At 42.8% G+C, this 60948-nt stretch overlaps 3 protein-coding genes, 1 long non-coding RNA gene and 1 other non-coding gene across 5 annotated transcripts in view; 2 read left to right on the top strand and 3 right to left on the bottom strand.

Annotated features, from left to right (window-relative positions):
- Positions 1-375: 375 nt before the first annotated feature.
- Positions 376-5878, top strand: LOC119089110. Its single transcript, XR_005092940.1, has 3 exons — positions 376-639; positions 3794-3954; positions 5591-5878. It is a non-coding gene; the product is annotated as an uncharacterized LOC119089110 (long non-coding RNA).
- Positions 5879-5893: 15 nt separating this feature from the next.
- On the bottom strand, positions 5894-6009 carry LOC114685442. Its single transcript, XR_003733467.1, has one exon. It is a non-coding gene; the product is annotated as a U5 spliceosomal RNA (small nuclear RNA).
- Positions 6010-15164: 9155 nt separating this feature from the next.
- Positions 15165-16963, bottom strand: LOC114685423 (interferon-induced protein with tetratricopeptide repeats 1-like). Its single transcript, XM_037211059.1, is given in 1 exon segment — positions 15165-16963. A coding segment is annotated over 1 exon segment (1389 nt). The 5' UTR covers positions 16876-16963; the 3' UTR covers positions 15165-15486.
- Positions 16964-32762: 15799 nt separating this feature from the next.
- On the top strand, positions 32763-43499 carry LOC114685424 (intelectin-1a). The gene is made up of 8 exons (XM_028860088.2): positions 32763-33190; positions 33383-33446; positions 35288-35386; positions 36759-37006; positions 37334-37492; positions 37847-37967; positions 39396-39499; positions 43328-43499. The coding sequence occupies exons 2-8, from the start codon at positions 33389-33391 to the stop codon at positions 43478-43480; spliced, it is 942 nt and encodes a 313-aa protein (XP_028715921.1). The 5' UTR covers positions 32763-33190; positions 33383-33388; the 3' UTR covers positions 43481-43499.
- A 14706-nt stretch (positions 43500-58205) lies between these two features.
- Positions 58206-60948, bottom strand: part of LOC114685408 (intelectin-1a-like) — a 9801-nt gene continuing 7058 nt past the window's right edge. The window contains exon 7 of the mRNA XM_028860070.2: positions 58206-58453. Within this exon, the coding sequence (XP_028715903.1) occupies positions 58301-58453 (153 nt within the window). The 3' untranslated portion in view covers positions 58206-58300. The remainder of the gene's footprint in view (positions 58454-60948) is intronic.

Here is a 60948-nt window from a genome sequence, read left to right as displayed (position 1 = left end):
CCCCTCCCCTTCCTGGTGCAGAGCGGAGACACTTGTAAATGGAAATTTCCTTCTTGATGTGACTTCCTTTCCTAAGTGGGTAGCTTCTATCCTGTTTTCAGACCAATTTCCAAGGCTGGGTGTGTGGCTCAGTGGTGGAAACATGCACTTAGCAGGTGCACAGTTCTGGGCTATCCAGCGTTAATTGGATCTATAACTAAGTGTTTGCTCCTCTACTCATCCCGGGAGGGACAGAAAAGCTCTAATTGGTTTTTGTTAGGAACTCATGAATGGTGGCAGTCATCATTCTACAGGACAGAGCGACAGCTCCTGTTGGACGGGGAAAAACTGGGTTTTGTGAGAGAGGGACAAGGAAATAGAACACTATGGGCTTGGGGAGATTTGCTTGGTAACAGGAGGCTACAGTTTCCTGTAAGGATTAAAGCAGAAGGTACTTCCTCACTGTAGTGACTCAGGAGACCGGAATCTCTTGTTTGTAAGAAAAATGGCCGTGTTTGAGCTCCATCTGCTTCCTTAACTTTTCAGTCTGATGAAACAGATTTATCTTTTTGGTTTTGTCTGACCTCTTTTGGGCCCCACCAGGGACTCAACCCAAAGCAATGGCTTCTCATCATTTCAGTTTACTACATCTTTTAAAAGGTATTTATGCATTTATTTTATGTGTATATGTGTGTGTATACCTGGGTGTATGGATGTGCACCACATGTGTGGAGGAGCCCTTGGAGGTCAGACGAGGGCATTGGATCCCCCTGGAACTGGATTTACAGGTGGTTGTGAGCCACTCTGTGGGTACTGGGATTGGAACCTCAATTTTTCATTTGTTTTTGAGACAGGGCTCACTATGTAGCTTTGGTTGTCCTGGCTCACTATATAAACCAGGGTGGCCCTGAACTAGAGATCTGCCTGTCTGCCAGAGTGCTGGGACTGAGGTGAGGGGTAGCACACCCTGCTACACCTACTTCTTGATGAGAGGAGAGCTTGCATGCATAGAAGGAGGGGAGAGATTGTGGGTGACATCCTTGGATTCTACTCCCACATTAGGTGAAACCACTGCAAGAGGAGTGGGGTCACAGGTGAGGTGGCACTTGATATTGGACTAGTTTTGAATAATAGATTTCGAGCAAAATGGACGTATTTCGTTTCCAGACGGAAGCGATGAGAGGTCTGCACTATCTTGCGGATCTGTAAGGCCTGTGTGTAGGTCTATCTCTTTTGCAGTTCCGAAGACCTCAGAGTGAAATTACCAAGCTGCTCCTTGGGAGACGGTTGCCCTGCAGAATCCATCAGGCAGACCTGCAGTGGCTTTGCATTAGCAGGCATTAAGGCGCTGTTGTATTAAGTCATTGGGGTTTTGAGTTTGTCTGGGCAGCACTATTTAACGAGTCCATCCCTATTACAACAGGTGGCTTCCGTTCTTACCGCGCCCCAGCCCAGGCTCTGGCGGCACGCCCACCCCCAGCCCGGGCTCTGACGCTGCTCTGACTTCTGGCTTCCTCTTTTTTTGACTTTATCCACCTGTGCCCAGCTTCCGTCTTCTCTGGGCAAACTTTGCCTGATCTGGTGTCGATGTACAGTACAGCTTTCCCCTCAAAGGTTTTTCTTGAGCCAAACACAAAGCACCATGGTCTAGGAACATGGATTCAGGTTGCCCTGAATAACATGTTCTAACATGGAAGTAGTTTCATAAAGCTTTTATGGTTCATGAAATTTTTATAGTCGAGAAACAAAAGAAAGCCATGAATTAAGACACTTTTCAAACACGTTGGTGGGAAGCCCAGGCAGCAAGAGACTCAGTTACGGCTATTAGTTGATATCTGGTTCTTAGTTTTTAGGTTCGTGGAAGCTACTGGTTTGCTAAATTCATTTATTCTAAAGCTTCCTTCCTTCCTTCCTTCCTTCCTTCCTTCCTTCCTTCCTTCCTTCCTTCCTTCCTTCCTTTCTTTTTCTTTCTTTCTTTCTCTCTCTCTCTCTCTCTCTCTCTCTCTCTCTCTCTCTTTCTTTCTTTCTTTCTTTTTTCTGTCTCTGATAGCTGAAAGATGGTAGGTTACATTCAAATGTGGGCAATGAGGGTCTCTTAACAGCGCCAAAGATGGTTTGGCTCTGGATCTGCAACATTACAACTCCCCATAAACAGGAAGTTCTAGTAAGCCAATCAGCCTTGGAGAATCTTAACTTAGGTATGATTTCTTTGTGGAAATTTCAACTTATAACAGTCTTGCCCCAGAAACTTAGAGCCTGGTACACCTCCTGCGTTGATTTTGGATTCCACTAGGACCGGGCATAGAGAATACAGAAAAAAATTTAAGCTGGGCAGTGGTGGCGCACGCCTTTAATTCCAGCACTCTGGAGGCAGAGGAAGGTGGATCTCTGTGAGTTCAAGGCCAGCCTGGGTCTCAGAGTGAGTTCCAGGAAGAGGCACAAAACTACACAGAGAAACCCTGTCTTGAAAAACGGAAAAAAAAAAAAAAGTTTAAAACTGGGCAGTGGTGGCACACGCCTGTAATTCCAGCACTCGGGAGGCAGAGGCAGATGGATCTCTGTGAGCTCGAGGCCAGCCTGGTCTACAGAGCTAGTCCAGGACAGGCTCCAAATCTACAGAGAAACCCTGTCTCAAAACCCTCCCCCGCCAAAAAAAATTTTTTTAACCAGGTAATTTAGGGTTCTTGTGGCTAAGTAGGCAAAATGAAGCTGTCTCAAAGTTTTCATTTTATTATTATGTTATTTTTTTTTCAAGACAGAGTCTCACTATGTATGAGTTCAAGCTGGCCTTGAACTCACAAAGATCCATTTAGTGCTGAGATTAAAGGCGTGCGCCACTCACTATGTCTGACCCTGTCCTAGGGTTTTAATGTGAAGAGTGATTTGGAAAGAAATGAAAGGGGTATTTGAAAATTAACTTGCGGATGAGAGCAGGGTATATGGTAAATATATAACAAAGTGTGAATTTGAAGAGAGAGGGATCAGTCAGGGAGATAGATGATCACGTAACCCTTTATGCCAAAGATGGCAGTGATTCGATTTGTGTAATCTTAAACTAAACTTCCGCCGCGTCATCAATTATTAATCCACATAATCCGGTAAGACAAACATTGCTGTTTATCTTCACGGCTTGAAAATCAAGTCCTAGGCTGGCAATTGTGATTACTAAGAGGCAAAGCAGGCACGCTGATTGTGTTCTTCTGTGTGTTCTCACACTCTTATTTGTGTTCATTCATACTGCCTTTTCTTAAGTCCTGCTAGACGGGTGCTTTCAAACCTTTGCATCATGGAGCTCGCATAAAAGGCTCATCTTTTCCTGCTATTTCTGGGAGTGGCGCTCCTTGGTGCAGCCAATAAAATACCACCCTCTGGGGTGAGTGTGATGCCTGAAGGCTTTTGCCAAGAATGGACACAGAGGGTACATAAAAGGATCCTTTCACATCATACTCAAATATTGTTTTTTCCCCCTTCTGGTGTTGAATTGAGGGACTTGTGCATACTATGCTGGTATTCTATTACTGAGCTGGATCCTAGCCTCTCAAGTGAGATTTTACCTGCTGTAAACATTAAATGGTTCCGGGAACATTTTTGGGTTATGTATCATTATGAAAGCTTACAGCCATCAGCGTCCTCTGGTGTGAGCTGCCGGAGACAGAGCCTGGAACTCTTGCCGGCACCTGAGGGGTTTCTTGTTGTTTCAGGACCGCCACTCAGGAAATCAGAGAAGAATTTCAGGATGAGTCAATACGATGCTGAATTTAGTTTATTATTTATAAAATATTTGTTTTATTTTAATTTGTGCATGTCTGTTTAGGTGAACGTGTATGCGGATGCTCCTAGAGACCAGAGGCTCCCTTGGAGCTGGAGTAACAGGGAACTGTGAGGTGCCTGAAGCAGGCGTTGGGAGCTGAGCTCCAGGTCTCTGCGAGAGCAGCAAGTGCTCTTAACCTCGGAGCAACTTCAAAGAATTCGGCGGTAAGGATAGTTTGCACGATGTTTCAGAGTGTACAAAGTGTTACTCAAATTGTCCTGTTTGAACCTCGGCATAGGCCTGTGGGTCATGTTATCATCCCCACTTTACAATGCAGGATACAGAGCTTCCCCAAGGACAGGAAAAGGTTTGCTTTCCTAACCATGTCTCTATTACTGTTGGTTACTCAGTCGGTGTCTTGCTTCTTGGCCTTATTCTGAGTCCACGCTTGCATTCCTGCTCAGGCGTTCCTAATGGCTCTTCCTTTGCTTATTACCCTAGGGGTGAGTGCTTACCTTCAGCGCTTTAGTCCTTAATAAGGGCCAGGCACTAACCAGCTCCACTGAGCTCTCTGGACAGAACAGATTTTAAGGATCTTTGGCTAAGAAAACTCTCTTTCAACTTAGCGTAAAAATGGAAAACGAATCTATCTGATGCACTAAGATTTTCTTCAGGAAGACTGACAAGCATTCCTGGGATGACTAAGGACTCCTGCTGTCCAGTTCCTGGGTTCCCTGGTGTATCCTTGTAGGTGAGCCTGGCATTTTCCTTTGGTCCAATCACTCTTGTCTACTTGCCCTTAGAGAATAGTGATCCCTGGGAGGTAGAGTAACCATTCAGAGTTCATACCCTTAGCCAGAAGCAGAGGTGAATATTTGTCTTCCGAAGCCAACCGGGCAGCAAGGGAAATGTACAGAACTGGGAGGTGAATGGACTCTCATGGCAATTTTTGTTTTGGAGCAAAGAAATGGGCTTTGTTTCCTGAATTTTCAGGGCATATTTAATAATTTAGAACAATTAGGATTCCCCAGTTTTTGTCACAGATAACATAGCAACCAATCAAGGTGGCATTGATATTAATAATAAGCATAGTTAATAATAAATGTGCTTAATGGAGACATGCATGAAGTAACTTTTTTTTTGTTGCTTATCATGCAGTCCTTATTTCTTTAGGCTTTAGAAGCGTTTTATATGACAGAACAACCGCATAATTTTGACTCGCTAAAGTTTTTATTGCTGGAGAACAATCTAGAAACAGATGACAGTACTGTGGTAGTTTACAGTCACGAGAAGGCATTGATCATACAAATTCATCAGACCAGCTGGGGATCCCCCAAAATAAGGCACTGTGGTACATGTTGTCCTGTGATGTTCTTGTCAACTTGTCACACGCTGGAGTCAGCCTGGGAAGAGAAACGCCAATTGAGAAAATTCTACAAGGTTGGCTTTAGACAAGCCAGTTTCTTGATTACTGATCGACGTGGGAGGGCTCTGGTCCTACCCTCGTGCTGGTGGCCATGGGGAAGCAAGCAGACCATGAGCATTTCTGGCTTTTGGGGTCCCTGCCGTAGACCTTCTGGCCACTTAATATTATCGGTTCTTATTCCTGGGGTATTTTAGCTTCGAGGAAACTGAGGTATCTCAATGGGACAGTCTCCTTTCTGTAGGGAAACTTGAGTGGTCGGGTAGGTTCCAGTGGATGTCAACTTTTCTGGTGTGTGTGCGCTGGGGATTGTATCCTGGGTTCCTTATAGGAGTCCCTCCCACAGCTCGGAGGGAAAACTGTCCTTTCTGTTAAAGTGTGAGCGGCTCCTGCACTTCTTGTATTTATTTTTACTTATATGAATGTTTTGTCTGCAGGTCTGTGCTGCCGACGGGAGCCAGAAGGTGGCGCCAGATCCCCAGAACCGGAGTTAGAGTTCTGGGGTGGCCACTGAGATTGCCGGGAACAAGCGCTCCTTACCTGCTGGGGCGCTTGCATTTCAAACTTACCTTCACATTGAAGAACTGTATTTGGTAAAGCCCCAGTTCACAGCTTTTGAAGAAGCTAACATTTGATGAAGCTGAGACTAAAACGCCCCCAATGACAGTGACTTCATGATGGAGAAGACACAGTGCCCTTGTAAACCGCAAGAGGCTGTCTACTTTTTGAACAGTGTTATTAGCCTCGCCAGAGCAAGGCCTCAAAAAATTGGTTTAAGACTCAGAATTGTTCCTCTCCACGGAAATCTTTAGTAAAAGGCGAAAGATTTATACGATCTGAAGAGAAACCAGAGTATGCCTAGGTGTGCCAGGTGTACAGTTTTCGGCTAACTGTCCCTCCTAGTTCACAAATGGTAACTACTCTCCCTTAAAGACGGCGCCGGCTTCATTCGCCTAAAATAAATTCTTGAAATTTCTATCAATGGAGAAACTAGAATGAATAAAAAAAAAACAAAAAACAAAAAAGCAATTGCTCTTTTAAATGATGTAACCTACTCGTGTGCAGTGCATTGTGGGTATGCAAATGTCCCCGTGTGGCCGCGTGGCGGCCCTCGGTTTCCGGAAGTGCCTTGAGTTTGTCCCTGTTGCCGCTAGGTCCTGGGCCACCACCAGGGGTCAGAGCGAAAGCCAGATTTACAAGCGTCCAGACTGGTCCAGTTTCAAAGTGGGACTTGGGCTTCGTGTGTGCGCTTTTAATTCCAGCCCTGGTCGCGAGAGGCAGAGGCAGGGGGAATCATTGCATTTGAGGCCTATCTGGTCTGCATAGCGAGTGCCAGGCCAGCCAGGCTTACACAGGGAAAAAATAAAATAAAATAAAATCCAAGTGTGACGTTTATGGGCAGAGCCCACAGTAGAGGGAATGGGTTCCGTTCTCAACTCCATCACATAAATACAAAACAAAAAAGTTGAACACAGCACCTTGTCTTTAAAGCCTGGGGACACAGCTCAGTGGAAGAGGCCTGCCTGCCTGGCATGCAGCAAGGAGGGGGGTTTAAACAAAACGCCCAGTGAAAATCTGAGCCTGGCATGAGCAGCACATGACCGAACGCTCAGCATTGGGATGGCTTGAGACAGAAGGACTGTGAGTTTTAGGGGGGTAAGACTTATCTAAAATAAAACCAAGTATTGTTTTTAAGGGTTATTTAATAACACGGAAAAGTGTCCCACAGTTTTGTGAAGGTAAATAGGCAAACCAGGAACTCCGAGCTTATTTATTTCCAGTGCTTAGGGTTGAACGTTAGGCATGACACCCCATCACCAAGTGACGCCTCACCTCTCCTTGTTATGATCGGGGAATAGTAGGAGGTTGTTTGTTTATGAGACTAATCCGCAAATCACTAAGTCCAAGAGGGTATGGAACTCAGGGTGACCCTCCTGCCTTGGCCTCTTTTCAGTGCTGGGATTACAGGTGTGAGCCACTATTCTAGCTTTTTAGTCTTGTGACTGAGGATGGCCTTGAACTCCTGATAGTTTGCCTTCTCTTCTTCAGTGCGGGGCATAGAGTCATGTGCCGCTGTGCTCAGCATCACTGATTCTTAAAAACAAACAAACAAACAAACAAACTTTTTCTGCAGTAAATATTCAGGGAAGAAGAGGAAATAAACACCAAGAGATTTTTACATAATACAAATTAATATGCACATGTAAATGTGGTATCAATTATTGAATTGATCCTAGATAAGAATGCATTTACACTAACAATAATGGCATATACCTGTAATTGCAGCACTCTGGGATGCTGGGGCAGAAGGATTTCTGTGAGTTCACTGTTATTCTGAGTTACACAGTAAGGTTGAGGGCAGACTGAGCTAGATAGTGAAACCCTGTCTCAAAAAACAAAAGCAGAGCTCGAGAGGTGGTTCAGCAGCCAAGGGCACAGACTGCCCCTGCAGAGGACCACAGTTAGGTTCTCAGCACTGACGTCAGGTAGCTCACAGCTGCCTGGAACTCCTTTACCTGGGTTCACTGTTGTTGATTTTTTGCCGTATGTGTTTTAACCCCTTCTCCATTCACTGGCATGCACACTTTTAAAAATCACTTGAAGGGAAGTTAATCATGGCCCTTTCACCTTAAATAACTATGTGTCTTCTAATAATAGGATCATTCACACATACTACTGTAGAACAGCTTTGCATCATAAACTTGAACGTAAATGGTACTTTCCTAGGGTGTCTCACCAGCCTGGGGATCATGCAGGGTTGGCACTGATTGACATCCCTCTGGCTTTCATTCTCTCCCATTGTAAGGAGACTTCTGGTCCCCTTTGAAGTCCACGATCCCCAAGGGATACCTAGTGTTGCTAACAAACAGGGACTCTCGGTTCTTCTCATGTGCCATCTGGGATGATTAATCTTTATTGCCAGCTTGAGAGGATTTAAAGTCATCCAGGAGACACTGTTATCACTTGCCTCACAACATACATTTCAGCCACGGTGAATGACTGGCCCGTAGTTCTCAGCGGACTGGGTTATGCTCTTAGAATCTTTATGTCATTGTGGGTGTTTTCTTCCTTTTCTGGAGTGTTCTATCCCATTTTCTCCCTGACTCGTAGGCAGTTACTTATTGGCCAATCAGTGTCCACTTCGTCCAGCAGGTTGCCAGCCTCTGTACCTATGGTGGGCCTGTCCCCACGCATCCTCAGCTGGTTTCCTTTCTAGAATGTGTCACACACACTGTCTCTGTATGCCCAGGGTCTAGGTAGTTCACAGAGTAAGGATTTAAAGTTAGTTGACTTGTTGGATCAGATAGTCCTTCTTATAGTTGTTGACTTTTTTTTTTCAGTCAAGGTCGCACTCTGTAGTCCAAGCTGACCTTGGACTCAGCCATCCTCCTGCCTCAGCAAGTGCAGTGGTTACGGGCACGAGCCACCACATCCTGCTTTGTTCAGTTTCTCCGTATCTCAGACGAGCCTCCCATCTGCACCTCAGGGGTTGATGGAAAGGAGGGGTTCAAGCCAAGGAGCAGGACAGTCAGCCACCTCTTCAGCCCTAGGGTTAACTTCTTTTGTCCAGAGCATCCATTTTTCCCCTATCCAAATGTATACTTGTGAACAATATTGTGTTATCTGAGTATAATCTGTCTGGATTTTTATGGTGGGCTTCAAAGGAGCTACCTTTCTCTCTTTCTTTTTTTTCCCCTTTTATTTTATTTTACAATACCATTCAGTTCTACATATCAGCCACAGGTTCCCCTGTTCTCCCCCTCCCACCCCTCCCCTTACCCCCAGCCACCCCCCATTCCCACCTCCTCCAGGGCAAAGCCTCCCCGAGGACTGAGATCAACCTGGTAGACTCAGTCCAGGGAGGTCCAGTCCCCTCCTCCCAGACTGAGCCAAGTGTCCCTGCATAAGCTCCAGGTTTCAAACGGCTATCTCATGCAATGAACACAGGACTTGGTCCCATTGCCTAGTTGCCTCCCAAACAGATCAAGCCAATCAACTGTCTCACCTATTTAGAGGGCCTGATCCAGCTGGGGGCCCCTCAGCCTTTGGTTCATAGTTCATGTGTTTCCATTCGTTTGGCTATTTTTTTTTCAATAATTGAGTAAAACCGAAATTTATTATAAGCCACAGTCGTCCTAGGGACCTCCATGCTATATATATAGCCTCCATGGTTCTATGGGTTGTGGTCTGATTGTTCTTTATTTTATATCTAGAATCCACTTATGAGTGAGTACATACCATGACTGTCTTTCTGGGTTTGGGTTACCTCACTCAGGATGATTTTTTCTAGTTCCATCCATTTGCCTGCAAATTTCATGCTTTTATTGTTTTTCTCTGCTGAGTAGTACTCCATTGTGTATATGTACCACGTTTTTTTCATCTATTCTTCCGTTGACGGGCATCTAGGTCGTTTCCAGGTTCTGGCTATTACAAATAGTGCTGCTATGAACATAGCTGAGCATGTATCTTTATGGTATGAATCAGTATTCCTTGGGTATATGCCCAAGAGTGGGATGGCTGGGTCTTGAGGTAGTTCGATTCCTAATTTTCTGAGAAACCGCCATACTGATTTCCACAGTGGTTGAACAAGTTTACATTCCCACCAACAGTGGAGGAGTGTTCCCTTTGCTCCACATCCTCTCCAACATTGACTGTCACTGGTGTTTTTGATTGTAGCCATTCTGACAGGTGTAAGGTGGTATCTCAGAGTCGTTTTGATTTGCATTTCTCTGATGATTAAGGATGTTGAGCATTTCTTTAAATGTCTTTCAGCCATTTGTGATTTTTATTTTGTGAATTCTCTGTTTAGCTCTTTAGCCCATTTTTTAATTGGACTGTTCAGTATTTTGATGTCTAGTTTCCTGAGTTCTTTATATACTGTGGAGATCAATCCTCTGTTCTCTCTTTCTTTTTTAAGAAATTTATTTATTGTTTTATGTGCATTGATGGTTTGCTTGCATGTATGTCTGTGTGAGGATGTCAGGTCTCCTGAAACTGGAGTTACAGACAGTTGTGAGCCGCCATGTGAGTGCTGGGACTTGAACCCAGGTCTGCTGGAAGAACAGTCAGTACTCCTAACTTGTGGGAGCCCACAACTGACTCAGTTTTCCAGTTTGAATCTAAAGTCTATTCTGAGTCTATAGAGTTCAGGCTTGCTTGCTTCAAGGCCATGAGAAAGTCCTGTTTAGCCCGCAGAGCCTCCTTGAAGGGCTGTGAGAAAGTCCTGATTAGCCCATGGGAAGGAACACACTATCTAGCTAGATGCAGTCTGCTGATGCCAGCCAGAGGTACATCGAGATAGAAAATGAAACTGCCTGCTCCTTGACGCAAGGCAGGATAGATAGCGGTTGAATGCCTGTGCTGTGCATTGTTCTATCTCTGTCCTTCAAGACTGTGTATAAGCTGGCTGTGAAATAAACTCAGGGCTGTCTGGCATTGACCAGCAGACCTCTCGACTCTTTCCTGTCTTCTTCTTTGTCTCTTCAATCCGCACGCCTCTACCCAGCTACCCAGCTGACTGTCAGCAGGCTCCGACACTAACTGCTGAGCCATCTCTCCAATCCCCAGGTGCCTTTCTCTCTTAGCAGCTTTGTTTACATTGTAAATTTGGGAAATGAGTCATTATGGACTATTCTGGAAGATTTTTGTGTTTACTTCCATCATTTCCATATTCCTGTTGTTTCTGTGTTTTAATTACTCCTTATGTCACTGGAACAATATGAGGGAGAAGATCTTTTGGTACCACCAACAGGTGGCCTGGGACAAGCTACAGACTATGTGCATTGTGTATAAGATGAGGGCAATAGGTACCCTGTCCATCACCAGGACTCCTGAATAGATAGGGCTCAATGTAGAAAGGCTATGCCATGTTACAACACTACTAACTTTTGTTTTGCTTTGAAACAAAGTCTCATTATGTAGCCCTGGCTGGGCTCAAAGCCACAGAAATCCTCCGATCTCTGACTCCTGAGTGCTGGAATTAAAAGCCTGTGGCACTATTGCCCCCCCCCCATCTATTCTGAGACAGGGTATTGCTATGTGGTACCAGCTCGGTGGTCAAGACCACTGGCTGCTGTTCCAGAGGACTTGGATTCAACTCTCAGCACTCACATGATGGTTCACAACTATCTGTAACTCCTGTTCCAGGGGTTCTGGCTTCCTTGAGCATCAGGCACACAACACACACATAGTAGATATACATATGTAGGCTGAAGTTTCTGTCCCACAGCCACTCCCAAATAAACGCTTAGAAAGTTAATATTATTTATAAGTGATCAGCTGATAGCTCAGGCTTGTTACCAACTAGCTTTTACATGTATATTAACCCATATTTCTTTTTTTTTTAATACTTTTTTTTTTTTTTAAAGATTTATTTATTATGTATACAGTGTTCTGTCTGCAGGCCAGAAGAGGGCACCAGATCTCATTACAGATGGTTGTGAGCCACCATGTGGTTGCTGGGAATTGAACTCAGGAACTCAGGAAGAGTAGCCAGTGCTCTTAACCGCTGAGCCATCTCTCCAGCTCCTTAACCCATATGTCTAATCTCCCCTCTGCCATATGACTCATGGCGTATTACCTCATTTTCTACACATCCTGCTTCCTCTGCAACTGGCTGGCATCTCCTGACTCCACCTTTCTTCCAGCATTCTTTCTGCCCTGAAAATCCTGGCTATCAGCCAGTCAGCTTTTTATTAAACCAGTTCGAGTGACAAATCTTTACAGTGTACAAAAGGATTATTCCACAGCATATATACATATATGTAGGTAAAATATTTATATGTATAACAAAACAACAACATATCTCATGGTTAAGTCTGGTAACTTTCCCTTAAATTCTATCAGTTCTTTTAATGCTGTTTTACTTTACTTTTGTTGTGTGTGTATAGTGTGTGTGTATGCATGATTGTGTGTGCACAGGTGGTATGCACATTGTGTGTGTGTGTGTGTGTGTGTGTGTGTGTGTGTCTGGAGGTCCTTCTGCGTGTCTTCCTCTATTGTTCTCCATATTATGTTTTGAGATGGAGTCACTAACTGAACCTGGCCCTTACCGACTGTCCAGCATGCTTTGGGAATTCGCCTGTCTCCATCTCCTCCCTCCTCCACTGCTAGGGTTACAGATGCTCAACCGTGTTGGGCTGGAGATCTCAACTGAGGTCCTTAGGCTGTGTAGCAGACACTTTATCCACCAAGCCATCCTCCATTTGTGATTCTTTCAAAACACAAGGCATTTGTGTACTAAAAGCCCAAATCTAAAATTTCACTTTTTAAACATCAATTTTCAGTTATCTGAAACATAGTCCATTTTTCCTTTACTGCTTCTAGTACATCAAACATGAAATATGTGACTGAGAATGCTGTTGCCTTGATGCCCTATGGAGTTGTTACTGTGGCTTGTTATGTCTCTTATTTTTGTCACATTACTTTTTTTCTGCTAACACTCTAGAGCAAATAGTCCATTGAGGCTTTTTTTTCTTATTTATTTATTTATTTATTTATTTATTTATTTATTTATTTATTTATTATGTATGTAGTATTCTGCCTGCATGTGTCCCTGCAGGCCAGAAGAGGGCACCAGATTTTTTTTTTTTTCCCCGAGACAGGGTTTTTCTGTGTAGCTTTGTGCCTTCCCTGGAACTCGCTTTGTAGACCAGGCTGGCCTTGAACTCACAGAGATCTGCCTGCCTCTGCCTCCCGGGTGCTGGGATTAAAGGCATGCGCCACCATCGCCCGGCTGAGGGCACCAGATCTTATTACAGATGGTTGTGAGCCACCATGTGGTTGCTGGGAATTGAACTCAGGACCTCTGGAAGGGCAGTCGGTGCTCTTAACCACTGAGCCATCTCTCCAGCCCTTTTCCTTTATTCCTATAATTTCTTTAATTGATTATTTGGGAATCTCACGTTGTGCATGCCAGTCTGCTCCTCCTCTTCATGACGTTCCTCCCCCAAAAAGAAAGAATGGAAAAAGAAAAAAATAGAGAAAACAAAACAAACAAGTCCATTTTGTGCTGTTCATATATTCTTTGGAGCATGGTCAAAATCCTAGTGGCCAGCTCTCCAAGGAAAGATGTACTTTCTCCACCTGCACCTCACATCAGAAGCCGTCTACTGTGGAGAGCCATGTGGGGGCTCTTGAGGGGTGAGACCAGCTCTCCTGTACCCAGGCCCACACGGGTCCAGCTCTCCTGTGCCCAAACCACCACCTGGCAAGGAGACGGAATTATGTCTCACAGTTCTGGAGGCTGAGACGTCCAAGATAAAAACATGGGCAGATTTGGATTCTGGCGAGTCTTCCTTATCCACAGCTCTTGTCTCACTGTTGTCTCATCTGGTGGAGAGTGTGAGGTCTTTTAAAAGTGCAGGGGCTCCATTCAAGAGGGCCCTCCCGTTATGATCTCTCCTTAGAAAGTTACTACCTCAAGATACTCTCACATTGGTGTTAGGTTTCAGCATATGGGTTTTGAGTTGGACAGAAACAGTCAGAACATATCAGACTTGGACATTGGACATGAATGAGTGCCAGGGAAGATATGAGCAAATGCCTATTCATCCCAGGTAGGGCATTGATGACCGACCAAAGATGATTCCATCCAAGTCCAGTTCATCCAAATCAGTGAGTAAATGAGTTTATTGGCGTCTTTTTGCAGGATTATGGGTGAGGAATTACTTACAGAAGTAGAGATAACTCAAAAAGGTACCTGTACTTCACCAAAGCTGCCTCCCACCCATGACTGAGAACTCATAAACTGGCCTCCCAGGGGATTCCTGCATGACTAGGAAGCAATTTAGCTCACCAGAAAGTCTCTTTTCTCAGAAAAAAATTTTGTTTTGTTTTGTTTTTTTGAGACAGGGTCTCTCTGCATCACCCTGGCTATCCTGGAACTCACTATGGAGATCAGGCTGGCCTCAAACTCAGAAATTTGTCTCTGCCTCCTGAGTTCTGGAATTAAAGCCATGTGCCACCACTGCCCAGCTGCTAGAAATTCTTTACAACTTTTATAAGCTTGGAGAAAGACTTTTAGAATGTGTAATTTTCAGGACCTTTCTGAGCCTTGTAAATTGTGCTTACTTCCTTGGCCTTCTATGTTTCTTTTACTTCCAAAGTCTTAAGAGCTGCCCTCATCACTCTAGGAAGGAATGTTTCAGTTTAGAGGAAATAGCTCTGGCTTGTGAGTAGATAAATAAATATACATAAAGAAATATATAGATACAATTTAAGACACAGGGGCTACATAAATGGCTCAGTGGTTAAGAGTAGTACTGCTCTTGCAGAGGATCTAAGTTTGGTTCCCAGCACCCATGTTGGACAACTCACAACTGCTTGCTGCTCCAGATCAGGGGCTTCAATGTCCTCTTCTGGATTCTATGGACACTTGCACATACTTGTACACACTTCCATACCGACACACATGTGTCTACTTTAAAAAAAAATTGGAGGCTGGGCAGTGGTGGCACACACCTTTAATCCCAGCACTCGGGAGGCAGAGGCAGGCGGATCTCTGTGAGTTCGAGGCCAGCCTGGTCTACAGAGAGAGAGATCTAGGAAAGGTGCAAAGCTACACAGAGAAACCCTGTCTTGAAACAACAACAACAACAACAAAATAAAAACCAAAAACAAACAAACAAAAATTTGGAGAGACATAAGATGAATATTGTTATTGTGGGTTGAATTATGGTCTCTAAGAAGATATGCTGTAGTCCTTATCTCAAGTATGCAATGGGTTTAGAGGTGTAATTCTTTTTTTTTTTTTTTCTTTTTTTTTTAGGAAATTTTACTGAATATAATTTATTTGAGGGGAAAATATCACATATAACACACTATCAATAGCACAGAAATCCTGCACAAATCTCCTTGTATCATCTTCAGTCTGTAAGGTCCCAGCAAGTTTCCCCTGCTTGGCTTCCCCCAAACTTAAGACTCTTATTAGCCAAGAATGATTCTGCAGTATGGTGAGACTTCTCAGCTTTTAAACTCTCCCTTTTGATCGCTTGGTTTCCTCTGACACTGCACTGTACTAAGAGTATCTTCTGACTTAAAGTAAAAGCTTCCTTGGAGAATACCTCTTTGTCCAGGACACTGGCAGTCAGAAGATGGATGATTACATTCCCAAGACACAGACATAAAGAAAAGATGTCCTAGTATCCCACAGCTCAAGGGAGTGCAGATCAGCAGGAGTCAGTTCTGGTCAGTAAGTGAGCAGATATAGTGGGGTGGAAGTTCCTTAGAGTCACCACAATGAGGGGTGACAAAGAGGATGGAGAAAGAAATCAGGAAGGAAGGTGGGAACCCTCAGTTATGAGTACATTCACTTCCCAGATGTGAGCTGCATTCAGAACTCAGGATTCACTTCCTCAGTGAGCCTCAGAGCCCTCTCATAGAACTTCACGGCTTCCTTCATATTCCCTTTCAGTTTGTGAACTAACCCAAGCAAGCTGGTGCTCTCCACAAGGCGAACATTCTGGTTAACACGACTTTCGGCCAAATCCCCCAAAGCTATCAGTAGTCTCCTCCAGACAAAGTTTTTTTCTTTCAGTTTAAGACCTTTTAGGAACTGGGTGATCGCTTCTTTTTCAGAATGCCGATGGAAGTATTGGTAATGGCCATAGCGTAAATGAATATCCTGCTCTATGTGAGACTCAAGATTCCTATTCAGTTCCTTCATGTTCAGCACCTTCTGGAAATTTGCCTCTGCTTCTTGATGTTGGCCAATTTCTGCCTGTACTTCAGCCATGGATACATAAGCCATCTCAAATATGGGCCTGATTTTCACAGTCTCTTGAAATTCAAAAACGGCCTGTTGTGCCGCCTGCCATCTGGCCTGCTCATTCATGGATGTCCTCAGTTGCATCACTTGATGATGGTAGTAGAGCCCTAGTTGGTAATGCAGGTAGCCAGAGGCAGGTGACACCTGCAAGGCCCTGTGTAGCAGATTGAGAGCCTTGTCTAGGCAGCCTTTCCTTCCGTAATATTGGGCTACACACCAAAAGATATAGTGTTGGCAGGATGTGTTACTGAGGGCTTCTTCAATGTGTGTTTCTGCTTCAGCTGCTAATCCTACCTCCTGAAGTTTCAGGGCAAGATACACTTTAATATGTGGATCTTCTGGATTTAACCTGACAGCCTTCCTTAGGGGAATAAGAGAGATATTCTTGTAATCCAAGTCTAAGTGATAGGCTGCAACTGCGTAGCCAATGTTGTATTCAGGGTTTTCAGGATCCTCTCTCAGAGCCAATTGAAAGCAGGCCATGGCTCGTTTATAATTCTGTCCTCCACACTTCAGCAAGGTCCAGGCTTTTTCATATTCTATCTCGGTACACTCCGTACTATAGCGGTAGGGACTACCCAATTCCTTGCATGTGTTCTCCACCTTGTCCAGGTAGGTCTGAGTTTCTGCCAACATGCCCATGTGGTAATGCACCCAGGCACAGTTGCTCCAGGTCACCAGGTTTCTCTTGCCTAACTACTCTCCCTGGATCAAGGCTTCTGCTTCTTTCAAGCTGTGCAGGGCTTCCTCATACTGGCCTTTCAGGTGTTTCACATAGGCCCAGAGGTTGAGCATCCCCACTTGGTTTTTGATGTCTAGAAACCTAAGATCCTCAGTGATCCTCATTTCCAAATCAGGTATGTCAAGGTCTTTGAAAAGCAGCTCCCATGTGAAGTGACATCTCAGCTGATACAGATTCTTCTTGACCTGATCACTGCCAGCATTCTCTCCCATGGTTGCTGTGAAGGTGGCAGCAGTTCTCTGGGTTCTCACCAGGACAGGCTCCTCAGAATCCTATCTTCTAACTCTGCTGTCTTGTGGACTTGCACACCAACAGGACTCTCAGAGAAGGGCTAGGAGACAGCTCTGTGAGGTGTAATTCTTTAAGATAAGGTTATTCTAGATTAGGGTGGGCCAATATATTTTATATCATTTTAAGAAAAACAGAAGAGACACAGAGACCCACAGAGAGAAGGTGGTCACACGGCTGGCTGGTCCAGGGACTGAATCTCACCAGGTTGGCCATCAAACTCCTCAGAGACCCACAGAGAGAGGATGGCACATGGCTGGTCCAGGGACTGAATCTCACCAGGTTGGCCATCAGACTCCCCAGACTGCCGTTCTTCTTGCTGCTGCTGCTGTACCAGCTCTCCAACTTTGTAAGTTAGCTCTTTTAGTGTAACTGTGACACAAATGGTTGTGGACTGTCCCTTTACACTGTGTGAAGATATGTCACTGTGATTAGTTTAATAAAAAGCTGAACAGCCAATAGCGAGGCAGGATTTTGGGAGCAGAGAGAATGCTGGGAAGAAGGTGGTGGTGGTGGAGCTGCAGAGAGATGCCAGGAGATGCAGAGCAAATAGGATGGACAATATGGAGATGAGGTAAAAAAGCTACCAGGCAGAAAGTAAATTAATAGAAATGAGTTAATTTAAGTTATAAGAGCTAGTTAGAAACAAGCTTAAGCTATTGACTGAGCTTTCATTAATTAATAATGAGTCTCCATGTCATTATTGAGGAGCTGGAGTTCTCAAAGAAAAAGTCTGATTACACCAAACACTCCCAAGAACAATTAAGAGAGGAAGAATTGTTTGGCTCATGGTTCCAGAAGGTTTAGTCCACAGTTTCTTGGCTTTGCACGCGTGGGCAGAGCTTCATGTGCAGAATCACTCAGCTGAGTTTCCCACTCATGAGGTGTGGGGAGCAGAGAATGAGCCGACCTTGGGACGAAGTGTAACCTTCAATGGCATGCCTTCAGCACCTACTTTTTTAACTAGACCCCACTTCCCAAAATTTCCAGAACCACCCCAGATAATTTCACCATCTAGGGACCAAGCATTCAACACATGTAGCTGTATTGGACATTTCATATTCAAACTGCAACATTTGCCTCTCTATATCAGGGGTCAGGATTCTGGGCTACAACATCCAATTGGTAAACTTAGGCCATCTGCATATATTATGGGCTGGTGGAGGGGTATGAGGAAGAATCTGGCTTCTCCAGCTCCAGCGGACCTAATGCTCTCTTCTGGCCTCCCTGGGCATTTGAATGTTTGAGTTGCACATGCACACATACACAATAATAAAAGTAAGTCTTAAAAAAAGAGAATCTAAAATCTGCCAATCAACGATCAGAATGAACGTGGGAGGAATATTTTTTGATGGATGTAAAGTCAACATGGAAACCAGTTATATCTAGTACCAGACCCTGGATTTGAGCTCTAGTCTTCAGGCTTTCAGGAAGTTCTTTTTTTTTCCATTATAGCAACTCTCTGTTGATGTCAGAATTATCAGCCACTAAATCTAATGACTTAATCAGTGAACTGTACCATTGCTTTATGTACTACGCAGGATGAACTGCAAACTGTGATATGCTACTGAATGAACATAAATCATCATTAGAGACAGTAAAGTGATAACTCTAGTCTTACAGGAAGTATACATATTATTTGAACACTGGTCTTAGAACCAGATGTAGTTCAATTCTCTTGTGTAAGTCTATAAAGCTGTGGAACAAAGAAAATATTAGCTTAACAAGTACAGGTTAATAAACGTTTCCTAGGAACTGCTGAAGGAGCCATGTAAATAATGCAATGGCCTGGCTATTGCACTAAGATAACCCTGTGCACAAGGATTGAGTAACACCTGGAAGGAAGGGCGCCATTCCTCTGGGAGGAAGGGCGAGTCGCAGTGATATTCAGAGAATGGTGGAATGGTGGAAATGGAGTAGGTAGTAGAGCACCAGAGGATGTGTGTATTGGCCAGTGATTAGACATGCCATCTGGGGACCAGTGCCACTTGAGGATGAGTTAGTGAAACTGTTCAGCAATTGTATTCACTTCTGAGGTGATACTTCCCTTCCAAAGGTGCTGCCTCTCTGTCTTAGGGCTCCACTGAGCTCAGCGTCCTTCTCTGCTAGGAGAAACATGTTATTCTTAATCGCTTGTCTCCCCTGCAGTGGGGAAGAAGGTGAGGGGCAGGCATTGTCCACCAGCACTCAGAACTCTGCGGTGTCTCCAGCTGGGGTCACCGGGTATAGAGGCAGGGGTGTTCTTCAGCAGCCAGAGGGCATCAGGGATCAAGCCCCACGTGGCACCAGCGAAGCACCTCTGAGCAGGGGCTCCTGTGTGGTGGCAGAGCTCAGGGGAAAGCCATAGGTAGGTGCTGATAGGAGGTGGATGTGGAGGCCCACAAAGGTTTCCTAGTGAGATCTGAGCTTGCTTCTCCCCAGCAAGGTTGCATTGACCCTGTGCTTGGTTCCTAGGTGATTGGAAGGGTCTACACTTGGCTGAGCTAGGGGGAGGTCTTTTGCTCCACCTCTTGTCATTCCTATAAGTGGCCCTTTAGAAGAGACAGAAAGGGCTGGTGGATAATGATCCAGGCCCTCCTGAGGCTATCTTGTGTTTCTTTCTGTTTCTTTCCCCTCTATCCTTCTTTCTAATATCTCTTATCCCTCTCTCCTCAAGAATACCCTGTAGCTAGAGTTTTCCAGTCCTGCCTGGCCCACAGTCAGGACAAATCTCTGTCACCCTCCAGTCCCACAGCCACTCAGACCCAACCAAGTAAACACAGAGACTTATATTGCTTACAAACTGTATGGCCGTGGCAGGCTTCTTGCTAACTGTTCTTATAGCTTAAATTAATCCATTTCCATAAATCTATACCTTGCCACATGGTTCGTGGCTTACCGGTGTCTTCACATGCTGCTTATCCTGGTGGCGGCTGGCCGTGACTCCTTCTGCCTTCCTGTTCTTTCTTTTCTCCTCTCTGTTAGTCCCGCCTATACTTCTTGCCTAGCCACTGGCCAATCAGTGTTTTATTTATTGACCAATCAGAGCAACACATTTGCCATACAGAACATCCCACAGCAGTACCTTGTTGTAGAATGTGGGAACCGGTCTCCCAGCTGGGCTCCCACAGGTGGGGGAGCCCTGCAGTAGGAATGGTCATTCTGTAGGATGAGTGGTTGGACAGGCACTGCTTATGCAGGGCTCTCTGGCATCCAGGTCCGGGGTCCTGAGTTTTCCCTGAGGCTGACTGCAGGTCGCTCAGGTCTTCACCTGGGGGTTCTTGCTCCAGGGGCTGCTGCAAGATCTAGGTTTTGTAGATAGACAGTTAAGATCAGGCTGTTTATTGTCTCATGGCAAAGTGAGGATAAACACAACGTGAGAATAAAGATAATACCATCCTTGGATAGATAAATCTGAAAGGGTGATGTATACAATCTAAATTCACCCACTATCAAAAATGGACTCACGGGGGCTAGGGAGATAGCTCATTTGATAAGGAACTTGCTGCACAAGCATGAGTTTGGATCCCCAGCACTCATACAAAAAGCTGGGCACAGGAGCATGTTTCTGTAATCCCAGGCATGGGAAGGCAGAGATGGGCCGACTCCTGGGGCTTGCCAAATTGGTTCTAGTCTAGCCACACTGGCTCAGTGAGATAGTCTGTCTCAAAAAAAATATGTGTAGAGTGATCGAAGAAGATACCGAATGTCAGCCTTTGGTCACTAAATACACACACACACACACACACACACACACACACACACACACACACAAATCCATTAATAAAATTTGAACTTTTGTTCATTAAAGAACTAAAATAATATGGGAACTTTCAAAACCCTATAAAGGTTATTATTTATTAAAAAATATGCAACATGGACAAGAGGGATGGCTCAGCCGTTAAGAATGCTTCCTGCTCTTCCAGAGGACTGGAGTTCAGTTCCCAGTACCCCTGTCAGGTGGCTCACAAACCTCTGTAACCCCAGCTCCAAGGGATGTGACACCCTCTTCTGGACTCTGAGGGCACCTACGCACATGTGCACATATGCACAGACATACACCCAGACATACATATACTTAAAAATAAACCTTACATATGTGTAACAACGTTATGTTTAGCTGCACAGCACTGAAATCTTTCCTTGTATGATGGGAAAGGATGGCGTTCACTTCGTCTTCTGTTAGTCAATGTGACACTGGAGACACTTGCGAGGTGACACTTTGCAGTAACGTCAGAAAAAGAAAAGGCCCAGGGATTGGTAAGGAAGGAACAGTAGTTACTGTTTCAGATGACATAACTGTTGTGTAGGAAATCTGAAATAATTCACAGATCAGTGAACAAGAGAATGCTTTTGCTAGATATGAAATCTACATGAAAACCAGTGTGTGCATATCAAACAAGATGAAACTGAAATTTAAAAAGGAAATATAAACAACAATGTAAAAAATGTCAAGTAGTTAGTAATCAATCATTCAGGAGGCAGAGGCAGGAGGATCATGAGTTCAGATCCAGCCTGAGCTGCATAGCTTGGGTCGTAGGCACTGGGGTGTCACTGAGTGGTATAGTGCTTGTCCAGCATTAACAGCAACCTAAACTGGATCCCTAGCACCATAAAAATACACAGTTTGGGTTATAAGTCAAGTATTTAGGAATAACTGGAAAATACATGAATTTCTGCAGAGAAGTTAGAAATCATTTCTATGAGAAAGCAAAAAAATCCAGATAAATATGAAACATGCTTTATTCAATATTCTGTCTATCTATCTATCTATCTATCTATCTATCTATCTATCTATCTATCTATCTATCTATCTATCTATCTATCTACCTATCGAGGCAGGGTCTCTCTACATAGTCCAGGTTGTCCTAGAACTTACTATGTAGATCAGGCTGGCTTGGAACTCACAGAGATCTGCCTATCTCTGCCTCCTGAGTGCTGGGATTAAAGGTGTGTGCCATTCAGTAAAGACACCAGGTGGAGTTTCCACGTTCATCTATCTGCTCTGCTTTCTGATCTACTTAAATGTGAGTGAGGAGCAAGCTGCTACCACAGCTAAGAGCCTCTTATGCCTCCATGCCTCCCCGCTTCCCCCACCACAGTGTATTGTCCCCTCCAATCTCCTTTCCCTTAAAAAAAAAAAAAGGAACATTTTTTCCTGAAATGATAAATTAAAATGTAATTTAAATAAAAATACTGAGGGCTTGTGTGTGTTGTGTGTGTCCATCTAAGCAACTAAAAAGTTTTACATATGGGGGCAGGTGTGATATGATAGCACACACCTTTAATCACAGCACTTGAATGCAGAGACAAGTGGATCTCTGTGAATTTCAGGACAGCTGGGTCTACATAGTGAGACCTTGTTTCAAATGAAAAAGCAAATGAACCAAACCAAACCAACAACAAAACACCCAAACTACACTACAAACACACAACAAGAAAGGCAGTGTAGTATGGGAATAAGGAAATGATCACCACTGGCCTGGTGTTTACTTTAGAGGGAGGGAAGGCTTTGTAATGTGGAAGGAATGTGTTTGATGCTTCTGAGGTGGAGATAAGATTTTATTTCTTGACATGGCTGTCATCCACAGATATTTGCTTTTCTATAATTTATTATTCTCCATATTTGTCTGTACCCACCCTCTCTATATGTGCATATATTTGTTGAACGATAAAGTGTGTATATTTTAAAAACAGTCAAACGTAACAAATCACCTGGGGTACAGATGCAGGGATGGATTGAGGTGGTGTGGGAGGGAGGGGCTTTCTTCGCAGGATTCATCCTCAGGACACACACATTTCCAAATCTCCCCCAACCACCCAGCCCGCTTTGGACTGGAGGGACCCCCGATGGTAAAGTGAAGTCCACGCAGAGCAGGTCTGCAAAAGCAAGCTTCATCTTTCTGTTTATATCCTTTTCTTTCCTTCTCTTCTCGGGGTTGGGATCCAATCCAAGGCTCTGCTTTTCTCATCTTCTTGTCATCATGCTCTCACCTGCCCCAAGTTTCCAGCTTGTCACTCCACACAACAGAGGCTCCAGCTCTGTCCAGCTTAGTCTGTAGCATAAGCGGAAAGGTCACTGGAGCAGTTTCTATCTCCTGACCTTGCTCTCATCGCCACCTTTGAGCTCATCATCGTCAACAGCAGATATAACACACTCACTGGTTCCACAGTTACACCATTAATGCCTCTGATTCTATTTCTGCTGTTGCATAAGGAAATTCAGCTATCAGGGAAGTTGATGAACATCATTGCAACATCACACGTGAGTTCCGAAGAGAGCCAGAGAAAGACTGGAGAGGGCAGCTGCCGTGCAGTCTTACAGCACTGACCGCCAGCCATTGGCTGCTTTGCTTTCAGATGTGACAGTGATTCAGCCTAAAATCCCACCCTGACAGTAAAGGGGGGGGGAAAGCATGGGAGTGACCCAGCAGATGATAACACAGCAGAAGCTAGTCATGCCCTCTACGTGCTGCTCAAACTTTAGGTCTCATAGACAAAAGGAATGAGTCCTGTTTTAAATCACTAAGTCGTGGAGTGGTTTGCTACAATAGATAACTGATAACCTCTAAAATATGGACTTTGAATTTATTTTTTTAGCTGAAGGGTGACAGGAGCATTTTTAATGGGATTATAGCAATAATTTTGTGTGTGAGGTTTATTTTTATTTTTATTTTTATTTTTTATGGCAAGGTCTCATGTACCCCAGGCTGGCTTTGAACTCACTCTGTGGACAAATACGACCTTGAAGTCCGGATCATCCTACCCCTATCTCCCAAATGCTGGGATAACAGGTGTGGACCATCATTCCTAGATAAGGCTTGTATTTTATAAAGATTCCTGTTGGCACCAGCTTTTTGTGCAGAGGAATTGGAGTGGACCAATACTAGAGACAGAAGAGGGCTAAGGAAGGCACAAAACAGAGGCCAGAGGCTTTGTCACAAAACTCATAGCATCTGGCCCGTGTCCAGGTGATTAGCTTAAGGCAAGTGGGGCAGTTTCACCTCCTTGGCCAGAAATTAATTCAGGAATTGACACACGTTGAGGTGAATTATGGTCCTCTCAATTTTATGCGGAAATCCCACCTCACCAGCTCAGAATATGATGAGATATTGGGTTTTTAATAAGGTGAGTAAACGAAAACAAGGTAACTAAGGTGGGTCTTGATACAGTACCCCTGGTATGTGTGTGTGCATAAATAAACTTTTCGTATATGTATATTACAATTATAATTTTTATTTATTCTCTCTCGATGTGTTTAAACACACAGGGGTGTATGTATGTGAGTATTCATGTACCATGGCACACCCGTGGAAGTCAGAGGACAACTCATGTGGATCAGTTCTCTGTTTCTAACGTAAGGATCATGGGGCTTGAACTTAGGTTGGCAAGCTTGGTGGCAAGTGTTTTTATATGCTGAGCTCTCTTTCTGGATCTTGGCTGGTATGTTTTATAGAAGAGGAAATTTGAGCACAAGAGGAGGCATCAAAGATACATGCACGTAGACAAGAGACCGTGAGAAAGCACAGTGAGAAGGTGGCTCTCTCCAAGCCAGGCAGGGAGGCCTTGGAGGGGGAGTCCTGCTGGCACATTGTCCTTGGATTCCAATTCTCCAGAACTGTAGGAAGATAAATCCAGAGTGTTTAGGCCACTTAGTCGGACAGTTCCCTGAGGAGCATCATTGCAATAGTGCAGTAGGCGCCCATTTTTAACCAATGGGGAAAGGCATGCTGGGTGGGGGCGGGTCTCTGGGTTAAGAGCCACAGGGAGAGATGAGACATTCTCCATTGTCTTGCAGTAATGCCTGGAACAGCAATCACCAACCAGTTTGAAATCAGTCAGAGGATGAGTTAGGGTAGAGACTAAATGAGACTATGGACAGCTGCTGCATCGACCAAGTCAGCCTGAAGCCATTACTCTTTCTAGATTTATTATTTCATCAGGTGATATATTCACTTTCAAAAAATCAGCCAGTTTGAGATCAAATTTCTATTAGCCACAGCTGAAAAACCCAAATCTGCACAAAACAGGAGTCAAGGACAGTGGGGTTTGGGTGAGGTGGTATGAAGAACAGATACCAGAGGAAGTAGGAGGTAGTGTTATGGATATCACTCTAGATAAATAAAACACTGATGGCCAGTGACCAGACAGGAAGTATAGGTGGGACAAGGAGAGAGGAGAATTGGGGAAACAAAGAGAGAGAGAGAGAGAGAGAGAGAGAGAGAGAGAGAGAGAGAGAGACTACAACCATCGCCAGGACCAGCAACATATAAAAACACCAGTAAACCACCAGCCATGTGGCAAGGTATAAATTTATAAAAATGGGTTAATTTAAGATACAAAAACGGTTAACAAGAAGCCTGCCACGGCCATACAGTTTATAAGTAATATAAGCGTCTGAGTGATTATTTTTTGCTTGGATTGTGGGACTGTGGGGCTTGGTGAAACCTGGAGAGAAGCCCTCCAGCAACAGATGGCACCCAACGGCTTGGACACATCAATGGGACACAGAGACTAGATGCTGGTGGCTAGGAAGGTGGTCCTCCTAAGGTCTAAAAAGGTGGTCCTCTTAGGTCTAAAAAGTTGTAGGCTGTTCTATGATTTATGTACCAATAAGAATAAGATGTATAATGACACTAAATATGTCAAACATCACAAAACACATCTAGGAATCAATTTTTTAAAAAGATTTATTTATTTATTTATTTATTTATTTATTTATTTATTTATTTATTTATTATATATACAGTGTTCTGTCTACACACACCCCTGCAGGCCAGAAGAGGGCACCAGATCTCACTACAGATGGTTGTGAGCCACCATGTGGTTGCTGGGAATTGAATTCAGGACCTTTGGAAGAACAAGCAGTGCTCTTAACCTCTGAGCCATCTCTCCAGCCCCTGGAATCAATTTTTTTTTTTTTTGGTTTTTCGAGACAGGGTTTCTCCATGTAGTTTTGGTAGTTGTCCTGGATCTCGCTCTGTAGCCCAGGCTGGCCTTGAACTCACAGAGATCCACCTGCCTCTGCCTCCCAAGTGCTGGGATTAAAGGTGTGTGCCATCACACTGGCCCTTTTTTATTGTAGTTTTAAAATTATTTTTTTGGAATTTTCATACAGTATATTTTGATCATATTGTTTCCCCTCTCCCAAGCTTTCCCATATCCTCCCCAATTCCTTATCCACCTAACTTCATGTTCTTTCTATTTCTCACAAAAACACAACACAACACAAAACAAAATCCCCCCAAACAATAAAATAACAACAACAATACTACTACTACCACCACCACCACCACCACCACCACCACCACCACCACCACCAAACACCACCACCACCAACAAAACAGAGCTGGTTATGATCTGAGACTCCTCCTTGAGGATTAACTTTCATGGAACCAGAAGGCACTATACAGACTTCCAAAGGAGGGAAGCAACCAACAGTTCTGCTCAGCTCTGATGCCTGTGAACTACAACAATTACTAGCTTGGTTCAATAACCCTAAGGGTGCGAAAGTGGCACATATACTTTGGCAGTAATTAACAGCTGTCTAATTGACTTAGGACCTGCTCAACAAGAGGGAAATTATGCCTGATACTGGAAACCTAACCAACACCCAGGGCTAGAGAATTCATGGATCTTGGAGGAGAACCTATAACTACTGTTTTACTAAAGCAGTAAATCCCTAAATTCATTCTAAATATTTGTCCTTATATTCACAGATAGGTTCTCATCCCTCATCAAAGGCACTTCTCTTTGCAACCGACAGAGATCATTGCAGAAGACCACAACCAATCAAAATGCAGGGTTGTGGAATTCGTTCCCAACTAATACATCAGCAACACAACTCAGGGTTCATTGTGGAAGAGGGGGTGGAAATACTGTAAGAGTCAAGGGAGGGGGCTGGAGAGATGGCTCAGTGGTTAAGAGTACTGGCTGCTCTTCCACAGGACCCTAGTTCAATTCCGAGCACCCACATGGCAGCTCACAACTCTTCCAAGGGATCTGATGCCTTCTTTTTGATCCTGCAAGGCACTGCATGCACATACTGCACAGACATACACCCAGGCAAACACCCAGACACATTAAAAAAGAGTCAAAGGAACGGGGAGACTGCTGTGAGACTCTTCTAGAAATGCCAGGAGCTACACCCATGAGGTCTTACCAATATGATTGCCTAAACATAACCTGGACAAGGACGGCACCAAGAGACATGCTAATGTAGAAGAGAAGGGAGAAAGCTCATGAGGCCTCAACCCTAGACAAAGGACTACAGGTGACTAAGGACAGCTGAGAGCTGGAGAAATAGTCTTCCCTAGGGAAGAGAACACCAATTCGCTATGTAATACCAAATGATGAGCCCTGAAAACATGTAAATACAAGCAACATTATACAGACTGAGCCAGCTGTATTAGGAATACATGCAAACATACACACCCATGTATGTAACAGCAACTAAAGAAAAAGAGACCATAAATTTGAAAGAGAGAGGTAGTGGGGTGGGGTGCACAGGATGGTTCTGAAGGAGGAAAGGAAAGGGGGAAATGATGTAATTATAATCTCAAAAAAAAAATAGAAACAAAACAATAAAACCCAACCCCCAAAACCCTAACCCAAATCAAAAAGATGAAAATCACCAAACTGTAACAAAAAAAGGTACACACAAAAGCCATGGAGTCGGTTTTGTGCAGGTGGCCTACTCTGGAGTGTGGCTGATATCAGAGTCATTCCATCCAGAGGGAACTGGTGTCAACCTCTTGTAACACGCATTGACCACAAATAGCTTCTTGGTTGGCAGTGAAATTTTGTGCCCACTTCCATTTGTCTATGTTGGGATTGTTTTCCCCCTCAAGACAGGGGTTCTCTGTGTAGCTCTGTCTGTCCTTGAACTCCCTTTGTAGACCTGGCTGGCCTCCAACTCACAGAGATCTGAGATCTTCCTGCCCCTGCCTCCTGAATGCTGGCCTTGAAGGCGTGTGCCATCACTGCCTGGGGTATATTGGGATTTTGTATGTCTTGAATTTATGCGTGTCTTGTGTGTGCTGTCACAGTTCTGTGACTTAATGTGTGCTTCAGTCCTGTTGGATGACACTGGATGACACTGTCGACCTTGAACTTTTTATCCTCTCACCTCCATGTACCAAGCCTTGGTGCTACAGATTTGTGCCACCGCACCTGGTTTATGCAGTGCTGGATGTGAGACCAAAATGAGCCATCTTAGAAATAAGACCAAAATGCTTTCACCCTAAAATTAAGGCCTAAGATTTCTCCTTTTGGGAATAGGCCATTAGTTACTGAAACCAGTCAGTTCAGATTCCAGAAACCAGGAACTGTAAAAGTACAGAGTCAAAAGATAGTCACGAGGTAATGCCTGCCAGACTATGGAATGTCCTCTCCCTGGTTTCCAGGGTAACTGATCACAGAAATGCCCCCACCTGAGGGCAGCCAATGAGAAATGGTGGCAGGCAACCACTCCCTTAGAAGTAATTTCTAGAAATCTCTAGAAGCGAGCCAATCAGAATTGTACCTGTACTAGCACCCCTAAATGATGTAACCTTGTGACTTTTCCCTTTAAAAACTGAGCTTGCAGACAGGTGGGCGCTTCCTCCAGCTTCCACTGCGTTGGATCTGTTGGACGAAGTCCCTGCCTAGGCTTGTATTACATTTGGATATCCACGATTAAACCTTGCTTTTGCATTCCGGCTTGCTCGTCCTTGGTGGTCTCTCTGGGGGTCACGATCTGGGCACAACACTGGAGATGGAACCCAGGGCTTTGAACGCAAGGCAAGCACTCTACCAAGAAAACCACATGCCCCTGTTTTATTTTATCCTCTCAGTATTGCTGTGGGTATCATTCTATATAAATAAAACACTGATGGCCAGTGACCAGGCAGGAAGTAGGTGGGACAAGGAGAGAGGAGAATTCTGGGAAGTGGAAGGCTGAGGGAGAGACACTGCAGCCACCGCCAGGACAAGCAGCATGTAGAGACTCTGGTAAGCCACCAGCCACATGGCAAGGTATAGATTTATAAAAATGGGTTAATTTAAGATAAAAGGACAGTTAGCAAGAAGCCTGCCATGGCCATACAGTTTATAAGTGATATAAGCGTCTGAGTGATTATTTTATAAGTGGATTATGGGACTGCGGGGCTTGGGGAACCTGGAGAGAAGCCCTCCAGCAACAAATGGCGCCCAACGGCTCGAGTTTCCACCTTAAACCTGAGAATATTTAATAACCATTTCTAAACAGAGCCAAAACCAGGTTCCTGCTTCTTGTCTCATACGGGCAGCTAGACGCCACAAAACGCGGGTTTGAACACTGGCGGGTTCCTGGCGTGTGACCGGCAGTATGGCAAAAATGAGGCGTCTGCCAGCGGCACATTAAGCTGTGTGGTAGATTTAGTCTTTACTATTATTTAAAAAAAAAAAAAAGGTTTCTGGGCTACACGCTGCTTTGATAAAAGCTTAGACCCACTATTTCTGAGACTTGATGACTCCCAGAGCTGGCGGAAAATGTACCACTGCCATGTTGGGAAGCTGAAGTGGGCGGAGCCAGCAGCCACAGGGCCGTTTCAGTCTTAGAATGGTGCAGTTTAAAGCAATAGGCTCAAGGCTCAAGGTAATATAAAAAATAAGCCACGTAACGATGGCTACCACACAGAGAATCTGGATTATGTTGTCTTTGATATTCGTAACTGAAGAAAAACATTTGATTACAAAAGCTGTTGAGTTATGCCAAAATGTATATTTTAAAGGTACCTTGACTTCAAAATTTGAATTTAAGGATATGTTGCTTGGGAAAAGAGGTTCTGCTTTTGTTTCTACAGAAAGCCAGAGGCTATGGATTTGTTCCAGATTAAGATACATCAGGTTTCACCAGCCAAGACCCCCTGAAAGGTCTCCGATGACACCATGGCCCAGATGATCCAATATCCAGAGCGGTTTCAAGGCAACTGGTTCAAACAATACAGCCTCACGGACTACCCCATAGGTCTAAAATTTTCTTTGCATCCCCATAAGATACAGCGCCCCCCTCCAGCAGGAAGTAGTAAGAGATGCTACGCCCAAATTCCCAAATATACCAAGCTGGCTTTAGAGGTGGAATTGGCTCACTCCCCTCTAAACCCAGACATATTGCTTTAAAAAAAAAATGGTTAAGCGATTCTTGTGTCCCAAATCAGAAGAGCCCTCTGGTGTGGGACAGAGAAAACCAATATTTTTATTTAAAACAGGTTGATTATAAATGTGATCTCTTTCTAAAAAGAAAAGGGGATATGATATAGATATATAGGAGGATATAGAGATGATAAGATAAAAGGATAGATTAATCAACCTACTTTTAAAGAACAACTTGTTTAAAATGTTTTACATTGGTATAGATTTTAGTTTATGTCTAAAATGTTTTACATTGGTATAAATTTTAGTTTATTGATACAAACTTGAAGTTAATATTGTTATACTGTGTATATATATATTTCTATTCTTGTTTGAGGTATTATGTTTATGTAACTCATTTAAAATTGTAATGGATAATTAAAAAATAGATTAATAATTAGTCATCTATGATAATCATATCTGTAGCCATGTTAGTTAAGTTTTCTAGGTATACATAGATATATTTCAGATAGATAGGTAATCTTCAAACACTTCATAGACCTAGAGAATATGGCATTTAAATAACTTAAAATTCTGTTGACGTGAGACACAATTGCTCCTGGCTGCACCAATTGATCCTGAGAGAATGTTGGGCTTCTAAGACATTTCCATTTGGAAGTTTGTCTTTTTGGCACAAAATGGCCTACTAGGCAAAGAACTGCCCTTGCCTTGATGGCTGACAGTACAAATACAATGCTGTCCTTTCTGGACAAGCAGGACACAAGGAAAGCGACCACTGTACTCTGCCAAGACAGGGTAAGATGGTCTTTCAGAAATCCTGCTTCTGAAAATGGTCTGTCAGATACTCTAGGCCTGTAGCCAATTTAAATGCACCAACAATGCTGAAAAACATTAGGTGACTGTCCAGGCTGCCAGCTGTCTTGGTCTACTTTTGCAAGATTCCCGAAAGTTGCTTGCATCCATCTACCATTTCTCAGGTATCATTATGTTCCTTCTCAGGTCTTTGATGTGGTTGAAAACTAGATAGTTGTAATTTCCTCAGTTATGATAAAAGATAAGTTAGATATAAAACCTTAAACTCACAAATATAAGATAGATAGGACATCTTTAATATTGTAACTGTAATTCTTGCTCGATAGTTGTTTTGTTATATGTAATTTTACCATGTTAAAGTTAAAACCTTTTTAAAAAAAGAAAAAAAGGGGAAATGCTGTGGGTATCATTCTATATAAATAAAACACTGATGGCCAGTGACCAGGCAGGAAGTAGGTGACCAGGCAGGAAGTAGGTGGGACAAGGAGAGAGGAGAATTCTGGGAAGTGGAAGGCTGAGGGAGAGACACTGCAGCCACCGCCAGGACAAGCAGCATGTAGAGACTCTGGTAAGCCACCAGCCACGTGGCAAGGTATAGATTTATAAAAATGGGTTAATTTAAGATAAAAGAACAGTTAGCAAGAAGCCTGCCATGGCCATACAGTTTATAAGTGATATAAGCGTCTGAGTGATTATTTTATAAGTGGATTGTGGGACTGCGGGGCTTGGGGAACCTGGAGAGAAGCCCTCCAGCAACACAGTATACCTGAGTGATTTGTGTAAACCAGTCTTTTACACCTAAAAAACAGAAAATATCTGCCTAGACCAATGGTTTTCAACCTGTGGGTGGTGACTCCTGGGGGTGGGGAGTTGAATGACCCTTTCAGAGGGGTCACCTAAGACCATGAGAAATATCAGATATTTACATTATGATTCATAACAGTAGCAAAATCACAGTTATGAAGTAGCAATGAAAATAATTTTATGGTTGGAGGTCACCACAGCATGAGGAATTGTATTAAAGGATCACAGCATTAGAAAGGTTGAGAACCACTGCCTTAGACACAAAACTTAATTTTTTCCTAAGGACTGAAATGCTAGCTGTGTGTAATAAAATAAAGTCAGGTATTATGGGGAGAAGTCGAATAATTCCATTATAGCCCAAGGAGGGAGATTTGAAAACTGAAGAATAACAGGGGGAAAGGGATGTACATTTGAAGTATCATCAGGGATGGTGTCTATAGATTTAATCCCCAATGCAGTTTACGGTAAAATTTTACTAGTTTGTGGCAGATATGAAAAAATTAAGGACAAGAGAGTTAGTGTTATATGCCACTAAGTTTATTCAAGCAAATGTTTGTATTTATTCTGAAATTATTCTTTCACAATGTTGTTTACGTTTCCTTTTTTTTTTTTTTTTCTAGCCAGGATTGATGGCACATACCTAAAATTCCAGCACTTGGTAATGGCAGGATGATCTGGAGTCCAAGGTCCTTTTCAGCTATATGTGAGTTTGAGCCAGGGTGGGTTACATGAGACCTTGTTTCAAAAATGGAGACCACTGGAAAAAATTTCCCTTTCCTATGTGCTGTGGGATGTCTTTCTGTATGCTGTGAATATGCATTGCTCTGATTGGTTGATAAATAAAGCTCTTTGGCCAATGGTGAGGAAGAATAGGTTAGGCGGTACATTCCAACCAGAGAGACAGGAAGAGGAAAGGAGAGGCGAAAGAGATGCTGGGAGCAGCCGCCAGGAGAAGCAAGATGTAAAAGTACCGGCAAGCCACGAAGCCACATGGCAACTTATAGATAAATAGAAATGGATTAAGCTATAAGAGCTAGCTAGCGAGAAGCTTGAGCCATAGGCCATCCAGTTTGTAGATAATATAAGCCTCTGCGTGTTTACTTGGGACTAAGCAGCTTCAGAATGAGGGAGTGGGAGAGATTTGTCCCAACCACAGGCCAAGCGTGACTCAGGAAATCTTCCGGCTACACCTGTGAATGATGATTATGGTAGATGTTAGAATTTCTTTTTAAAGAAAAATATTAATTTACAGGAATCGCACAAACTGTATACCAAACCCAACATCACTTTTTGGAATCTGAGAATGATACTAGTAAACCACACTTAATATTTGTTCTTTGGAGCCTGCTAATCTCAGAATTACCCTACAATAAACAGATGCTCTCTCTACGCTGGGCAGCCTGCCAGAAGGTAAGCTTATGGCCCACTGGGCTTTCCCCATAAAAGGACCGGAGCCTCAACCTCACGCAAGCAGGAGCCTCAGCAGAGAAAGCTCTGTGTCATTACTCAGCGACTCTCAGCTCCCGCCAGGTACAGAGGGGAGGGGGTTGCTGTTTGTGGAACAGATGGGAAAGGATTTTGGCTCAGGTCACTGTTACAGCCAAAATGGTCTGAGCTATATAAAGGGAAAGGGGCCTTTGAGTAGTTGAAGGTAGGAGCTGAGACTGGGATAAGGGGAAAATATGGTCAGGATGGAGTGACCTTTGTCTTGCTTCTCTCTAGGTGACCATGACCCAACTCAGCTTCCTGCTATTTATCATCCTGGCCACCAGAGGGTGCACTGCACGTGAGTCTTGCTACAGGATCCCAGATTTCTCAGGCCACCTCTAGCTTTAGAGGCAGTCAGCACTAGACTGGGTTGCTTCCAGGACCTGGGTCTCTGAGGGCCAGAGGTCATGCTTTTTTTTTTTTTTTAAACTGTTGTTTGTTTTTCGAAACATGTTTTCTCTTTGTAGCCCTGGCTGTCCTGGAACTCAATCTGTAGACCAGGCTGACCTCAAACTCAGAGATCTGCCTGCCTGACTCTGTCTCTACCTCCTGAGTGATGGGTTTAGAGACATGTTTCACACAGCTCAGCTGATCATGCCTTTAAAAAAAATTTGTGAAATTAAATATAATTGTATTATTTTCTTAATCCTTTTTTCCTTCCAACATTTCCCAATTGTCCCCTACCTCTACTCTCTAACAAATTAAAGGCCTATTTTTCTTTAATTGTGGATTTCTCTCTCTTCCTCCCACCTCTCCCTCCCTCCCTCCCTCCCTCTCCCTCCCTCCCTCTCTCTCTCTCTCTCTCTCTCTCTCTCTCTCTCTCTCTCTCTCTCTCTCTCTCTCTCACACACACACACACACACACACACACACACACATATACCTGGACATACAAACAAAACCTAGTCCATCCCCCAAAGAGATGATGCCTTTGAGATGTAGGCTGGGTGCTGATTGCCTCTTGAAGGAAATGGTCTGTGGCAGAGAGATTGCTGAGACAAGTCCTGTTCCAGATTCTTTACTTGTGTGTAGCTTACTTGTGAGGAACTTCTGCAAGAATTGTGTCCTGTCCTTAGTCACTCCCTATGCTTAGGACCTTTGCTTTAGGGTTTCAATACCAAGTGAATGGTCTTGTTTGTGCCCAGAGAATGTTGTCTTCAGTTCTGCTTTCTACAAGAACTCACCGTTGTTTTAAAATGTTTATTTCATCTTCACTGCTGTTTTAAGGAAAAAGGCATGCAGCCAAAAGTTTTCTTGTGTCCTGCCTGGTCCTGCAGCCACTCAGACCCAAGTAAACAAACAGAGGCTTGTATTAATTATGAACTGGATGGCCTATGGTTCAAGCTTCTTGCTAGCTAGCTCTTATATCTTAAATTAACCCGTTTCTATTAATCTATGTTTTGCCATGTGTTCTGTGGCTTTACTGGTCTGCTGGCATGTTGTTCCTTGAGTAGCAGGCTGGCGTCTCTCTCCTGTCCTCTCTTTTTCCTGTCTATCTGCTTATATTTTCTGCCTGCCTCTAAGCTGCCTTGCCATAGGCCAATACAGATTTATTTATCAACCAATCAGAGCAACACATATTCACAGCGTACAGAAAGACATCCCACAGGAAAGGAAAGTCCCTAAATGCCATCTTAGTTGATCTACACATGGTAGTCTTTGCCAGCTCAATATTAGGCTCTAGGGAACTGAGGTTCAGACACAGTAAATACAATCCAAAATTACTTGACTTGTAAACATAGAGCTAGTTACACCTGAGTAGTTCTGACTCCAGAGTTCTTGTTTGTTTCCACCTTTTTAGGTTCTCAGAGAACATTGCAGAGTTGAGGCTAGTTTGCAAGGATTTTTATTCCAGGGTCTCTTGGTCAAGCCTCTGCACTGTCAACCTCACTACCCATGCTTCAGGCACATTAGGCTCCCTGCATTTCCTCTACTGCAAAGCTGGACTTCACTGTATTCTCCTTTTTCAGGACTTTGGACACAAAGTTCTCCACACCTTCAAATCTCTTGTCTTTCTTCCTAGTTACAAATCTTGTTGGTTCTCAGAGTGAGGCTTTGAGAAGTCACGGAATGAGTTTAGGATGAATGACAAGGGGAGTCTGGGTGTCACATGAGAGTGAAACTCTGCATCTTCTCTAGTTGAAGAGAAACTGGATAACAACAGATGGGCCAATCCTGTGTCTGCCTCTCTGTTCAGAAGCTGCAAGGAAATCAAGCAGGAGATCACTGGGGCACAAGGTGAGTGATGAAGCATTTAAAGAACACAATGTAATCTTAACACTTGGGAGCCCAAAGCAGAGGATTGAGAGCTCCAAGGCAGCATGAGGAGACCCTTTCTCAAAAATAAAACAAATAATCCAGTTAGGAAATCAGGTTTTTGTCCTTTGGAACACCTTTTCTTTTTGATATAGAAAATGTGATAGAATGTACATAATGGATAAAAATTGCCACTTAACCAATTTGAAGGGTTTTCAGAGTCAAGAATGACTTTCACAACGGTATGGATGACCACTATCCATCTCCAGAAAGTTTTCATTTCTTAAGTAGAAATTCTGTACCACAAAGTAATAAATTCCTATGTTCCCTATGAATTGCTGTTCTGTTTCCTACTTCAATGAATATGTCAATTCTTGTTACCTCATATGAGTAATCTGCCTTATTTCATTAGCATACTTCAATGCTCATATGTGTTGAAGAATACTTAATTTATTTTAAGAGTATTTATTATTATTATTATTATTATTATTATTATTATTATTATTTAGATGTGCATGTCTCTGTGTGGGCATGTGTATATATATGTGCAGGTATGCAGGTACCTTCAGAGTTCAGCAGAGGCCATCTAATCCTCTGGAGCTGGAGTGACAGGCACTTGTACACTGACAAGTGTGAGTGCTGGAACCTGACTCAAGTCCTCTGCTAGAACAGTGCTTGCTCTTAACCATGGAGCCATTTCTCCAGCCCACTTCATTCTTTTTGATCTATTGGATATAAAGGAAAGTACACAATATATAGTCTGCATATTAGACAACACAGAATATATTGCTTATTCCTTTTTCTTTCTTTTTTTTTTTTTTTTTGGTTTTTCAAGACAAGGTTTCTCTGTGTAGCTTTGCGCCTTTCCTGGAACTCACTTGGTAGTCCAGGCTGGCCTTGAGCTCACAGAGATCCACCTGCCTCTGCCTCCCAAGTGCTGGGATTAAAGGCGTGCGCCACCACCGCCTGGCTTATTCCTTTTTCTGAAGAGAAATACTTGGATTGTTTTTTCCTTTCAGGTCTTGGGCCCAGAGCTGTAATGAACATGAATGTACATAGTTGAGGTCCTGTTCCTAGTTATTTGGGTATCTGCTGAGTGGAGTTGAAAAGTCCTTTGATAATATTTATGTTTTACTTTAGAAATAAATCACTGTCAGTTTAAACAATTCTGTGTTCTGCCTCAATCACAGAAGCATGGCTTTCTGAACACAGGAAGATCCCCAGGGACACCTGTGACAGGACACTCAGGATATGAGGCATTAGCCATGGTTGTAGTTCCTAGAGTCATACTGCCTCTGGAGCAGAGATGGACAATGAGGCTGCACACAGGACTGTGGACTGGTTCTCTCCACAGATGGCCTCTATTTCCTCCGCACGAAGAATGGTGTCATCTACCAGACCTTCTGTGACATGACCACTGCAGGTGGTGGCTGGACCCTGGTGGCCAGTGTGCATGAGAATAACATGGGCGGGAAGTGCACAGTGGGTGATCGCTGGTCCAGTCAGCAAGGCAACAGAATCGACTACCCGGAGGGAGATGGCAACTGGGCCAACTACAACACCTTTGGGTCTGCAGAGGGGGCCACAAGTGATGACTACAAGGTTGGTACACTCTGTGGCCTCTTGGGAAAGGGTGAGGATGTGAGTGTAGCACAAGTATGCCGGGGAGAAGGTTGGAATGATGCCCTTCAACATAAAGCTGAAGAAGTAAAAAAAACACTTATCTTGAATCTTAACATCCTACCAAGTAGACTTTTAGGTTAAGTAGGTGGTTGGACCATTGTCTTTGTAAATTAGAGTATCTGAGCATGGCTGGTCATGTGTCCACCTGGAGCCCAGAGATATCAGCTCTGCTGACAACTGTGAATGTAGGTCTTTGCTTGGTGAAATCTCCTGGCCTGGTCAGATTCAGTGTTGGTTGCTTTCCAGAACCCTGGCTACTTCGACATCCAGGCTGAGAACCTGGGTATCTGGCATGTGCCCAACAAGAGCCCCCTGCACAATTGGAGGAACAGTTCCCTGCTGAGGTACCGCACCTTCACTGGCTTCCTGCAGCACCTGGGCCATAATCTGTTTGGCCTGTACCAGGTACTGAAGACTGCTGGCTGAGGCTGCTTTTCAGGGGTTTAGAAAGAGGCAGGTGTTTGAGGCTAGGTGGGCTGTATTCCATTTTCCCTTATTCTAAAGTGTAATGAGCCAAGGAGGGCAAAGGTAGGGGTGTGTGGGAAAGAGAGAAATAGGGAGGGGGAGCAAAGAGAAGAGAAAAGGGGGAAGGTCTAGAGTGTCCGAGAGACACAGACCAAGGAAAGGATTCTTTCTTATCTGACTAGTTTGGAACAATCCCAGTCACTGGACACATGCTGTGCTTCTCCACGCAGGACAGTGTTCCTGTGAATGCCAATGCTGCCATCCTTACCCAGGGGCTTCTTTTGTTCCTTGTAGAAGTACCCAGTGAAATATGGAGCCGGGAAGTGTTGGACTGACAATGGCCCAGCAATACCTGTGGTCTATGACTTTGGTGATGCTCAGAAGACAGCCTCTTATTACTCCCCCCTTGGCCAGAGTGAGTCTCTGATGCTTCTCTGAACACTGTGCAGGACACGTGATAAATTCAGTTATGATAACTCTCATTTACCATCCACGACAGCCTGTTTCTCTTCTATAAATGTGTTTGCTTCACTTCATTCAGTTGCTTGCCTTTGATCTCTCAACTCTTACTAACCCATTTTACAGCCTAGGAGATTGGATCACTGAAGGTCCAGGAGTTTGCCTGACAGCACAGGACATCAGCAGGAGAGTGTGCATTTGCCCCGGGGAAACTTGGCAATGGAATCAATTCTAGCAACATTGATATCATCCAATGATTTCTTAGGAACGGACCAGGTTCACATGCAAGGGGCAGAACAATAGAACAAAACCCGGTAGAACAACAACAAAAAATAGAGTTTTATTTCTATGTGAGGGGTGACTATCTTGTTATTTAATATAAATCCAAGGTGGCTACAGCTGGGTGGTGGTGGCACACGCCTTTAATTCCAGCACTCAGGAGGCAGAGGTAGGTGAATCTCTGTGAGTTCAAGGCCAGCCTGGTCTACAGAGCGAAATCCAGTACAGGTTCCAAAGCTACACAGAGAAACCCTGTCTCAAAAAACCAAAAAAAAAAAAAAAAAATCCAAGGTGGCACATTATAGCTGGAAGGTTTCTCTGGTCCTGCCAGGCCTGCATTCCCGAAGCTGCTTATAAAATAATCACTCAGAGGCTTATATTAATTATAACTGCTCAACTATTAGCTCAGGCTTATTACTGACTAGCTATTATACTTAGCTTAACCCATAATTCTTATCTGTGTTTAGCCATGTGGCTTGGTACCTTTTCTCAGTTCTGCCTGGTCATCTTGCTTCCTCTGTGTCTGGCTGATGACCTCTGACTCCACCTTTCCTCTTCACAGAATTCTCCTAGTCTGCTTGCCCCGCCTATACTTCCTGCATGACTACTGGCCAATCAGCATTTTATTAAACCAGTGTACAAGAGCATTATCCCACAGCAGCACAAACCCTTCATAGAGGTTGAGGCTGTGCCGTATAATTTAAAACTCTTGTTCTTTATTCTTGGCATATCAAAGTTAAAAATTAAAAGGAACAAGGAAAGTGTTATAGGACCAGAGTCAATACACTTGCTACCGACTGTGATGGTTCACTGGAGGTTGTCAGTGTGATCTTGCTGGGCTACTAAATTTCTTCATACAAGCCTTCCACAGACTGGGGTCTTTTTGAAGACTCATTCTGGACTCTGAGATTTGGAAAAAGCTCCTGTTATCTACCTTTGTGGTTGGGATGTTTCAGGCATTGGTCATGATAGTGTCAGACTCCACCCAGTTTTTCTAATGTCTTGAACTCGAATCTGTTCCTGGCACTGACAATCTCTGCATTGACCTCACGACAAGGATTTCTAGAATCTGCCTTGAATGCTGTTTTCTACTTTTTCTTTGCAGAGGAATTCACTGCAGGATTTGTTCAGTTCAGAGTGTTTAATAACGAGAGAGCAGCCAGTGCTTTGTGTGCTGGCATGAAGGTCACTGGATGTAATTCTGAAGCTGTGAGTCTTTTTTAAAAAATTATTTTTTAAATTGTGTATATACCTGTGTGCTTGTGTGCAGGTATGTGCATATGAGTAGAGGTAACCTTGAAAGCCAGAAGAGGGTGTTAGATTTCCTGGAAATGGAGTTACATGGGTTTTGACATGCCTGACATAGGTGCTTGGGAACTGAACTTGGATCCTTCTGCAAAAGCAGCAAGTGTTCTGAACTGCTGAGCCATTTCTCTAACTCCAAACTCATGAGTCTTATTAGGGACCACGGGGGCCTGTGGTTAGACTGAGTTTTTCAGTGTGTGTTGAGCATGGGAGACTGTCATGGTAGTGTGAACATGTGTGTGAGAGAGTGTGACCTTGTAGCTAGCTTGGTCTCAGAGATCAGAACGTCTGTCTAGATACAAATATCCTGTCTGGTTGAAGACCAAAGTCAATGTTACAACTTCTGATGCACTGTTGCTGTTTGCTTAGCTTTTAGGATAAAACACTCGGGATTACTTGGAGTCAGGGTGACACTTATATTCAGGAAGTCTGAGGAAGCCTTTGGAGGCTGAGACTGTCAGAGAGTCCCCAGGTATTGTCATTCTCCACCCAGGGTTTAGCTTTCAGAGTAAAATGATCCTTTCCAGGGTTTGTACAGATGCTTATTGTGAGGAAGGATTACTAGAAGAGTTGTGGACATCTGGTAGACCTCACCCAGGTTCTCCACCTCCCTATCACAGGCACTTTCTCTGGTTAGAAGATGTCATGTAGACTGACTGCAGCAAGATCAGGTGCACTCAGTTCCACTGCAGCTCCCTTAAGCTTGAGATCATTAGATTCTTCTGTTTATTTATTTATTTATAAGGAGGCCCCCTGATTGTGATGGAGAGAGATGGAGATAATGAAAGGGAATGTCTCCTTGTGAAAATCTGGTTCCTATGCACCTTTCAGTCATGTCTAAAGAATATGAAATGCAGTGTGCACAGGTGTCAGTGTGTTATTCGCTTACTGTTTAGTGTAGCTTGTTTGAGCACCTACACTGTAATGGCCCAGGAGACATGCCATACCATATACCTTGCTAGCACTTAGTAGGTTAGACATTCACACAAATGTGTAATTGTTATCTGATATGTTTGAAGTACAATAGAAATTTAAACTAAGGAGCTTGAGTATGGCTTAGTGGTAAAACTTTTGCCTAACATGCAGAAGGCCCTGGGTTATGGTTCCTAGTGCCATAAAACAAAAGAAAGCAAAGCACAAAACAAACAAACAAACAAACAAACAAACAAATGATAGCTAGGGGCTACACTGAGCACTGGGAATGGCAGAGTACTGACTGCAGGAAAGGGATTTTGTTTTTGAGACAGGTCTCATATATCTTAGGTTGGTTCTAAACTCACTATGCCGTGAAGATGACCTTGAACTTCTGATCCTCTTGTCTTTAGCTCCCCAGTGCTAGGATGACAGGCCTGTGACAGCACACCCAGTTTATAGGAGAGGTAGTTTTGAGTTGAGTCTTGGAAGATGTACAGAAGCTTATGGTGCAGACCAATTGAGGGTGAATGAACAGCGTATTCCAGTTTTCCAGTGTTTCAGTTAGCATGTGGTATTGAGGGACAGCAAGCTGTGTTTTAGTTTTGGTGTAGGGATGGATGTAGGGTCAAGAGCTGATTTAGGAAGTGTTAACAGGAACTAGATCAAGAAGAAACCTTTACATTACTCTAGTGAGATTGTACTGCATGTAAATGATGGGAGCCATCGACACATTTTAAAGAGGAAGACTAAGTTTATCATCGTTGTGTTAAGATGACACTGATAGCACAAAGTCAGATTTGAGTTGGGGAAAGACTAAGCACAAAGCAAGGTGGTTTCCAGGGTCCATATGAAAGCATGAAGTAGGGCGGTACCTGTGTATGCGGCCAGTGAACGCTGATGATTTAAAATTTAAGACCAGACAAATACATAGAACGGGAAGAGATGTCTAGGATAACTTTATGGTTTTCACTTGGGTGAGTGAATACCATTTAAAAATTCTTATTAAAATTAAGTTTACTTAACTAATAACATAAAATTATACATTAATAGGATGCTCTGTGATGGGTCAATACATGAATAGATCATGCAATGTTTACATCAGGTTAAGCCTGTCTGTCTCTCAAACATGCATTTTCTTGTGGTGGAAATATTCCAATTGATTTCCTCTAGCTTTTGAAGTCTGCAACATACTATCATTGCTTATAATCATCTTTCTCTGTAATAGCACACTAGTAATTCTTGGTGTGACAGAACATATTCTGTTACTTGGGAGGTTAAGGCATGGAAACAGCAAGTTCAAAGTCAATGAATATCATTTATTAAGTCACAATGTGTGAATGAAGACCAGGTTTGGAATCAAGGAGGAATTTACACTCATATGCTGCTACATGCTTTGGCCAGTGATGGAATGCATAGATGGCAGTGGTTTCATGTGGTGGTACTGCCTAGAAATATCATAGTGATTCTAGATTGTTTAAGGATAACCTGTGATTTTTACACTGTGGTCAGAACAGCCAATGAATTTATTACAATAAATACCCATTGTTAAGTCGCACATGGCTGTAGCTAACCTTGTTTTTCATGTGGAGCTTGAAATGTCCAAATAGTGATTTGAGTGGCAGATGGATTTAAGATCGTTAGCTAAAGACACATCTGGACTCCAGATAGACAGTTTGAGCCATCAGTGAATAGTCGGTTAACTGAAGGCAGAGGGTGACACAAGCTACAAGAACTGGAGCATGTGTCCCCTCTGGGAAGTGGTGCTTAAGGAATTCATGAAGGAAAAGTCTAGCCTGGGAACCTGAGAACAAAGATTCAGAAAAGTTAAAGGAAAGTCAGGAAGAGACAGTGATGCCACTAAAGCCAATGGACGGATGTTTTATGGATCAAACAGTGATACCACCAATGGAGAGTCTGATGAGGGACTAAGAGTTCACTGAATTTGGCTTTTAAGGTGTGTCTGGGCTCATCAGCTGTATTAGTCAGCCTTCTGCCTCTCTGATTCATACACAAGAGAAACAGGTTAAAAGGTGGAAGTCTTGTTTAGTTTCATTCTTTCAGAGATTTTAGCCTGTGGTCAGTTGGCTCCATTGTTGTTAGATCTACAGTGAGACAGAAACATTCTACCCGAAGGGCATATCAGAGCAGTGTGGCTTAGTGAATGGTGGCCAGGAAGCTGAGAAACAGCATGAAAGGCCAAGGCAAGTCACCTTCAAAATCATGCTTCTTTGTGGGTGAAAAGATGGCGTAGTGGGTAAAGAACTTGGGGTGCAAGTCTGGTGATCAGCTGCACACAGTAGTGGGTGTGTCCGTAATTCCAGTGTCCCCCAGAGAAGGATGGGAGATAGGCAGGGCACCCTTCCAAATCTCTTAGGTCAGCTAACATGGTTAACACAGTGGTGAAGAGAACCTGTCTCAAACAAGGTGGAAAGTCAAAGACCAACAACGCCTGCAGATTATCCTCTAATTCTGCTTCCACAGAGGTACATTTGTGTCACAAAGCACATGGCCCCCTCTTGCCTGACACATAACACTTCCTTTCCCAGTTATCTAGCTCCTCTAACCAGATGTCCAACTTCATCCATAGATTTACTACCTTCCAATAGTCAGTTCAAAATTGTGAACCCATTAATGATTAGCCAGTTGATGAAAGCAGGGTTCTTATATTCAAGCCTTCCCCAAAGTCCTGCCTCTGGATGTTACTTACACTGGGGACCAGGTCTTCAGTGCATAACACCTTTGGGGAAGACACTTCATATCTGGACCATATCACCAACTGACCTCTCATTGCTATTTCCTCTCTCTCTTCTTTTCCAGAGCTGCATTGGTGGAGGAGGATTCTTCCCAGAAGGTAACCCTCGGCAGTGTGGAGACTTCTCTGCATTTGATTGGAATGGATATGGAACTCACATTGGGTACAGCAGTAGCCGGGAGATAACTGAAGCAGCCGTGCTTCTGTTCTATCGTTGAGAACATTGTGGTGTGGGACCCAGACTTCTTCAGTCTGTGGACTCACATGCACGAGGAAAAACTTACCCAGTTACTAGAATGCTAATGACACAGGAAAGGAGAATAAATCATGTTCATTACAGGCTTTGTGTCTTCATGAATCCTTTTTTGTGCAGGGATGAGAGATTTCAAAAGAGTTTTGCTGCCCTGGTTGGTTGTTCTTCAGATATCAGGACTGAATCCTGATTTAGCAATAGTCTTTTTTAAAAAATTGATTCCCTTCAGGCTGGAGAGATGGCTTAGTGGTTAAGAGCACTGGCTGGTCTTCCAAAGGTCCTGAGTTCAATTCCCAGCACCCATCTGTAATTAGGTCTGGTGCCCTTTTCTGGCCTGCAGACAATCATGCAGGCAGAACACTGTATACATAATAAATAAATAAATCTAAAAAAAAAGAAAAAAATTAATTCTTCTCTCATATATTACATCCTGACAGCAGCCTTTCCTCCCTCCTTTCCTCTCAGTCCCTCCCTTACCCCCCTCTCCCCTAGATCCACTTCTCCATTTCCTTTCAGAAAAGGGCAGGCTTCCCATGGCTATAGACCAAACATGGCATGTCAAGTTACAATAAGACTAGGCTGGATGAGGCAACCCAGTAGGAGGAAGAGGGTTCCAAGAACAGGCCAAAGAGTTAGTGACAACCTCCACCCCCACTTTAGTAGTTCTATAAGGACACCATAACATATGCAGAGGACCTAGGTCAGACCCGTATAAAATCCCTAATTAGTTCAATCTCTGTGAGCCCCTATGAGTCCTGGTTAGTTGATTCTGTGGGCCATGTTCTTGTGGTGTTCTTGACCACTCTAGCTCCTGCCATCCTTCCCCCCGAATCTAGCACAGGATTCCCCAAGCTTCACCTAATGTTTAGCTGTGGGTCTCTGCATCTGCTCTCATCAGTTGCTGGATGGAGCCTCTCTGATGATGATTATGTTAGGCTCTAGTCTACAAGTATAGCAGAATATCATTAGGAATCATTTCATTGACTCCCTCCCAGTCACATTTGGTTCTATCCTAGGTCTCTGGGTTATCTAGACTCTGGTTCCTTGTCCTCCATACATTGTCAGTCATGGGCTTCCTCTCATGGCCTGGGTCACAAGTTGGACCAGCCATTGGTTGGCCACTCCCAGAAATTCTGTACCATCTGTATCCTAGCACATCATGTAGCCAGGACAAATTGTAGTTTAAAGGTTTTGTAGCTAGGTTGGTGTCCCAATCCTTCCACTGGAAGACTTGTCTGGTTACAGAAGATGGAGAGTTCAGGATCCTTATTATCTATTATGAGGCATTTTCACTTGGGCCACTGTCTTAGGGTTTTAATTGCTGTGAAGAGACACTGTGCCCTGTTTTTTTTCTTGGGCACAGAGGCTGTGCATTAATCTGCTGCTGTTTTAGCCTGCAAATGTGGTTCTGTAGTCATTGGCCTACTTCTGTGGCAGTGGCCCAGCCTTTCAGGCCACTGCCTGCTGGGAATTCTGTTTCCACAGGCACCAGGTATATTACTGCTGCCAAATACAGCTTTTAATTAAATCTTTATCATTCTATTTATTAACAATACCCTGGAGTCAAAGGCTGGGTTGGAAACTTGCTAGCTCAGAGAGGATGAGTAGCAACTTGATGACCTTCTCTCTTTGCTGGCATCTCTGAAGGAGCGAATCCTTCCATTCTGCCAAAACAAAAGAACTCACCCTACACTAAGTTCCTCCCTATTACTTCCTGTGCATCTCTCTATCATCCTCCAGACACCCTATCACTCTCTATGATTACTTTCTGTCAGCTAGTTGCTAATTGGGCCTCCTGACCTAAGGTTGATTTTGTTTAATTATGCAAACTCGGGGTTCACCGTGTGATTGAACACCCCACAGCAATGACAATGGCAACTCTTATAAAGGAAAAGATTTAATTGGGTAGCTGCTTACATTTTCAGAGGTTGAGTCCATTATCATCATGGTGGAGAGCATGGCAGTGTGCAGGTGGACATGGTACTGGAGAAGTAGCTGAGTGTCCTACATCTTGCAGGCAACAGGAAGTGGACTGACTATCACACTAAGGGAAGCTTAGGAAAGAGACTTCAAAGCCTGCCCCCACAGTGACACACTTCTTCCTCAAAACCACGCCCAATAGTGCCACTTCCTTTGAGGGCCATTTTCTTTTAACCGCCAAGGTCACCATTGTAGATTCCAGGGAGTTTCCACTGCACCAGGATTCTACCTTGCTTGAAATGGTTCCAATTCCAGGCATCTCTCCCAGTACTCTCCCTCCACCCTCCAATCTGGTTCCTCCTGTTCCCACCCCTAGTGCACTCTTTTTTTTTTTTTTTTTTTTCCGTTTTTCGAGACAGGGTTTCTCTGCGTAGCTTTGCACCTTTCCTGAAATTCAGTAGCTTTGTGCCTTTCCTGGAACTCACTCTGTAGACCAGGCTGGCCTCAAACTCACAAAGATCCACCTGCCTCTGCCTCGGAGTGCTGGGATTAAAGGCGTGCGCCACTACCGCCCGGCTCCTAGTGCACTCTTGAAATCAAGTCTTTGTGTTTTCTTGAGATATGATTTCTCTGTGTAATAGCCCCAGCTGTCTTGGAAATCTCTTTATTGACCAGGTTCAAACTTACAGAAATTTATATACCTCTGCCTCCTGAGTGCTGGGATTAAAGGTGTGGGTCCCTACACCTGGCTACACAAAATCTATTCAATTTCCCTTTTTTAGAGAGATCCGTGTGTCTTTTTGAGCACTCCTTGTTCCTTAGCCTCTCTTGGTCTGTGGATTGTAGCCTGATTATCCTTTACTTTACAGCTAATATTCATCTATAAGTGAGTGTATACCATGTTTTTCTTACTGGGTCTGGGTTACCTCACTCAGGATAATTTTTTTTCTAGTTCCATCCATTTGCCTGCAAGTTTCATGATTTAAAAAACCCAGCTGACTAATGCTCCATTGTATAAATGTATATGATCTTTATTCTTTGGTTGAGTGATATCCATGATGTTCCCAATTTCTGGCTATTTTGAATAGAGCTGCTATGAACATAGTTGAGCAAGTATCCTTGTGGTAGGATGGAGTGTCCTTTCGGTACATACCTGAGAGTGTCATAGCTGGGTCTTGGGGGTGGGTGGATTCCATATAGTCTCAGAAGCCACCTTAATTGATTTCCAAAGTGGTTGTACAAGTTTGCACTTCCACCAGTAATTGAAGAGTGTTCCTCTTGCTCTGCATCCTTGTCAGCATGAGCTGTTACTTGTGTTTTTTATCTTAGCCATTCTGATAGGTGTAAGATGGAATCTCAGTGTCATCTTGATTTGCATTTCTCTGATAGCTAAGGATGTTAAACCTTTCTTAAAATGTTTTTCAGCCATTTGATATTCCTCTGTTAAGAATTATCTGTTTAGATCTCTACCCCATTTTAAAATTGTACTATTTAGATTATTAATGTGCAGTTTCTTGAGTTCCCAAGTGTTTCTTGAGTTCTTTATATATTTTTGATATTAGCTCTCTGTCAGATGTAGAGATGGTGAAAATCTTTTCTGATTCTGTAGGCTGCCATTTTTGTTCTATTGACCATCCATTGCCTTACAGAAGCTTTTCAGTTTCATGAAATCCATTTATTAATTGTTGATCTTAATGCCTCTGCTACTGATGTTCTGTTCAGGAAGTTGTCTCTTGTGCCAATGTGTTCAAGGCTGTTTCCTACTTTCTCTTCTATTAGGTTAAGTGTATCTGGTTTTATGTTGAGGTCTTTGATCCACTTGGACTTGAGTTTTATGCAGGGTGATAACTGTGGATCTATTTGCATTCTTTTACATACTGACATTCAGTTAGACCAGTATCATTTGCTGAAGATGCTTTCTTTTTTCCATTGTATACTTCTGACTTCTTTATAAAAAGTCTGGTGTCCTTAGGTGTGTGGATTAATGTTTGGGTTTTTGATATGATTCCATCGATCAACATATATGTTTTTATGGCAATAACATGGTTTTTATTACTATGGCTCTGTAGTAAAGTTTGAAATCAGAGACATTGATATCTCTGGAAGTTCTTTTATTGTATAGGACTGTTTTAGTTATCCTGCATTTTGTTTTTCCATAAGCAGCTGAGTATTGTCCTTTCAAGGTCTTTAAAGAATTGTGTTGGAATTTTGATGGGGATTGTGCTGATTCTTATAGTTCTTTGGTAAGATGGCCCCTGTTTCTTGAGTACTGGTATTAAAAGCGTGTACTGGCTCTAAGCTTTAAAACTTCACTGGGTTGGATCTTGCCCTGATGTTACCATTCCCTTTATTCCATTTCTTTCTTTTTTTTTTTAATAATTTATAACCCCAAATGTATTTATAAATTACAAATGGAAAGATCTACAAATGAAATTATGAAGGTTCACCAAAGTCATTTAATCTGTCAGTTTCTCATTCATTTTTATGTCTTAATAATATTCTATTGTATGAATAAGCCACATTTTATTTCTCTCCAGTATTTGATAGCTATTTGAGTTGTTTTAACTTTTTTACTATTAGCAACACACTGCTGTAAACCTTCATGTACATGTTTCATAGGTGCAAATTTTCAGTAGTTTGAGAATATATTCCTAAGGGTAGAATTGTTGAGTAACAGAGTAACAATGTTTTGCATTTTGACCAACCACCAAACTGTTTTGCCAAAGTGGCACACCATTTTACAATCTCACCAAATCCTTGTTTTTAAGGCTCTGATTTTTGTACAAAAGCATTCAATCATTCTGTCAGACCAAACCAGGAAAAGTAAGTTATAGTTCAGAGCTGTTCTATTCCGTTTACTATGCAAAGCCACTCTTGGCGTTTGCAACTCTCAGCCCTTTTGAGTGTTCTTGCAGTGTTCACCTTTTCCTCCACCACTTTTTTTTCTTCTTTTTTTCTGGTTTATTTCTATCTATTACAAATGTATAAAAAATCCTCCATCAACGCTGCTGATAGCAGCAGAACCTTGAGAAATAAACCTTTGGTTTGCCTCAGAAAAGGAACACATATTGCACTGTAAAGTTTATAAAATTGGCGCAAAACATTGTGATAATGTTACAATACCAGTTTTAAGAGTTCAGTGACTAATGGGGAGCCGATGGGATACATGCAGAACTGTGAAAGCGATCTCACTTAGCCAGCTGTACACGTAGACCCTTTATTCCATTTCTTAATCTTTCTATCTCCTTGAACACAGGATTTAGCACCATTCCACTTCCTGGTTCTCATCTTCTCCTCAAATTGTGCATTTTTGTATTTTTCCTTGCTTAACCTGTTTCTTCCTTCCTTCCTTCCTTCCTTCCTTCCTTCCTTCCTTCCTTCCTTCCTTCCTTCCTCCCTTCCTTCCTTCCTTCCTTCCTCCCTCCCTCCCTCCCCCCTCCCTCTCTCCCTTCCTTCTTTCCTTCCTTTCTTTCTTTTTTCTTGTAAATCTATATAAGAGACACCAGTAAAAAATCGCACAACAGAGGCAATACTAGGCTGTTTTGAGACTTCCTCTGCCAACAGATTTAAAATTCAAATCTCTTTACATTAGCATTAGGTTCTTTGGACAAGGGCAAAAAGCAGTCACATTCTTCACCAAAATATCACAAGGACAATCTCTAGGCCACATATAATATTCTTTTCCTCTAAAACTTCTTGAGCCAGGCACTCACAGTTCAAATATCTCTTAGCACCACTGTCTCCATGCTCCTACTAATATGGCCCATTAATCAGTGCTTAAAATATTCCACTGCTTTCCTAACCCAAACTTCCTAAGTCTGAATAATTCTCCAAACCAAAACTTGGTATGGCCTATCACAGCAAAACCCCAGACCCTGGTACCAACTTCTGTCTTGGTTAGGGTTTCTATTGCTTTGAATAGGCACCATGAAGGAAAACATTTAATGGGATGGCTTACATTTTTCAGAGGTTTGGTCCATTGTCATCATGGTGTAACAAGGAGGCATGCAGGCAGACATGGTGCTGGAGAAGGAGCTGAGTGTCCTACATCAGCTGGGTCACTGGGCTTGACTTGAGCATATATGAGACCTCTAAGCCCCCATCCACAGTGACACACTTCCTCCAACAAAGCTACACCTACTCCAACAAAGCCACACCTCCTGATAGTATCACTTCTTATAAGCTTATGGGGACCAATTACATTCAAACTATCACGGTGCTGATTTCTGAGTTTGTCTTTGTTGGAAGCGTGCTTTTTTCCCTAGGTTTATGTTTCTTCTTTGGTATTCTGGTCTTTGTGGTCTGTATTTCTGGCAGCTGGTGTGAATTCTAGCCCAGCAGGGAGTCTTTGTCAGAGTTGGGGGCTGGGCTTCTGGCAGCTAGTGTGGCCTCTGGTACAGCAGGGAGTCTGTGTTCTTCTGACTGGTGTGGCCTTCACCTGCGCAGTGGTGTGTCAGCAGCTTCAGTCTTTTGGATCTCAATTGTGTAAAAGAATTATGTACGCATGTGTCTCTGTGTGGTAATGTGCACCCCATTATGTGCAGGTGCCTGCTGAGTCCAGAAGAGATCACTGGATTCCCTACAACTGGAATTTTAGTAAGTTTTGTGTAGCTGGAAACATTTCCTGTGTCCTGCCTGGACTGTGGTGGGGACAAAATCTCTCACCCACAGTCCTGTAGCCTTTTATAAAGTAGTTCCACAGAGGCTTAATATAATTTATAACTGCTTGGCCATTAGCTCAGGCTTATTACTGACTAGCTCTTACACTTAAATGAACCAATAATTCCTATTTATGTTTAGCCACATGGCTTAGTACCTTTTCTCAGTTCTGCCTTATCATCTTGCTTTCTCGGTGTCTGGCTGGTGGCTCCTGACTCTGTTCTTTTACTTCTCAGCATCCCTTTAGTCTGCTTGCACTGCCTATACTTCCTGCCTGGTTACTGGCTAATCAGTGTTCTATTAAACCAGTGTACAAAAGCATTATCCCACAGCATTTCCCCTTTTCTGTCAAGACAAAAAAGGAAAGTTTTAACTTTAACATAGTAAAATTACATATAATAGAGCAGTTATCAAGCAAGAATTACAGTTACAATACCTAGTCTATTAGTGTTTGGCAAAATTAAAGAAAATGTTCTATCATTTACCTTATATTTGTGAGTGTCTAAAGTTTCACATCTAATTTATCTTTTATTGTAACCAAGGAAAATTGTGATTATAACTATCTAGTCTTCAACTACATCAAAGACCCAGAAGGATATAATATTACCTAAGTAAGCAGGAAGAGCATTGTAAGCAACTTCCAAGAATCTAGAATGACAGAGACAGCTGACTACCCAGACAGTCATTCAAAGTTAGTTTGCAATGTTGGGTTATCCATCTTCAGCTTACAGGCCTAGAGTCTCTCAGTTACTTTTCTCTGTGTCCTATAGAATGTCTGTTTCCTCTGTGAAGCAGGAACCTGAATGACCATTTTGTCTTGCAAAGTTCAGTGGTCACCTTCCTATGGGTCCTGCTTGTCCAGTTTATATAACATATTTTCAGCAGTTTCTTGCTCAAATGGCTATTTTTGCCAAGAAGAAGATAAACTCCATATAGAGTGTCTTCAATGCCTATCTTTCTCTTTGAAGTAAATGGGTGCTGCCAGGAGCAGACATACCTCAATGTCAAGAAAAGTCTAAGTTTTAAAAACATTTTAAATGCCATATTCTGTAGGTCTTTGAAGTATTTGAAGATTACCTACCTAATTGAATTCTATCTATGTATACCCAGAAAACTTAGCATGACCATAAGTTTGACTATCATAGAAGACTAATTATTAACCAGTATGTCTTAATTATACATTATAATTTCAATGAGCTGCACAAACATAATACCTTAAACAAGAGTAGAAATATATATACAGTATATCAAAATTAACTTTAAATTTGTAATAAACTAAAATCTATAGCAATGTAAAACATTTTACACAAGTTGTTGCTCTTCAAAAGTAGATTCAATAATCTACCCTTTCATTCTATCATATCTATACTATACATTTCTATATCATATCCTCTTTTTTTCCTTTAGAAAGAGATTGCATTTATAATCAATCTCCGTTAAATAAAAATAAACATTTGTAAACTATAATTTTGGAATTTGGGTGTAGCTTCTCATACTATTTCTACTGGATGGTGGCACTGGCAATCTTGTGGGGATCCTGAGAAAATTAAGAATTATAGTCAAGTGTGACTGGAATAGTCTGTGAGACTGCATTGTCTGAGCCAGTTGCCTTGAAGCTATTCTGGATGCTGGATCATCTGGGCCATGGTGTCATTGGAGATCTTTCAGGGAGTCTTGGCTGATCAAATCTGATGTATCTTAACCTGGAACAATTCCATAGCCTCTTGCTTCCTGTGGAAACAAAAGCAGAACCTCCTTTCCAAAGCTACATATCCTTACATCCAAATTTTGAAGCCAAGATAACACACACACACACACACACACACACACACACACACACACACACACGTTTAACTTACCAGCCTTTACAATCAAATGTCTTTCTGCAGTTAAAAATCCCAAAGACAATATAGTCCAGACTCGGTGTGTGATTTACATCTTTATGTGGCTTATTTTTTATATTACTTTTATTGTCTCTTTAAAGACTTTATTTTTTTTTATTTTTATTTTATTTTATTTTTTCGAGACAGGGTTTCTCTGTGTAGCTTTGTGCCTTTCCTGGAACTCACTTTGGAGACCAGGCTGGCCTCTAACTCAGAGATCTGCCTGCCTCTGCCTCCCGAGTGCTGGGATTAAAGGTGTGCGCCACCACCGCCCGGCTAAAGACTTTATTTTTTAAAACTATTTCTTTATATAACTGTCTATATTCTTTTTCTTCTCTCTTCCAAGCCTAAATGCACCTTTTTTTTTTACACACATTGTAAACTGTTTAGAGGTTTATTCCATCTGAATCTGTCTTACTGTGAATCTATTGCTTTAAACTACAGTGGCTAGCCAGGTGGTGGTGATGTACACCTTTAATCCCAACACTCGGGAGTCAGAGGCAGGCAGATCTCTGTGAGTTAGAGACCAGCCTGGTCTACAAAGCAAGTTCCAGGAAAAGTGCAAAGCTACACAGAGAAACCCTGTAAGGAGAAAAAAACAAAACAAAACAAAAACAAAACAAAACAAAAACCACCTAAAAACTGCAGTGCCTAGTACTGAAGTGGAAATGGCTGCTGCCCCCACCAATTTCAGCTACCCAATGTGGCGGTGGTACATTAACCATCAGCTCTGCGAGCCATGTGCTCCACAGAGTCTGGGAGGCAGGGTGTCTGTGCCTCTATCCATAGTGTGTAGCCCAGAAACCTTTTTTTCCCCCTGTACTAGCAAAAGCTAAATCCACCAATCAGTATACTTGGCAGCTTGTAGAAGCCTCTGTATACTGTGGCAGGTATCTGCTGTGCTGCACTCAAGCCCATATGCTATGAACTCATACTGTAGCTCAAGTACACACACCACAGCATCTCTGTACCTTGCTGTCTCTATATCTTGGCCCATATGAGACATGAAGTAGAAAGCTGTTTTTGGCTCCATTATTGTGTGTTTAGAAGCCCTTTTTAAACTTTTAGGCCTTATGGAAACTCGAGAGACCCACGTTGGTACGCCAAATGTAGTCAGAAGTTTTCCTGTGTCCCACCTGGCCTGCAGTTGGGACAAATCTCTCAACCACAATCCTCCAACCTTTTTGTAAAATAATCACACAGAGGCCTAATACTATTTATAACTGTTTGGCCATTAGCTCAGGCTTATTACTGACTATATCTTACACCTAAATTAACCCATAACTATTATTTATGTTTAGCCACATGACTTAGTACTTTTTCTCAGTTCTGCCTTCTCATCTTGCTTCCTGTGTGTCTGGCTGGCAACTCCTGACTCTGCTCTTCCTCTTCTCAGCATTCTTTTAGTCTGCTCACTCTGCCTATACTTCCTGCTTGGCTACTGGTCAATCAGTGTTTTATTAAACCTGTGTACAAAAGCATTATCTCATAGCAGTTGTGAGTTGCCTGAAGTAAGTTCTGGTAACTGCACTTCAGTCCTCTGGAAAAAGTAAATCCTTGTAACTACTGAGCCATCTCTCTATTCCCCTCCCCCCTCCTCCTCTTTTCCTCACCCCCTTCTTTTATTCTGACAGAGTCTTATGTCTTCTAAGTTGACCTTAAACTGCTCTTGCACAATACATAGGTTTGGTTCACAACTGTCTGTAACTTCAGTTCCAGGGGATTTGATATCCTCTTCTTGTCTCCTTGGGCACTGCACACACATGTTGTATGTATACATGCAAGCAAAACAATCATACATCTTGAAAAGAATGTTGGGGCAGGGAAGAGTATTTGTCTTGTTTGAACAAGATTTTTTAAGTTCTGAATGAGAAATTGCTTGTGGTCTCTCTACTTTTCCCTTTCCCCCCATCTCCTTCTCTTTCCTTAATAACCTGGCTTTTGCTAGCTGTTCTTTCCTGACTTTTCTCTTAGCTCATTCTTCATGACGAGTGTACATCAACAGTCTTATTAAATAAGAAACACAGAGCCAAATTCAGAGTTAAAAGCCCAAGAGGTCAGAGCAGTAGCTAAGAGCTAAAAAACCTTTCTTACCCTTCACTGCCGCTGCTGTCCTTCCCCTCAGCAAGAGACCTACTTCCTGTGTATCTGTCCTTTTATTGACTTTCTGTTCTGCCTTCTCATTGGTTGTAAACCCAACCACATGACCTCCTCATCACTGCCTGTCTATACAGACCGCCAGGTCTTCTAAAGTTGGTATTGAGATTAAAGGCATGTGTCTTGATGCTGGCTGTATCCTTGAACTCACAGAGATCTGCCTCCTAAGTGCTGAGAGTAGAGGCGTGTTCCACCACCGCCCAGCTTCTGCTATTAGCTCTGATCCACAGGCAACTTTATTTATTAACATACAAATAAAATCACATTTCAGTACAAATAAAATATCACCATAGACAAGAGGCCAGCAAGATGGCTCATCTGGTCGGGGTGCTTGCCAGTGAACCCAATGACTTGATTTTGATTCCCATGATCCACATGCTAGAAGGAGAAAACTGAGCTGCCTGACTTCCATGGTATAATGGCTTGTGTGACACACACACACACATGCGTGCACACACACATACACAGGCACACACACATGCATAAATAAGTGTAAAAAATTAAATACTATATAGATATCCTTGTCTCCTCATTATTCTTACACACCTTTTTTCCAATTAGAGAAAGCAATAGGAAACCTGAATGAAGTTTATCTGTTGACCCAGTTCCCTTGTGCCAGACACTGTTGATTGGGAGTGAGCAGACCAGTTGCAGAACACTTCTGTCCTTCACATGTCCCCAGCACTTAGTCCAGGACCTAGTTCAATAAGGACTGTGGAGCTGTGAAAAAGCAGACAGATGAGCCCCATTCTAAAGATGCAGGCTTTTTAAGAACAAAGTGACAAGATCTAGGAAAGTGTCACTCATGGAGTTAGCGAAGCACAGAGGGGAGCCTCTAATCCAGAGAAGCTGCCAGGAGGATCTCACTGAGAAGGTGATTTGGCTTAACTCCTCACCTACCCTAGAGGGATGACTGGCATATGCCATTATTTTCATGGTGTCCTGCTTGCTCCTTGACTTTCCCTGACCCTTGATAAGTTTTTCATCTACCCAAGTCTCCATTTCCTTATTTTTAATATAGCAATAACAGTAAAGTTCCCATGTGTTTTTTTTTTAAAAAAAAATAAATGAAACAACATGTATAGCCCTAAGAAGTTACCTGTCTTAGAGTAACAACTTACTGCATACTAGTGAGTCACTTTATATAGTATTCTTGAGTGTTTAATAAAATATATTTCTTTCCCCTAATATTATTTTCTAATTTATCCTCTGAGTATGTAAGAGGGCACTGGATCCCCAGGAACTAGAGTTATAGGTGGCTGTGAGCTGTCATTTATAAGTTGGGAATTGAACCCAGGTCCTCTGCAAGAGCAGCCTGTGCTCTTAACTGCTGAGCCATCTCTCCAGCCCCAAGAAAATATATTTGAATGTGATTTTTTTTGAGACATGTATGCCATGCTGGCCTCAAACTTCTGAACCTTCTGCCTCCACCTGCCGAGATGTACTGCCCTGTCTAGTTTATGTGCTATCACGGATAGGACCCAGAACATTATGTGTGTTAATGGAGTTACATCCCTGGACCTTCAATTTAACTGTACTCATTAAAGGGAAATTTGGGGCATTTTTGCTAAAGAACAGCCTCGTTGTTGTAGTGTAATTCCAAGGCAGATGTAGAGAAAATTACCTCATGTTTCCCAACTCACAGGGGCAGTGGGTGAGAGTGTACAGCAGTTAGGCATGGCAGGGACAGACATAATGTAGACAAATTACCATTATTATAATCTTTTAATAAATTCAAAGTGTGAATTTATAAAAATAATTCTGTGGTTTGCACCCAAAACACGTTAATTAAACAAACCTACTCTCTAGTTTGTCTTGTTCTAGAACCAAAGAGTTAAAGACATCCTTTTTGTAGATTATATTTTAATCTTTCTTTTTCTCTCTGTGATTATTTTGCTAGATTGAAATCTCCTCCTCCTCCTCCTCCTCCTCCTCCTCCTCCTCCTCCTTCTCCTCCTCATCCTTATTATTATTCATGGGAACTTACAATGAAATCCAGGGCCTCATGGATACAGGGCAAACACTCTCCTACTGAATTGTATCCCAGACCTTTTTAAAAATTTCTTTTTAATAAAAAAAAATCACTTATTGTAATGAACTCACAAGTAAAAACATCACTCAACTAGGTGAATCTAGCCATTCAATTGCTTGCCCAGTCCCGAACGCTATACTTCTCAGTGAACTTCAGGATGGTTAGGTGGCCTTTCTTGAGCTTTACTTAGGGTTTTTAACTTTCACTGTCAATTACATTTTAGGGATTTATCAAACATACATACACACACACACACACACACACACACACACACACACACACACACACACCCTAAAAGACTTGAAACCAGAAAATGACTTTATATCACTTTTCACAAATCATGTGTCATTTACCTGCATTTCAATTTTCCTGAAGACATCACCTGATAACTTAGGGTTTCTATTGCTGTGACCAAAGACCATGACCCAAAAACAAGGTGGGGAGTAAAGAGTTTATTTGGCTTACACTTCCAAATTGCTGTTCACATTGAAGGAAGTCAGGACAGGGACTCAAACAGGGCAGGATCCTGGAGGCAGAAGCTGATGCAGAGGCCACAGAGGGGTGCTGCTTATTGGCTTGTTTCCCATGGCTTGCTCAGGGAACCCAGGACCACCATCACAGAGATGGCACTACCTACAATGTACTCCCCCAATTGTCACTAATTGAGAAAATGCCTTATATGTAAGCTGGATCTCAAGGAGGTATTTCCTCAGCTGAGGTTTTTTTTCCTCTCTTATGATTCTAGCTTGTGTCAATTTGACACACAAAACCAGCCAGTACACCTGAGATGAGCCTTTTTTGGTCTTTTTTTTTTTTTTAAATAAATGTAATATACTCACCTTTTTACTAAATGTAATATATTCACACTAACAGCTACTCACATATAGTCAGAAGTATTCCTGTGTCCCACCTGGCCCAGAGTTGGAACAAATCTCTCTCACCTGCAGACCCACATTCACTTATAAAATAATCACTTAGAGGTTTAATTTAATATTAATCACAAACTGTATGGCATATGGCAGGTTTCTTGCTAGCTAGTTATTTCATCTTAAATTAACCCTTTTCTATTGATCTATGTATTGCCACATGGCCATGGCATTACCAGTCTGCTGGCATGTTGCTTCTTGGTGGTGGCTCAGCATCTCCTCCACCTCTCCCCTCTACTTCCTCTCTTTCTCTTGGATTTCCTGCTTGGGTATAATGTGACTCACCATAGGCTAGAGCAGCTTCTTTCTTTATCAGTCATAGCAACACATATTCAACAGTGTACAGGAAGACATCACACAGCACTTACATATATACTTACATGTTTTATACACTAGGATCCACATATGGGGGAGATTGGATCGCCATATTTAACAGCATATATTCTAAGCCAATCTATTTTCTTGAAAATTTTGTGATTTCACTTTTCTTTCTGATAAAAGAAATCTGGTACACATAAAAAGTCAAATACTACTCATCTTCAAAGAAAATTTTTTATTATACCTCTTTATTCATGTTGTACCCTCAAGTGTGCATGAGTTTATGTATTTGCGTGCTGGTACCATGACACATGGGAAGATGTTAGAGGATACCTCTTAGAACCAGACTCTCTCTCAACCACCTGGATTATGGGAATTGAACTCAGGCCATCAGGTTTGTTTGTTGGTAAGTACCTTTACCCAGGAGTAAATTCTGTGGCCCCTTAAGTAAATTGTTAAAACACTATGCTTTGTTTTTGTTTATCCAGGGCATTTGTTACATTGGGAGTTTATGGCCAGGACAGAATGCACTAGACCCATCTTAAAAAAACAAACTAGCAAGAAACCCAAGTAAAATAAAGAAGTAGTGGAATAATGTGCCTCTTGTCTGTCCTGTATCTCTTGGGATGTTTGAGGGGCTACCTGAAAGAGTATTGCTGTATCAGGATTTCCAGCTGTGATGTCCTAAGAGAATCAAACAGGGCAGCAGAAACTCTTTTGAAATCTCCCACCCCTGTACCAAAATGATTCACGAAGACACCAAGCCTGCAATGAGCACAATTTATTCTCCTTTCCTGTGTCATTAGCATTCTAGTTACTAGGTGAGTTTTCCTCCATGAATGTGAGTCCACAGACTGGAGGAGATGACTGGGTCCCACACCATAAAGTTCTCAACGATAGAACAGAAGCACGGCTGCTTCGGTTATCTCCCGGCTATTGCTGTACCCAACGTGAGTTCCATATCCATTCCAATCAAATGAAGAGAAGTCTCCACACTGCACAGGGTTACCTTCTGGGAAGAATCCTCCTCCACCAATGCAGTGCTGGAAAAGGAGGAGGAGGAAGGAGCAATGAGAGGTCAATTGGTGATATGGTCCAGATATGAAGTGTCCTCCCCAAAGGTGTTATGCACTGAAGACCTGGTCCCCAGTGTAAATAACATCCAGAGGCAGGACTATGGGGAAGGCTTGACTATAAGGACCCTGCCTTCATTAGTTGGCTAATCATGGATGGGTTTACAATTTTGAACTGACTATTGGAGCTGTGTAAGTTGGGGGTCTGGTTAGAGGAAATAGATCACTTAAAGTGTGAGTGGCATGTTTTGAAGGGTATCTTGTCCTGGCCTTTTCTAGTCTTTCTTGGCTCCTTACTGCTATGCAGTGAGGCTTATTGCTCTGATATATCTTTTCTGCATGATATTTATCATGCTCCACTATGGATTTAAAAGCAACAGAGCCAAGTGACCATGGGTTAAAATATCAAATGCCATCAAACTACAAAGCCCTTTGTCTTAGTCTGTGTTACTATTGCTGTTTTGAAACATCATGACTGTTGTACCCAGATTCTGCCAAAGACCAAAAGACCAAATCCAATGCAAAAGCAAAGAGTCTTTGTATTATTACAAGTTAACTCAGGACTCTCAGCCTGTCTGATGGCAGCAGCAGAGCAGGAGAGACCCCGAGTAGCAATGGGGCATTTTTCCAAGACAGGGTTTCTCTGTGTAGCTTTGTTAACTGTCCTGAATCTCGCTTTGTAGACCTGGCTGGCCTTGAGCTCACAGAGATCTGCCTTCCAGGTGCTGGGTTTAAAGGTGTGTACCACTCACCGCCCAGCAGGGCTGGGTTTTTAAAGCAAGGGGGGTGGGGGGGTCTACAGACTACATAGGAACTGACTCAGGATTGATTTATGTGAGTGGCAATCATGTTAGAAACTTTTAATTGGCTACGGGTTAGAGTTATCCATTTTGGGTAGGCCTGGACAAGTCCCAGGCTTTGTCTTTGAGATGCCATGGAGGCTGGCTGGCCTAGCACATAGTGACTGTTGGGGACTGACTCAGTGGCTCAGGCTCTGTCCTTGACTTAGGCACCTATCTCTAAGTTGATGAGGGGTCCCAGACAGTAAACAATTGGCTGAAACTTGAGTGGTCAGAGTACATGCAGAAAGGGAGCTACTGCAAGGACTTTTTTTTTCATGGCCCTCCCAGAAACTGCTTGCTCAAGTCTCAGGAAACTGAAATTGAGGCCTGATGTCTGAGAGAAGACTGAGCAGCCTCTTATGGCATCTGCTTGGTCCTGTCAATGACTAAAGCAACTTGGGGAGAAAAGGGTTTTACTTGGCTTATACTTTCACATTACTATTCATCATTGAAGGAAGTCAGGACAGGAATTCAACAGTGCAGGAAACTAGAGGCAGGAACTGATGCTGAGGTCATGAAGAATGCAGCTTTCTCACTTGCTCCTCATGGCTTGTTCAGACTGTTTTCTTACAGAACTAAGGAGCCACAGCCTGGGGTGGCACCACTCACAATGGGCTGGGCCCTTCTTCATCAATCAGCAATTAAGAAAATGCTCAACAGGCTTGCCTGCAGCCTGATCTTACAAAGGCATTTTCTCAATTGAGGTTTCCTCATCTCAGATGACTGTAGCTTATGTCAAGTTGTCATAAAACTAGCCAGCACATCCTTCTTTTCATATATTGTTTCTCTCAGGTATTTATCACAGAGGCAAAAAACTGACTAATATAGCTGATGAATCCAGAGACACCTCAATAGCCAAGTTCAGTGGGCTCTTCATCCCTCATCAGACTCTCATTGGCAGTATCACTCTATTTGATCCATAAAACCCCCTCCATTGGCTTTAGTGGCATCACTGTCTCTTCCTACCTTTCCTTCAACTGCTCTGAGCCTTTGTTCTCAGGTTCCCTGTCTAGACTTTTCCTTCATGAATTCCTTAAGTTCTACTTCCCAGAGGGGACACATTTACAATTCTCTTATATGTTGTATTACATATTTAGCTTTAGATATGAATAATTCACTGATGGCTTAAAATCCCTATCTCTAATCCAGATATTTCTTAAGTTCAAGACTTAATGATCAGGCTGCCATTTAGAATCACTACACAGGGTCTTTACACTCCACATGACAACAAACAAACAAATAATCAAACAAAACAAAACAAAACAAAACAAAACAAAACAACAACACAGTTACTTACAGCCACATATAACTTAAAAAATGGGGATTTACTTGGGCAAGTTCATTGATAAGTTTGCCATTGCGAAAATCATAGGCTATCCTTACACAAGCTAGAATGTCTATGATGTTAGTAAGCAATACAAATCCTCTGAGACTGTCCTCATATTCAAAGTCCATTACTGATCAAAGCATGTACATTGGGGCTAGAGAGGTAGCTCTGTGGTTAAGAGTACTTGCTGCTCTTGCAGAGGACCAGGTTTGGGTCCCAGAACCCATATGGGGCTGACAACTATTGTAACTCTAGTTCCAGGACATAGAATGCCCTCTTCTGGCTCAAAGGCACCA

This window comes from Peromyscus leucopus, chromosome 15, assembly GCF_004664715.2.
Source record: "Peromyscus leucopus breed LL Stock chromosome 15, UCI_PerLeu_2.1, whole genome shotgun sequence".
NCBI classification, from domain to species: domain Eukaryota; kingdom Metazoa; phylum Chordata; class Mammalia; order Rodentia; family Cricetidae; genus Peromyscus; species Peromyscus leucopus.
This window is presented reverse-complemented; position numbering and strand designations above follow the sequence as displayed.

Bases quoted from the DNA above. Each gene is read 5' to 3' on its own strand.
- LOC114685424 (XM_028860088.2), top strand. From the start codon at position 33,389: ATGACCCAACTCAGCTTCCTGCTATTTATCATCCTGGCCACCAGAGGG. The intron at 33,447-35,287 runs GTGAGTCTTGCT...CATCTTCTCTAG, and splicing joins CACCAGAGGGTGCACTGCAC to TTGAAGAGAAACTGGATAAC. The intron at 37,968-39,395 runs GTGAGTCTCTGA...TTTTCTTTGCAG, and splicing joins TTACTCCCCCCTTGGCCAGA to AGGAATTCACTGCAGGATTT.